This window comes from Camellia sinensis, unplaced genomic scaffold (assembly GCF_055761805.1).
Source record: "Camellia sinensis isolate YWXY unplaced genomic scaffold, ASM5576180v1 Unanchor11, whole genome shotgun sequence".
NCBI lineage: Eukaryota > Viridiplantae > Streptophyta > Magnoliopsida > Ericales > Theaceae > Camellia > Camellia sinensis.
This window is the reverse complement of record NW_028128989.1, coordinates 7439363-7509770: the sequence shown is the minus strand read 5'-3', so window position 1 is coordinate 7509770 and position 70408 is coordinate 7439363. Positions and strand designations below refer to the sequence as shown.

At 35.4% G+C, this 70408-nt stretch overlaps 6 protein-coding genes, 1 long non-coding RNA gene and 1 pseudogene across 13 annotated transcripts; 4 read left to right on the top strand and 4 right to left on the bottom strand.

Moving 5' to 3' along the window:
* The first annotated feature begins 24918 nt into the window (after positions 1-24918).
* Positions 24919-27465, top strand: LOC145814523 (NADH dehydrogenase [ubiquinone] iron-sulfur protein 6, mitochondrial-like). The gene is made up of 3 exons (XM_082911397.1): positions 24919-25321; positions 26895-26979; positions 27137-27465. The coding sequence occupies exons 1-3, from the start codon at positions 25130-25132 to the stop codon at positions 27253-27255; spliced, it is 396 nt and encodes a 131-aa protein (XP_082767523.1). The 5' UTR covers positions 24919-25129; the 3' UTR covers positions 27256-27465.
* Positions 27466-28003: 538 nt separating this feature from the next.
* LOC114300299 (uncharacterized) lies at positions 28004-32061 on the bottom strand (annotated as a pseudogene). The gene is made up of 5 exons (XR_014357845.1): positions 32025-32061; positions 30252-30342; positions 29612-29937; positions 29384-29532; positions 28004-28822 (listed from the first exon to the last, which is right to left on the bottom strand). The product of XR_014357845.1 is annotated as an uncharacterized LOC114300299 (transcript).
* A 1542-nt stretch (positions 32062-33603) lies between these two features.
* On the bottom strand, positions 33604-43787 carry LOC114270508 (ERAD-associated E3 ubiquitin-protein ligase HRD1B-like). Its single transcript, XM_082911394.1, has 6 exons — positions 43660-43787; positions 42312-42461; positions 42020-42216; positions 40940-41096; positions 38702-38978; positions 33604-34507 (listed from the first exon to the last, which is right to left on the bottom strand). The coding sequence occupies exons 1-6, from the start codon at positions 43770-43772 to the stop codon at positions 34457-34459; spliced, it is 945 nt and encodes a 314-aa protein (XP_082767520.1). The 5' UTR covers positions 43773-43787; the 3' UTR covers positions 33604-34456.
* A 3174-nt stretch (positions 43788-46961) lies between these two features.
* LOC145814522 (uncharacterized) lies at positions 46962-48845 on the top strand. Of its 2 annotated transcripts, none has more exons than XM_082911395.1 (4): positions 46962-47204; positions 47297-47363; positions 48294-48380; positions 48549-48845. In XM_082911395.1, exons 1-4 carry the CDS (start codon positions 47043-47045, stop codon positions 48611-48613), a joined length of 381 nt encoding a protein of 126 aa, XP_082767521.1. In that variant the 5' UTR covers positions 46962-47042; the 3' UTR covers positions 48614-48845. The 2 variants fall into 2 exon arrangements, with proteins under 2 accessions (XP_082767521.1, XP_082767522.1); XM_082911396.1 differs by having other exon boundaries at positions 46991-47204; positions 47303-47363.
* Positions 48846-49474: 629 nt separating this feature from the next.
* Positions 49475-58457, bottom strand: LOC114300060 (pentatricopeptide repeat-containing protein At5g27270). Of its 5 annotated transcripts, none has more exons than XR_014357868.1 (9): positions 57757-58426; positions 55314-56737; positions 54897-55208; positions 52960-53064; positions 52790-52877; positions 52500-52621; positions 51941-52005; positions 49925-50723; positions 49475-49827 (listed from the first exon to the last, which is right to left on the bottom strand). XR_014357868.1 is itself a non-coding variant. In XM_028244934.2 (8 exons), the coding sequence occupies exons 1-8, from the start codon at positions 58312-58314 to the stop codon at positions 50145-50147; spliced, it is 3237 nt and encodes a 1078-aa protein (XP_028100735.2). In that variant the 5' UTR covers positions 58315-58457; the 3' UTR covers positions 49475-50144. The 5 variants fall into 5 exon arrangements, 2 of the variants coding, with proteins under 2 accessions (XP_028100735.2, XP_028100891.2); XR_003642619.2 differs by having other exon boundaries at positions 52478-52621; positions 55314-56721; positions 57757-58424; XR_003642558.2 differs by having other exon boundaries at positions 55314-56721; positions 57757-58424.
* A 997-nt stretch (positions 58458-59454) lies between these two features.
* LOC145814524 (NADH dehydrogenase [ubiquinone] iron-sulfur protein 6, mitochondrial-like) lies at positions 59455-61942 on the top strand. The gene is made up of 3 exons (XM_082911398.1): positions 59455-59857; positions 61400-61484; positions 61643-61942. Exons 1-3 carry the CDS (start codon positions 59672-59674, stop codon positions 61759-61761), a joined length of 390 nt encoding a protein of 129 aa, XP_082767524.1. The 5' UTR covers positions 59455-59671; the 3' UTR covers positions 61762-61942.
* LOC145814525 (uncharacterized) lies at positions 59884-61345 on the top strand. Its single transcript, XR_014357869.1, has 2 exons — positions 59884-60659; positions 61002-61345. It is a non-coding gene; the product is annotated as an uncharacterized LOC145814525 (long non-coding RNA).
* Positions 61943-63493: 1551 nt separating the features above from the next.
* On the bottom strand, positions 63494-69895 carry LOC114300730 (uncharacterized). Its single transcript, XM_082911393.1, has 8 exons — positions 69288-69895; positions 68983-69078; positions 67925-68035; positions 67536-67845; positions 65694-65784; positions 65046-65379; positions 64796-64944; positions 63494-64233 (listed from the first exon to the last, which is right to left on the bottom strand). The coding sequence occupies exons 1-8, from the start codon at positions 69612-69614 to the stop codon at positions 63726-63728; spliced, it is 1926 nt and encodes a 641-aa protein (XP_082767519.1). The 5' UTR covers positions 69615-69895; the 3' UTR covers positions 63494-63725.
* Between the last annotated feature and the right edge of the window lie 513 nt (positions 69896-70408).

Here is a 70408-nt window from a genome sequence, read left to right as displayed (position 1 = left end):
ACACTGATTACCATTGAACTGAACTGATTATAACTGATAATCGAACTAATTAAAGTACTGAATTGACTGACTGAAAACTGGAACTGAATTGACTGAGTATGTGTGTTAATCTGTATTTTATCTGTTTGATTGATTATTTGATCTGTTTGTATTTTAGTGTTTAAACTGCCAATTGAAGGCCTTATCGGCGGCCGAATCCGGAATTGATTGATGTTCCACGACCCTCATAATTAATGTGATTTTATGGTGTATTCATCTCAAAACTGATTAGGTATGATTAAATTAGATTAAATATTGATCAATTGCTTAAGTTTGACTTAATTGCCATTAGACCACTTAGTGGCCACTACCTCACACATGTTGAGCCTTGTACACACTTAAATCAAAACATTTGCTCAGCCTTCCTCCTTGCCATAGCCGACCAAGAGAGAAGAGAGGGAGAGAGTGAGAGAAATTGGATTCATCTTGAAGAATTGCTTGGTAATTGAAGTGTAGATTGCTATTTGAGCTCCTAAATCTTGAATACAAGACCTAAGGTAGAGTAATTGCCCTCTTGTTTATGAATTGAGCTAGTTCTTGTATGATTCATGCTTCATTGTAGAACTAAGTCATGTTTTGGTTCATTGTTGTTGAATTGAAGCTCAATCCTTGCATGCATGGTTGTATTGTAGATGTTGAGTTGCTTTTATGGCAAAATGGTACTTGCATGTTCACAATTATGTTTAAGTCCATGATTTCATCATGTTTTGAAAACAATTGACTCCTTAGAGCATCAAATTGAAGCTTTGAATTGATTTGAATTCATGCATGTTTGCATGTTCATCCTGTTCTTGAAAAATGGTTTGAAATTGAGTTTGAATTAAACACCCTTGGGCTTTGATTTCTCAAATTGAGCTTTGAACCATGTTATTCCACGTGTTTACAAATGTTTTCTGGAAATTCAGCCCAAGAGGTCGAGTTTTGAGTTGTTAAAACTTGGTTTTTGGCTTGGAGGTGCAATCTGGGTTTTATAGATTTTGCACTTCCGCTCGAGCGTGGAAAGTGGCGCTCGAGCGTGGAATCCGAGCATCTAGTATTTTCTCTGCACTGTTTTACAGTCCGCTCGAGCGGAGAATTGAGCGCGCGAGCAGAGGCATGTGTCTCACGATCGAGCGGGCGTCGAGCGTCCGTCGAGCGGAGATTTCACCCATCCAGTACTTTTACAGTACGCTCGAGCGGGAAAGTTGACGCTCGAGCTTGTACCTTGTTGCATGTCCGCTCGAGCGAGTAAAACCGCGCTCGAGCGGGACTCTGTTTTTTTGAAACTTCTGAAACTGCTTTTTGAGTACATCTTTGCATCCTCATCCCATTCTAGGCATTCTTAGGCCTAGTTTAAGGCGTCTTGTTGAGGATATAGATGTAGAACACACCGAGGCATTTAGGGATTAAGTTACTATCTTTCCCAGCTGTGTAGCTTAGTGTGTTCACTCTGTTAACTGTGTAGGGTTGGCGACTGGGGAGGCACGCTCTAGCATACTGTAGCCCAAACTCTGTGAGTAACGATTGTGTAAAGATATGTTCACAAATGATTATCTTTTGAACAACTGAACTGTACTGTTTTCTGAACTGATTTACTGTTAACTGAATGAATGTATGTCCTATATTCTGATCTGTATTGTGGCATCCTTAGCACCTACTGTTTACTGTTACTATGACAGAATTCTCTGTCGGTTCCCTTGTTGGAACCACCACTGTTTACTGACTGATGGCCATCACTACTGTTCGGTCTTTTAAGACCTACTGTTTACTGTACTGATATGCTAATGGATGTACCACATATGATTGTACTGACTGAACGATTGAAATACTGTTTAAATGGACTGTTTTTATTACTGTAAGGACATTCATTCTTAACCTCTTTACGCATTATGTTATTCACTGGGCTTTAGCTCACTGCTCATATATATATGTAGGTGTTCAAGCACCAGACCGCGGCTAGGAGCGTTAGGGTTACTCCAGTTTTGTCAAGCTAGCCTATGTGCCTCACTGCGAGGTTCCGAGCCTATCATGTTAAGGCTTAGGGGTGTTTTACAATTCCCCCTTCTGTACTGTCTTACTGTTTTGTATAGACCGAATGCTTACTGTACTATGATGTGAAGGGTTGAGTCCCTAGTCTGAATGATTGTATATATGTTATGTATACCTTTCCACTGAATGTAAATATGTTTTGAAGGTCTTTTTGCATACAGACTGTCACAGCTCATTGGATATTGTTTATTTACTGTTTTGGCTTCCGCCAGGCCCTGTGCTCTGTTTTACTGTTCTACTGTTCTGCAGGCCTTCGGTAATCTCGGATTACTGGCCGGTTACGGTGCTAAACCCATAGGGCCGGGTTTGGGTCGTGACAGTGTATGTGAATGTCCTGTTTTTGCCTGTACGCAGGATGTGAAAGCTGCGCACACATCATCGAACCCACTTGGCCGTGACTTTTTGGAACGACCACTGTTAGTTTGGTTGGTTGTAGGGCCCCTCTTGTGACTTTTGCCCTTTGCTGGATCCATGTACTCATCGCCGAATAAGTCAACAAGAATAGCCTCAGCAGCATTACTCCCACCAACATCAGGGTTTCAAAATTTATTTAACATGTCATATTCTTCTTCTGAGTCAAGGGCTCATTGTGTGGATGCACGAGACAAGGCCTCTGTGACACAACAATTTTTAACAATTTCTGTCATTTCTTGAAAATATTCAAATCCTTTGGTCCTAAACTTCTTCACATTTTTGTTAGCCTACAACAATTACAATTAAAGAATTAAGCACTGTATGTATCATGAAATGTTTAAAATAAAATTTCAAAATAGTACAGTTTAATGAAAAACCTTATCCCAAAATTCATCGGGTGCAACGACAGTGCCTACAATGGGATCCCATCCCAGACCAGTCTGTGCCTGAAGTCGCTTAAATGACCGGTAATAAGCTTTCAATTACTGATATTTTTGGCGCACATGCTTTCCTGTATACCGAAATCCATACATGTTGTGCAACTGATTTGCATAATGATTCCAATGCCTAATTGTCCACGAAGTAGTACGGCCCGTTGTTTGATTTTTTCTAACCTCATCTCTTAATATATTTATTAATCTCGTTTCAATTCTAGGCGTCCACATTTTTGTATCTTGATTGTCATCGGAATTATTTCCATCCATCTATAAACATACAAATTATATTTAAACTAGTCTGGGATGGATATACAAGAATAACAGAGCAAAATGGTATTTAAACTAGTCTGGGGTGAATATACAAGAATAACAGAGCAAAATGGTTTGAAAGAGAACATAGATAAAAAATAAAAAACAGATGATTTTATTTCAAGGAAAAAAATACGCAACAGATTAGTTGAATTTAAATAGCAGAAATATAACCACAAGTAATAAAAAAAATCAGTTAACATTGTCTTGAAATAGTAGGAAAAAAACCAGTAGAAGAAGAAGTAAGGAAGAAATAAAGGAAGAAAAGGAAGAACAGAAGAAGCTGGGGACGAAGGCGATGACGGATAGGTCGACCGGCCGGGTGTGCCAGGTGCTGCCGGCTCAACTTCTCTTTGTGGCAAAGGGTTCAAACAGTTAAGAATTTAAAATACCAACAGATCTGAAATAAAAAATACTCGTCTACAAATTCTCAGAAATCATTTGGGAACTGATTTCCATTTCTCTGAAATCATTTGTACATAACAGATGAAGATTTATGTATCAAATTAGTGCTATTCTTCTTGGCAAAAGGTTGAAATAGTTTAGAAAAATCACAAAACATTTGAAAGTCAAAAAAATAGTCAGCTACACTTCTCATAAAACATTTGAGAAATGATTTCGACTCGTCTGAAAATGGATTGCACATAACAGATGAAGGATTTATTTATCAGATTAGTGGGAGTTGAATAGTTATCACCGGTGATGGAATGTGTATACTGACTGAATGTGCCACTCTTTGCTCATCGGATTCGATAATAGATTTGATAAATTTGACCTTGGAAAAAAAAAAGAGAATAAAATTAGGGATGAATTTTTCAAATAATTTCCATATAACAAAATATCAATAAATTTGTGAGTTATTTCATCTCATACTCGTCGTTGTTTTGTTGCCCGTAATAAGAATATTTCACAACGCACAAATTGTAAGTCAGTCAATTTGTGGAAGATGATACGAGTAGGGAGCAGGTTGGGTGGATTCATTATTTATAAAATGAGTTTTCTCTGTGAAGCCTACTCGTGACGAACCTTGACTACTGATGTTTGATACAGATAAAGAAAAATGAGGTTCACGTGAAATTTTCAGAGACGATGGAGAAGGACATGGAAGCTTTTCAGATCAAAAGAGAGAAAGAAATATGAGGTTCACGTGAAATTTTCAAAGACGATGGAGAAGGACATGGAAGCTTTTCAGATCAAAAGAGGAAGAAGGCAGAAACGTTGTAAGTGGAGAACTGTAATACAAGCTGCCAAACAGGTTTTCAAACTATAGTTTGAATTAGCACGCGGAATTGTATTTTGAACGTCATATCCAAACGTGAAGCGGGAGTTCACGCGCTGAAACTTAATTTGAAAACACAAACAAACAGAGCCAAAGTAATTATAGATTTGATGTGATATTTTACCTCGTTAATTATTTTAATTTATTTTATTATTATTATTTTTTTGGTAAATTCTAACTTTAAAAAAAAAAAAAACTAAAATCTAACTTGTCAAACCCCCCAAAATAAATACTAATAAAAAAATACAAAAAACTAGCATATATAGAGAGATAAGTCCATGAGATGAGGGTTTAGGAGAGGAAGGAGGAAGACAGAATAAAAAAACAAAAAAAACTAGCATATATAGAGAGATGAGTACATGAGACGAGGGTTTAGGAGAGGAAGGAGGAAGAGAGATGGCAAAATTCAATGTAGTACAGAAGAGAAGGAGAGCAACGATAGCAGAGAGGAAAAGAGCGACAATTGGGGACCCTTTCACAGGTAAGCTCAAGCATAAGCCCCAACCTCTCTCTATCTCCGGTAAGCACAAGCGCAAGCTATTCAAGAAATGGCGCAGAGTCAGTTCTCTCTCTCTCTCTCTCTCTTCGTAGAGCAGAGTTTGATTATATTTTTAATTGATGAGGATGAGGATGATGATGATGATGATGATGATTGTGGAACCGGAACAGAAAGATGCTATGGGGAAGGGTCTTGTCACAATGCAAAATGTCGAGATGGCTATTGCTGAAGGTACCGCTCCTCTGTCTCTCTCTCTCTCTCTCTCTCTCTCTCTCTCTCTCTCTCTCTATGTTTGTGTCTATCACGAACTTGTGTGATTGGATTTTGGTGTTCTACATGGGTGTTGCAAATAACTGACGAATGGAAAAGATGTATGGTACGGTGCATCCACATGTGTGTTGGATAGGTGCAATAATTACACCCATTGTTAAGCAGTGGAAAAATACTACTACGTACCCATCTCATTATTTTTGGTTACTTGTCCTAAATTCCATGCATATTCTTCTCGTTATTGTCGTAATAATAATGTAAAAAGCTATAATAATCCAATTCATTAACCTTGCACTTGTGGTAAGGTAAGACTACATGCCTAATTTTATATTTGCAAAAGTGGTAAACTGGACGAGTGATTGTAGAAAATAAACTATACACGAACATTGTGTTAAACTAAATGAGTGATTGCATAGTGTACAAGTTGTCATCCTTGAATTCATTAAACAATGCATTATGGTAAACTGGATGCCATTTTTGGAGCAGTTCTGGCTCACTTTCATATTTGATGTGGTATAGCTTGTTAGTTTGAATTCTCTAGTATCCTCGAATTTTTGTTGTGATTGTTTCCAAAAACTTTGAATTTTTGAAAATTTGGGATGGGTTCGGTGGATTTGACGGTGATGAAGCAAAGCACGGTGAGTAATGGGGTGGGCTCGGATTTGGAAGGGCCAGTGAATGAAGGTAAGTTTTTGATGTTGTTGATTAGGGCATTTATTGATTGTATATTCATATTTCTCTCACTACATCTAACAACACATATACAGACAAATTCTGTTTTAGAGAGAGAAAATGTGTATGTGAGAGAGAGAGAGTGTGTGTGTGTGTGTGTGAGTTTTATATAAGAGACAGATGGGTAGGCAGTTCAGTGTTACTTGAGACTTTGAAACGCTTTCAGAGAGAGAGAGAGAGAAGTGAGCCTAGTTAAAAAAAATAAAAAATAAAAAAGAAAAAAAAAAGAAAGAAGAAAGTGAGACTGTCTCAACAGAGTCTCGAGAGAGAGAAAGAGAGAGTCTTTGTGTAAGGAGAATGTATAGTTTCTTCATCTTTACCCATTATTTGTTTTTCAGAAATGAAGAATTAGTATGTTGATTTTATTGAAATGAAAATTTTGTTATGTGTCTACAATGTTTTTCAAATGAACTTTTTTTGTTTGATCAGAGAAAGGTTTCTTTCATGCATAATTCATGAGCACAGATTCTGAATTTAAAGAATGCTTGAAAGATCGTATCACACTAAAGAAACACATAGATATATATATATATATATATATATATATATGCAGAGATGCATATAATGAAAACATAGCTGATCATCCCATAGATGGTTGAAAGATCAAATTATGTTTATATAAAGCAAAGGCTCAAGTTAGTGTCTTGAAACCTTTGTTGGGCCAGTGAATAAAGGTAAGTTTTTGATGTTGTTGATTAGGGCATTTATTGATTGTAGTGGGCATCTTCGTTGAGTTGATAGCGAACAACATGCATGGGAAGGAAAAGAAATGAATTTCATTTGTCAAGGGATTTCTATGTACCTCTTCTTTGTTAAATCTCTTACTATGAATTGATTCCATATCTGACATAATTTTATTTTATTTTTTGAAACTACAATAAATTTAGGGCAAATTACATATACCCCCCTTGAGGTTTGGCTAAATTACAAATACCCCCCTGAGGTTTGAGAAATTACAAATTCCCCCCTGAATGCTATATTTGCATAACAAATTAAGGGGTAATTTGTTATGAAATTTAAACCTCAGGGGGGAAATTGTTATGAAAATACAAACCCTAGGGGGCAGGATGTAATTTCCGAAACCTCAGGGGGGTATCTGTAATTTAGCCAAACTTCAAGGGAGGTATATGTAATTTGCCCATAAATTTATAAAGGAACTTTAAATATAATGAATACAAAGGCCTTCCCCTAAGCCAAACAACCAGGATGGAAACCTTCTAAAAAAGAATGGGACAATCCATTTTTCCCTCAACCATGAACATCTCTCCAGCTTTAATTCTATTTGGAAGCTTTAATCCATTTTTGTTAATTTTGTTCATTAATTCTATTTTGTTCATTAATTCTATTGAGATCCACGTTTGCTAATTTTCCTAACCAACTACTTAATATTCCACTTCAAGAAAGAATAATTAAAAAAGCAGTTTATTAGTTATTATTTATGTTTAGTAATAAGCAGTTTATAACTAATACTTTCCAAATGGATATTATTTAGTTAGTTTATATTAGTTATTATTTATGGTTAGTTTATATTAGTTATTATCTCTCTTTCTCTCTCTCTCTCTCTCTCTCTCTCTCTCTATGTTCGTGTCTATCATGAACTTGTGTGATTGGATTTTGGTATTCTATATGGGTGCTGCAAATAACCGATGAATGTAAAAGATGTATGGTATGGTGCATCCACATGTGGGTTGGATAGGTGCAATAATTACACCTATTGTTAAGCAGTGGAAAATACTACTACACACCCATCTCATTATTTTTGGTTACTTGTCCTAAATTCCATGCATATTCTTCTCGTTATTGTCGTAATAATAATGCAAAAAGCTGTAATAATCCAATTCATTAACCCTGCACTTGTGGTAAGGTAAGACTACATGCCTGATTTTATATTTGCAAAAGTGGTAAACTAGACGAGTGATTGTAGAAAATAAACTACACACGAACATTGTGTTAAACTAAATGAGTGATTGCATAATGCACAAGTTGTCATCCTTGAATTCATTAAACAATGCATTGTGGTAAACTGGATGCCATTTTTGGAGCAATTCTGGCTCACTTCCATATTTGATGCGGTATAGCTTGTTAGTTTGAATTCTCTAGTATCCACGAATTTTTGTTGTGATTGTTTCCAAAAACTTTGAATTTTTGAAAATTTGGGATGGGTTCGGTGGATTTGACGGTGATGAAGCAAAGCACGGTAAGTAATGGGGTGGGCTCAGATTTGGAAGGGCCAGTGAATAAAGGTAAGTTTTTGATGTTGTTGATTAGGGCATTTATTGATTGTATATTCATTTTTCTCTCACTACATCTAACAACACATATACAGACAGATTCTGTTTTAGAGAGAGAAAATGTGTATGTGTGAGAGAGAGAGAGTGTGTGAATTGTGTGTGAGTTTTATATAAGAGACAGATGGGTAGTGTGTGGGTGAAAATCTGACCACACTGCCTGCTTAGTAACCAGCTGGAGAGCACAGGCAGAATAGATGGTTTCAGTAACCTGTAACAGAAAGAAAAGGCTCCGGCGGTGGTTCTTCCACCCGGGGGCACTCCGACGATCAAGTCAGTATATCTCTCAAAGATAATCAAGTGCAAAACTTAATACTCAAAACATAAATTGCATACCTTAGACCCACAGGGGTGCCTCTCTTTTATAATATACTCAATCCAAGTCCCACTAGAAGTATGACTTCTATGCACTCCAATTCTGTGCTTACTTTGGACTCCTCAAGAGATAAAGATAAACTCCCTAAGAGCTTTATCCTTATCTTGGTTAAGTCCCCTCTTCGTCTTAGGACTCTTGTCCCTTATTCGTTTATCTCGGATTCCGATATCTTCGGAGATAACCTCGGCAACACCGAGATCACCTCGGCCTAACTACCACGACACGTGGCACCTCGGCTGACACGTCGGCGTCACCATGCCACGTGTTGGTATTCAGAAAATATATCCCCACAGGTAAGCAGTTCAGTGTTACTTGAGACTTTGAAACGCTTTGAGAGAGAGAGAGAGAAGTGAGCCTGGTTTTAAAAAAAGAGAAAAAAAAAGAAAAAAAAAGAAGAAGAAAGTGAGACTGTCTCAACAGAGTCTCGAGAGAGAGAAAAAGAGAGTCTTTGTGTAAGGAGAAGGTATAGTTTCTTCATCTTTACCCATTATTTGTTTTTTAGAAATGAAGAATTAGTATGTTGATTTTATAAAAATGAAAATTTTGTTATGTGTCTACAATGTTTTTCAAATGAACTTTTTTTGTTTGATCAGAAAAAGGTTTCTTTCATGCATAATTCATGAGCACAGATTCTGAATTTAAAGAATGCTTGAAAGATCGTATCACACTAAAGAAACACACACACACACATATATATATATATATACAGAGATGCATATAATGAAAACATGGCTGATCATCCCATAGATGGTTGAAAGATCAAATTATGTGTATATAAAGCAAAGGCTCAAGTCAGTGTCTTGAAACCTTTGTTGGGCCAGTGAATAAAGGTAAGTTTTTGATGTTGTTGATTAGGGCATTTATTGATTGTAGTGGGCATCTTCGTTGAGTTGATAGCGAATAACATGCATGGGAAGGAAAAGAAATGAATTTCATTTGTCAAGGGATTTCTACGTACCTTTTCTTTGTTAAATCTCTTACTATGAATTGATTCCATATCTGCCATAATTTTATTTTATTTTTTGAAACTACAATAAATTTATAAAGGACCTTTAAATATAATCAATACAAAAGCCTTCCCCTAAGCCAAACAACCAGGATGGAAACCTTCTAAAAAAGAATGGGACAATCCATTTTTCCCTCAACCATGAACATCTCTCCAGCATTAATTCTATTTAAAAGCTTTAATCCATTTTTGTTAATTTTGTTCATTAATTCTATTTTGTTCATTAATTCTATTGAGATCCACGTTTGCTAATTTTCCTAACCAACTACTTAATATTCCATTTCAAGAAAGAAGAATTACAAAAGCAGTTTATTAGTTATTATTTATGTTTAGTACTAAGCAATTTATAACTAATACTTTCCAAATGGATATTATTTAGTTAGTTTATATTAGTTATTATTTATGGTTAGTTTATATTAGTTATTCTCTCTCTCTCTCTCTCTCTCTCTCGCTATGTTCGTGTCTATCATGAACTTGTGTGATTAGATTTTGGTATTCTACATGGGTTGTCACGACCCGCTCCCCGTACTTAAGGGTTAAGCATCGTAATGGCCAGTAACCGAGGTTATCTCCGGCCAAATCTTTAAACAAATTAATAAACGCAAGCGGAAGAAATATTTAAATAAGGGTACTAAAATAATCATTGGAGTTTCTGTTTTTATTACAAAATTTATTGACCAAAAATGCCGATATTTACATAAAAAAATACATCAATAAAAGAACTTTGTGCCTACCCCACACGCTGGTCCTGACATGGCACCTGAAAGTGGTAAAAAACTATAAACTCATGGCAGAGTGAGAAATATTATACTAAGAGTATAAGACATAAAATTCACCATGGATAATTAGTTGGGCCAAAAAGAGCTTGATACATAACATACATAATACGGAAATCATTTGACATATAACATGTAATACGGAAATCACTATACAACCATAACCACGGTACATTACTAAGTGCCAAGCACTACACTGGTCAATGAATCCACGACAAACACTGGACCACAAAGTGGTCAATCACTAAGCCAATGGTTATTTAAGTCCCCCAATGCATGGGACTCACTAGCCAATGGTTATTTAAGTCCCCCAAGACATGGGACTGCCGTGGTGGTACTCACAAAACATATTTTCATATAAGGTCATAACCAAATATTCTTTAAAAGTAAAACAAACATATCCATAGGTTTCCTTTTAAGCAAATAGGGTTCATAAAATAATCCACGTAATTGAAACCTTTATAAAACATAACTTTTATAAATATATTAATAAAACATAACTTGTATAAAATAGATTTTGGTAAGTCAAAATATAAGTAAAATATATTTTGGTAACTCAAGATATAATATAGCTCACCTTAACTTTAATACCTTAATATTTCTTTCCACTATCAAAGATTTTCTTAGCTTCCACTACTTTTCCTTTCCTTTCTCTTCCTTTCTTTTCCTCTCTTCTTTCTTTCTTTTCTTTCCTTCATTTCTTTCTTCTTTTCTTTCTTTCCTCTGACAGAGTCAACTTTCTCCCTATTAATAAAGGTTGAATTCGTGAGGCCCAAGCCAAACTGCCACGCGTCCCTTCCTACTAATCTCCATTAATACAACCTTATCCAAACTTAACTTAATTATTATTTATACTTTGACCCCTAAATTTTTAATAATTATATTATTTTACAAAATTACGTATAATAATATATAGTAAATTATATATTTTTTGAATTGAGATTAAATAATATTAGTATAAATTCTACAGAATAATTAAAATTTTGAGTTATTACAATCTTCCCTCCTTTTAAAATTTCGTCCTCGAAATATGTTATATGTACAAACTATCCGCTGCGCACTCTAATAAATATGTATTAGATGATTAATCTGATAGAAATAGTACCCCAAAAAAACTTTACCAAAAACCACTCACTGTCTAGTTGTCAAAAATTAGTTTGGGCCAAAATGAGAAATAATGGGTGATTTTAAAAACTTTTCACTCGTATTGTTCACGATAAAAATAAATAAATGGAAACAAAATGAGACCACAATGACATAATCATATGTGAGAGTTGAAAAAATTTGAGATGAACTTTTCATTGATTAGAAATAATTTTAAAATTAGTATTTTTAAAATTTGAACCCACTTTTAAAAAGTCGAAATTTTTTTTTTGAATACTAAATTAGAATTTATGTATATTTAATTATATAATATAATTAGAATTTAGCTCATAGAAATATGAAGGAGATGGATTACGAAATCAAAAGGATAATTATTTGAACAAAACTGGAATGCACATTTAATTAAAAACAAAACAAACAAAACATTTAATTAAAAACTTTTAACTAACTTACAATTACAATAGCAGCAACTGCAAGGATCTTAAGTAGGTTACAGCACGAGGTGTTGGTTTTCACTCAGAGCTCTTGGATTTTTCAGAATATAGGTTTCTAAGAATTTCGAAGTTTGCTGAATGAGTTCAACTTGATTACATTATATATAAAATAAAGAAAAGAAAAGCAGCATGTGACTGATGAAAGCGGCTGGTAGCGCATGGGGCAAAGCAGATGCTGTCGGTTGCTTTCGGTTGATTGATTGAATAGTTGAGCATCTTTAAACAAAAGTTGACTGGGTGAATAGTGACGGTGAACAGTAAAAGTGAACAGTAACTTTTACTATTCATCACTTTCGGTGGAACATGGGAATAATGGAATCAATATAAATACAAATTGGCAGCTTTTCTTAAAAGAGTATTGACTGAAGCTAATTTGTATCTATATGGAATCCAATGTTGATTATGCAAACGGATCCTGGGCATCTTGAAACTCGGGTCCTGAACATTGATTAGTTGATTCTTCAGAGGAGTGGGCATGTTCTAAACCTTCTTCTGAACTGTCTGAATCGGTGGATTGGGTTTTAGCTTGATTCAAAAGTTGGTGGACTAACTGGATCATATCTTCTTTGGATGACTTGGATTTATTCTTGGACTTGACTTTGGGCTGACCAGGAGGTGAAATGGGCTTTGCCTTTACTTTGGACTTTGATTTGGGCTTTGATTGGGCTGGCTGGGCAGCAACAGCTTTAGACTTTGATTTGAATGATTTGGGCTTGGAACCACTGGATGAGGGGCTTCCAAGGTTGACTGGAGGAAGACTGGGTTGACTTCCTTGAGTAATTGCAGCAGTTGGGTTCTGCTGGGCTTTAGCAAGAGCAGGAGTTGGAGCACACTGATCAGGCGGGAATTCCTCTTGAACAATTTCAAGAATTCTGGGCACATTGAACTTAACCCACCATTTGACTGTGTGTTGGCGAATAATGATGTTATCATCAATCCCATAGTGCCATTTGAATATCCATGGAATTTTGTATTTGGATATAAAAATTAGCAATAATGGAAATTGTTATTGGTGAGTAGTGAATGGGTAAACAGAGGCAAAATAATTAATTATTTTACTGAGATCAATGGAGAGGATATCTGAAATGGCGCCATAGTGAGTCCACCATCTCAAAAACCAGGTAGGAATTTCATATTTGAATTTTTGATCAAATGATATGAACCAAGAATGACTGAAATTTTCATTTTGGTATAAGAAAATCTTGAACCAAGCATCAACGTAATCATGGTAATTATATTGAATGGAATGACCAGGTAAATCACGAAGCTGATTAGGATTTTCCCATTCAGCCACGGAAACAATGTTGTGAATATAAATTGAATAATATAGGATCTTGTAAGCATAGGTTCGATCCTGGATTGGTTTGATCAAAATTGAATGGTGATGGAGTAGAATGTCTTTGTAATAGGAAAAGGGTTTTCTCTGGATGTGAAAGGATGAAATGGCATCCAGAGCCAAAATGGAATTTAGCAATTTCATTGATGGTTTGATTTTTTGGGTGACTGGGTTCTTTGTAGAACAGGTTAGTAACATGTGAATTGGTGTACTCAAATCGGGATGATTTAATGGGGTTGACTAGGAACGGAGTAACTGAAACTGATTGGCTGGATGCAAAGGGATCAGAAGCCAATGCAGATGAGTAATCAGGACGATAGATGTTACCAAGAGTGTGGTAACGGTTGACCATTTCAAGTGAATGAGATTGGGTGAATGACTCTAAAGGAGGAGGGACAATAAGTTGATTAGGTTTACTGGAAGATGGGACCAAAGCCTTGGAGGGAGGCCTTGGACGAGACATCTGTTGAGAAAGAAACAATGGTTAGCAACCAGAAAGAAGATCTAAATAATCTTGATGACGATGTAAACAGTTGTAGTTGTGAGCAAGTAAATTGCGACGGGCTTGAATTTGATGGTAATTTATATACTGGGCTCTTTTAGTGGGTGGTCTGGCTAATTTGAGGCGGTGAATACGATGGGTAAGTTGTTTAATTTGGGTTGTGAAATAGGTAATTCGGGATTTATGGTAAGAAGTAAATGGTGCAGTCATCCCTTACCCCCGTGTAAAAATTCCCGAGTAAGAAAATCATGCAGAGAATTTTGACAACCAAGTATATAGGTAATATCAAAATCAAAATCAAAAATGCTTAAAATGGATTGCCAACGGGCAAAAATTTGTTTACTAGCAAGATTTTGAACATTTTTTTCCAAAATATATTTAGCAGATTTGCAATCAATACGAAGTAAAAATTTTTGATTTAAAATATCATCTTGAAATTGTTGAATACATAAGACAATAGACAAAATTTCTTTTTTAATAGTACTATAATTTAATTGTGCTTTATTCCAGACACCAGAATGATAGCAAACAATTTGTTCAGATAATTGAGGAGTAACTTGTTGAAGAAGAATGCCACCATAACCAATATCGGAAGCATCAGTTTGAATAATTTTGAATGAATTTTCAGTAGGAATACCAAGACAAGGAAGGGACTTAACATATTGTTTGACTTGTTGAACAATAGAAGTATGAGCAGAAGACCAAGGAGGAGGATTATCCTTTAACCTATCAAACAGAGGTTGACAGACTTTCCTAAGGTCTTTATAAAATTTAGCAATGTAATTGAGAGAGCCTAAGAACCGTTGCAATTGGGTTTTATCAAGAATTTCATCAGGAAATTTAGATGCAAACTCGATGGAGCGACTAATAGGAAGAATAGTATTATGGTGAATATCATAACCTAAAAATCGAACTTTAGTTTGAAATAACTTAATCTTAGGAGCAGAGATGACTAAACCATGACTTTTAATTGTGTAGAAGAAAGCAGTTAAATGTTTCCAATGGTCATGAATTGATTTGGAAAAAATTAATATGTCATCAATGTAAACAATTGAAAAATGACTGAACGGGTTGAATATATCATTCATGATATTTTGAAATTCACTAGGAGCATTTTTTAATCCAAATGGCATGACATTCCATTCATATTGACCAAAGGTTGTATTAAAAGCAGTTTTATATCGATCTTTGGGGTGGATTTGAATTTGCCAAAAACCACTCTTTAAATCAAATTTACTAAAAATGACGGCTTGACTAAGTCGTTTAATTAAATCTTTTTTATTGGGAATAGGATATCGGATCCATTCTAAAACAGCATTTAATGGTTTGTAATTAATGACTAGGCGAGGGACACCTCGTTCTAATTCAGCATTTTTATTAACATAAAAAGCAGGACAAGACCATGGAGATTTACTAGGGCTAATAATCCGATTTTTTAAGAGTTCATTAATTTCTTTCTTGCACATTTCAAGCAATTCATGATTCATTTGAATAGGCCTAGATTTAGTAGGAATTTGTCGTTCATCAAAATTTTTAATATATGGTAAAGTAACTACATGCTTTTTCCGATGCCAAAATGCAGTAGGTAAGTTTGAACAAACAGTTGATTCTAATTTTAATTTAAAATCATTAATTTGAGAAATAATAATTGGATCAGTTAACTGTTGATCAATTCGTTTGTAATTAATTTCTTCTTTAAGAAAATTGATGTGTCTGGTTAAACGATTAATAGTATGAGAAATGGAACAGTCTTTTAATAATTTTAACTCTAGCATTTCGGGTGGATATAAAAATTTAAAAGTAACAGGTTGACCTAAAACATGAGTAGTAATTCCTGTGGCAGATGTAGTAAATGGATAAAGTAAATGTATAAATGGAGTTCCTAAAATAATTTTATCAGTCATGTTTTTAACTAAAACAAATGAGGTTTTGAAACAAATATTATCTTGACAAACATGGACTTTAGGTAATTTATACTTAATATACATTTGACTACCATTGGCTGAAGTTAAATTTTCATGACATTTTTCATAATATTTAGTAGGAAGTAAACCTTCTTGAATACAGTTTAAATCAGCACCAGTATCAATTAAAGCGACTAATTCTAATTCAAAATTATTGACAATAATTTTAATCGGGGAATACCATTTTTGCATATAGATTTTATTGATTAGATTCAATCGATTGTCTTCAGGATTATTAGTTTGAGATCGATTATCGAATAAGAGTTTATCAGGATTGGTATGATCAGAATCAGAATTGTGTTCAGATTCATAGGGAGAGTCATGAGGTTTGAAATTATCTAAACGTTGATTGAGTTTTAGAGAAATGATTTCATCTTCTAATTTTTTGTCTTTAGTCTGTAAATCTCGGATAGTTTGTTTAATTTGGTTGATTTCAGATTGTAAATCTTGGAGGGTGACTTCTTTAGTTTTATTTTTGAATCGTTCTAATGTTTTAGATAGACTAATAATAGGCTTATTAAATTTAGGTTTATTGTCTGAATGAATTAATAAGGATTTTAATTTTTCCATATATTTTTGTTTTAGACTAGGATCATTCAATTTACTAATTAATTCGATTAATGCTGATTCTTCTTGATTTGATTTTGTCAGAACAGTAATTTGTTTAACTGGTTTACAGCAGACATCATTGCATCCTAAGGTTATATTATTATCATCAGAATCAGTGTTGGTGGAATAATTAGTAGTGGAAGTGTCAGGGTTATCAGAAGAAGTATTAACAGTTTGATCTAATTGAAAATTTTCAAATATTTGATTTTTAAATTCATCATTTATTTGTAACTGATTAATCTTATCTTTTAATTTTTGTTTCTCTTTGCATTTATTAGAATAATGACCTTTTTTACCACAGTTATAACAAGTTATATCTTTATTAGATTTAGATTTGGAATGTGATTTTTTATAATATTTCTTTTTGGGTTTAGTATAAAATTTATCATTGGATTTAGAAGGGAAATAATTCTTTTTATGAGAATATTTGGATTTATATTTATGCTTAGAGTGGTTATGTGATTTCTTACGAGAGGGTGCTACAGGAGGTAAACCATATTGTTCACAGAAATTTCCTAATTCATATTTAGCTTTGTGTTTATCTTTGGTAGCTTTTTGACTAAGTTTGAGGTCAATACACATTTTTAACCCTTCTTTTTGAATAGTGCTTATTATATCTTCATAGGTTAAATTATCATATTCAATAACACCAGTAGGTTGACTGAGAACATCTCTAATTTTGTGAGCAAATAAACTAGGTAATCCATTAATAAATTTTTCTTTCCAAAATGATTTAGTACAGTCTTCCCTTAACATAACTCTTGAGGTAAATACATATTTATATCATCTAAAATCACTTAAGGTTGGACAGGTAAGGTTACTGAGTTGATCATGTATGCGAGAATAAATATTAGTTGGAGTACCAATAAAATGCCTAACAATTGTATATATTAATGCATTAATACCATCAGGGTGGCAACATCCAATGTTTTCATCAAAGATAGGTAAACCATTATCATCAGTTTGATTAGCATAAATTACGGATTCTCTTTGTTCTTCAGTTAAATATTTTTCCCACCAAGATTTGAGCATACCAGTGAAACCAGAGGTTATTAAGGTAACAATTTCAGGTTGAGTATAATGGGGATAATTACTAAGGTAACTATTAGCAACTATAGAGAGATGATTTAATTTTTGGAGGATGTGATCTTCACTAAGACCATCAATATTCCATTCGTATAATTTTTTGGCAGAGACAGAAAATTGATTATTAAGATTATTTTCTTCAAATTGAAGATCAACAGGAGTAGGTCTAGAATACCAATTTTTGGTAGTGTGTGGATTAACTTTGGGATAATGAATTTATTAAGAGTAGAAGATTGGAATTGTTGAGTTAATTGGTTTAGTTCATTATCAGTTGTTTTAGTATCTGATTAAGTAGAAATAGGTTCAACAGTGGGTTGTTGATTTAAAACAGTAAGACCTTTATCTTTCGAGGGTGAAGCATTATCAGAGGTAGATAATTTAGTAAATAATTTTTTGATAGCTTTGACAGTAGATTGATCATTAGTGATTAAACTAGTTCGCTTGGAACGATTACTGGGTAAATTAAGTAAAGGTGGATCTAAAGGTTGTTTAGTAGATAAGGTTTGAACGGATTCCAAATTGGTTTCTATTTTGTCTAATTGTTTCCCAATTGTGTTTAAACATTGATTAGTATAATTATTTTGTTCAATAACCTTTTTTATTTCATTATCAATACCAGGTAATTTGAAAGGAGAAGCAGGGATTTCAGAACCTTGTTGATTAAGGATTATTTTCTCTAAAGGAGGATGACTAGAACTAACAGAAGTTGTATAAGAAGTTTTCCATTTATGTTTGGTAATTGTATTAATCTTTCTGTAATATTTGTCAACATAGTCTAATAAAGGTAATTCAAAACCATATTCAACCATAAAATCATACCATTGTCGAGTAATTTTGGACATATGAGTAGAATTGTATTTAGTATAATAAGCATGTCTTCGTGGTTTATTTTTTGAGGATTTAAACTCAATAAGTAGTTTATCTATATTAGGTTTAAATTCTTTCTTGATCGTCATTAATTGAGGGTTAACAGGTGGTGTAAATTCTTCGAAGTCAGTTTGAGTGGGAGAATTATTAGAAGCAATCTCTTCTTCAGGTAAATGTGTATGTGTAGAGTAAACAGGTTTACTAATCTGAGAGGAAGTAGTATTATCTATTCCTTGTAATTTATTAGTGGAAGGTTGACCAAGATAGATTTTGCTATTTTTTCAGAATAAAGGCGTATTAAATATTTCATTTTCTGTTTCATTATCAGTTGGAACACTGGAAGTACTATGTCTAGAGGATTGACTGCGATTAAATTTTATTCGAACAGAACCATCATTGAATTGGTGAATATCTTGGATATCTTGTATTGAAGATTGGTGTTGATTGTGTTTGTAATTCTCATTAACAGTAATCCATTGATCTGGAAGATCTATATTTTTCCATTCAATCATTTGAGGGACATTAATATGTGATTCTCCAGGGTTACTATTGCTTTGGATTAATAAAGTTTTATCTTTGGGACTCTTGTGTAAAGCATGAACATTTAAATTTGTTTGCATACATTTATAATGAACACGATATATTAAAGCAATATTATGAACTTTTTCTTTCATGTTAGTAAAGGAACCATGTAATTAGATGTTTAATGTTAATGCATCTAAAATATGTGGATCACGTAAACTAAGTGTGAAATCAGGAAAACAGTTAAAATGTACTGGACCTTTATGAAGACCAGTTTCCATCATACCCATTAAACTATCATTATAATCAAGAAAACGAGCATCTCGTAAACATAACAAAACAGAGGTATTTTTACCTACCATGGTTAATGGATTAAGACCAACTTGGATTAACCCAATATGCATGAAATTATAACTATTATTTAAGTGTCTTTTGATTAATTTTGAATCAAACAATTGACAGGTTTGTCGAGGCTTTTCTAAGGCATAAACTTGTTCAATAGTTTTAACATGCAAAGTTATTTTGAAAATATTCTGTAAAAAAGTAATTTTATAAATTTCTTTGATTGGTAATTTCGGTATATTCCATCCTGCATCAAATTTATCATTTTGTATTTCAACATCTTCTTCATTTAGTACTAATCCTTGATTTGGTAGTGAAGGCAAAGTTGTTGACCTAGAACTGACTGATGAGTTACTTCTAAATAATCGACTCATTGTTCTGTTTAATTAATCAGTTTTATAGATATCTTAATACATACCCTATTCTTGTCATGTTATCGCAGACCAAAATGGTTTGAGTACAGACCCTATTCGAGAGAACCCCTATGTCCTACACGGCCTAACGCTAAGGACTTACTCTGGACTGGGAACGAAAGTGGGTGACTGAAACCAGGTGGATAAACACAGACCGATCTCTTGGGTGATCAAGACAAACCAAAAACAAGATTAATTAAATAAACAACAGAATGGATTAATTGGAAGAAACTAAGCAGTTAGAAAAAGGATACAACATAACTTGGCTCTAATTATATTATATAATTAGAATTTATATAATTATATTATATAATTATACTAAATTAGAATTTTTCAAAATTAGAATTTTTTTTTGTGGGTGTTTGACATCTTTTGTTTCTTTTTCATTCGTAAATTATATCTAATATCCTCCATAAATTATGCACACACACAAAAAATAATATATATATAGAAAATCATAGAAAATTATAATATAATTAAATCGACGAACTAAATATAATATTTAGGTACTAATTACCCGCTATCTCACTTCTTAAATGTGCATGTGTCCTATGCTCCAATAATTTTTATTTTTTTTATAAATCATTGCTCTGATACCATTTGTCACGACCCGCTCCCCGTACCTAAGGGTTAAGCATCGTGATGGCCAGTAACCGAGGTTACCTGCGGCCAAATCTTTAAACAAATTAATAAACGTAAGCGAAAGAAATATTTAAATAAGGGTACTAAAATAATCATTGGAGTTTTTGTTTTTATTACAAAATTTATTGACCAAAAAGACCGATATTTACATAAAAAAATACATCAATAAAAGTGCTTTGTGCCTACCCCACACGCTGGTCTTGACATGCCACTTGAAAGTGGTAAAAAACTATAAGCTCATGGCAGAGTGAGAAATATTATACTAAGAGTATAAGGTATAAAATTCACCATGGATAATTAGTTGGGCCAAAAAGAGCTTGATACATAACATACATAATACAGAAATCATTTGACATATAACATGTAATACGGAAATCACTATACAACCATAACCACGGTACATCACTAAGTGCCAAGCACTACACTGGTCAATGAATCCACGACAAACACTGGACCACAAAGTGGTCAATCACTAAGCCAATGGTTATTTAAGTCCCCAAGGCATGGGACACACTAGCCAATGGTTATTTAAGTCCCCCAAGGCATGGGACTCCCGTGGTAGTACTCACAAAACATATTTTCATATAAGGTCATAGCCAAATATTTTTTAAAAGTAAAACAAACATATCCATAGGTTTCCTTTTAAGCAAATAGCGTTCATAAAATAATCCACGGAATTGAAACCTTTATAAAACATAACTTTTATAAATATACTAATAAAACATAACTGGTATAAAATAGATTTTGGTAAGTCAAAATATAAGTAAAATACACCTTGGTAACTCAAAGTATAATATAACTCACCTTAACTTTAATACCTTACTATTTCTTTCCACTATCAAAGATCTTCTTAGCTTCCAGTACTTTTCCTTTCCTCTCTTCCTTTCTTTTCCTCTCTTCTTTCTTTCTTTTCTTTCCTTCCTTTCTTTTTTCTTTTCTTTCTTTCCTCTCACAGAGTCAACTTTCTCCCTATTAATAAAGGTTGAATTCGTGAGGCCCAAGCCAAACTGCCACGCGTCCCTTCCTACTAATCTCCATTAATACAACCTTATCCAAACTTAACTTAATTATTATTTATACTTTGACCCCTAAATTTTTAATAATTATATTATTTTACAAAATTACGCATAATAATATATAATAAATTATATATTTTCTGAACTGAGATTAAATAATATTAGTATAAATTTTACAGAATAATTAAAAATTTGAGTTATTACATGGGTGCTGCAAATAACTGATGAATGTAAAAGATGTATGGTATGGTGCATCCACATGTGGGTTGGATAGGTGCAATAATTACACCTATTGTTAAGTAGTGGAAAATACTACTACACACCCATCTCATTATTTTTGGTTACTTGTCCTAAATTCCGTGCATATTCTTCTCGTTATTGTCGTAATAATAATGTAAAAAGCTGTAATAATCCAATTCATTAACCCTGCACTTGTGGTAAGGTAAGACTACATGCCTGATTTTATATTTGCAAAAGTGGTAAACTGGACGAGTGATTGTAGAAAATAAACTACACACGAACATTGTGTTAAACTAAATGAGTGATTGCATAATGTACAAGTTGTCATCCTTGAATTCATTAAACAATGCATTGTGGTAAACTGGATGCCATTTTTGGAGTAGTTCTGGCTCACTTTCATATTTGATGTGGTATAGCTTGTTAGTTTGAATTCTCTAGTATCCATGAATTTTTGTTGTGATTGTTTCAAAAAACTTTGAATTTTTGAAAATTTGGGATGGGTTCGGCGGATTTGACGGTGATGAAGCAAAGCACAGTGAGTAATGGGGTGGGCTCGGATTTGGAAGGGCCAGTGAATAAAGGTAAGTTTTTGATGTTGTTGATTAGGGTATTTATTGATTGTATATTCATTTTTCTCTCACTACATCTAACAACACATATACAGACAGATTCTGTTTTAGAGAGAGAAAATGTGTATGTGAGAGAGAGAGAGAGTGTGTGTGAATTGTGTGTGAGTTTTATATAAGAGACAGATGGTAGGCAGTTCAGTGTTACTTGAGACTTTGAAACGCTTTGAGAGAGAGAGAGAGAGAGAGAGAGAGAGAGAGAGAGAAGTGAGCCTGGTTAAAATAAATAAAAAAAAGAGAGAAAGAAGAAAGTGAGACTGTCTCAACAGAGTCTCGAGAGAGAGAAAGAGAGAGTCTTTGTGTAAGGAGAATGTATAGTTTCTTCATCTTTACCCATTATTTGTTTTTCAGAAATGAAGAATTAGTATGTTGATTTTATTGAAATGAAAATTTTGTTATGTGTCTACCATGTTTTTCAAATGAACTTTTTTTGTTTGATCAGAGAAAGGTTTCTTTCATGCATAATTCATGAGCACAGATTCTGAATTTAAAGAATGCTTGAAAGATCGTATCACACTAAAGAAGCACATAGACATATATATATATATATATATGCAGAGATACATATAATGAAAACATGGCTGATCATCCCATAGATGGTTGAAAGATCAAATTATGTGTATATAAAGCAAAGGCTCAAGTTAGTGTCTTGAAACCTTTGTTGGGCCAGTGAATAAAGGTAAGTTTTTGATGTTGTTGATTAGGGCATTTATTGATTGTAATGGGCATCTTCATTGAGTTGATAGCAAATAACATGCATGGGAAGGAAAAGAAATGAATTTCATTTGTCAAGGGATTTCTACGTACCTCTACTTTGTTAAATCTCTTACTATGAATGGATTCCATATCTACCATAATTTTATTTTATTTTTTGAAACTACGATAAATTTATAAAGGAACTTTAAATATAATCAATACAAAGGCCTTCCCCTAAGCCAAACAACCAGGATGGAAACCTTCTAAAAAAGAATGGGACAATCCATTTTCCCCTCAACCATGAACATCTCTCCAGCATTAATTCTATTTAGAAGCTTTAACCCATTTTTGTTAATTTTGTTCATTAATTCTATTTTGTTCATTAATTCTATTGAGATCCACGTTTGCTAATTTTCCTAACCAACTACTTAATATTCAACTTCAAGAAAGAAGCATTAAAAAAGCAGTTTATTAGTTATTATTTATGTTTAGTAATAAGCAGTTTATAACTAATACTTTCCAAATGGATATTATTTAGTTAGTTTATATTAGTTATTATTTATGGTTAGTGTATATTAGTTATTATTTATGTTTCCAAATGTAATTATTGTGGAACAGGAGCAAAAAGATGCTATGGGGAAGGGTCTTGTCACAATGCAAGTTGTCGAGATGGTTGTTGCTGAAGGTAACGCTCCTCTCTCTCTCTCTCTCTCTCTCGCTATGTTCGTGTCTATCATGAACTTGTGTGATTGGATTTTGGTATTCTACATGGGTGCTGCAAATAACTGATGAATGTAAAAGATGTATGGTATGGTGCATCCACATGTGGGTTGGATAGGTGCAATAATTACACCTATTGTTAAGCAGTGGAAAATACTACTACACACCCATCTCATTATTTTTGGTTACTTGTCCTAAATTCCATGCATATTCTTTTCGTTATTGTCGTAATAATAATGTAAAAAGCTGTAATATTCCAATTCATTAACTCTACACTTGTGGTAAGGTAAGACTACATGCCTGATTTTATATTTGCAAAAGTGGTAAACTGGATGAGTGATTGTAGAAAATAAACTACACACGAACATTGTGTTAAACTAAATGAGTGATTGCATAATGTACAAGTTGTCATCTTTGAATTCATTAAACAATGCATTGCGGTAAAGTGGATGCCATTTTTGGAGCAATTCTGGCTCACTTTCATATTTGATGTGGTATAGCTTGTTAGTTTGAATTCTCTAGTATCCACGAATTTTTGTTGTGATTGTTTCCAAAAACTTTGAATTTTTGAAAATTTGGGATGGGTTCGGTGGATTTGACGGTGATGAAGCAAAGCACGGTGAGTAATGGGGTGGGCTCGGATTTGGAAGGGCCAGTGAATAAAGGTAAGTTTTTGATGTTGTTGATTAAGGCATTTATTGATTGTATATTCATTTTTCTCTCACTACATCTAACAACACATATACAGACAGATTCTGTTTTAGAGAGAGAAAACGTATATGTGAGAGAGAGAGAGAGTGTGTGTGTGAATTGTGTGTGAGTTTTATATAAGAGACAGATGGGTAGGCAGTTCAGTGTGACTTGAGACTTTGAAACGCTTTGAGAGAGAGAGAGAGAGAAAAGTGAGCCTGGTTAAAAAAAAAAAAAAAAGAAAGAAAGAAAGAAAAAAGTGAGACTGTCTCAACAGAGTCTTGAGAGAGAGAAAGAGAGAGTCTTTGTGTAAGGAGAAGGTATAGTTTCTTCATCTCTTCCCATTATTTGTTTTTCAAAAATGAAGAATTATTATGTTGATTTTATTGAAATGAAAATTACATCTCATATATAATTATGAAAATTACATCTCATATATAATTATGAAAATTTTTATTTTATAACAAATGATTCTTTTTATTAATAAATTAATAAATTAATTAATAATTTTTAATTATGTTCAAAATTTATTTTAATTAATAATTAAAAAAATTAATTAAGGTGAGATAAATTATTGTGAACACCCATTACCGTCCAACCAAAAGAAAATTGGATGTGTATCAATTCTGGTCTAAAAATTTGAGAAGCAACCAAGGTCTGATTGGTCACAGGTTTGGATCCATATGACCCGACCCATAATATCCCCCCTTCAAGTTGAAGTCTTTAATTCGAATCAGCCACCATCATTTTTTATATATCTCCCTGCGCATCACTTTCTTTGTGTCTCTCCCTGGGGCCTAGGGCGATATGGCAACATACGGAAGAAAAATGGGGTTCAAAATGGCGTCGAATCTGATGAGAACCCTCCTAACTCCATCAACCTCCAATTTCGCTTCAAACTCGAGAACTCTCACCACCGCCGCCGCCGCCGCCGCCACCGCCACCAGCAGCTTCGTTAGCAGTGAAGTTATCACCTCCCACACTGCCAAATGGATGCAGGTATTCCTTCCTATTTCATTCTCCAATCATTTATCTCCTCGAATTGTAGATTTTCTTCATCCCTAATCTTTTATTATCAGATCTATTTTCACTTTTTTAGCTATTCACTGTTGTGTGGATTTCTGGGTGTTAGGTTTTAGATTCAAATTGGCCTTGTTCTCTTTCGTTTTTCGTTGTTTTCATTAATCTTCTCTTTTCTTCCTTGTATCCCTAATTCACTAGAGGTAAAAAATTAAAATAATAATAATAAATTGAGAACAACTATGCCATCTGAAGAATTTAAGAGGAATTGGAAGAGAATTAACAAGTCTATTCCAGTGAAACAAGACCTGCACTGGTCGACACCCTTTGTTTTATTTTGCATTGATTAAAACTTTTGTTTTTGACAATTTGATATTTACAGATGGAATGAATTCAAATTTCACAAGGTGGATATTCATAACTAACCTCTTCTAGGAGGAATTCATTACTTCTTTTTTCTTTTGTTTTTTGGTAACAATTACTTTTATTATGAAACTTTTGTACATATATTTTTCTCCTTTGGAAACAAGTAGTTGGCAATTACATAGGCTTGTATTTTTTTTTCAATTGGAAAAAAAAGACGCTCCGTGGAGACATTATAGCATCTGTAGGCCCTGGCCTCAGAGTAGCCGATTGACGATCAAATTTAACCCAACCCGAAGGAAGGGACCCACCACCAGCTAACAATGAACCTCACCCACACCCTCATAGCAGGAGGCAGAGTCTAGCGACAGGAGTACAGTGCAGCTCTGAACAGCACACCCCCCAAGTGGTGAACCCTGCTCTTCCGTGTGGAAATCAGGTACATTATCCAAGTTACCAGCACCCCTGATGGTCATTACATAGGCTTGCATGACCTAAGCCATTTTTGTTTGAAACTTTTGAGTCATCTTCTATCATCCAAACCAAATTAGAGCTTAAATAATGTTCTAATGGATTCTCTTTTCTCTCTTTCTAACCAGAGCTTCTTGGCATGCTGGAAATTGTAATCTTAACCATTTTGTATCCCACATGTTTAACATTTTGTAATACACATAGATGAAATTCTTCTTGTTGGATGTGCATTGCATATGATTTTGAACGTTAATTTCTTGTCTTTCCGTCTCTCTCTCGCTCTCTCTCTCTAAGCAAGCAAAATTTTATTGCCAAAAAGAAAAAGGATATACAATGATGCTCAAAACAAACCCCACGGGGACAAAAAAGCACAGCCAAATACAAAGCCAAGGGGAAACAACCCAAAACAAGGCTAACAACAACAATCAAAAATTTTGGTTCTCCATAGAAAGCTTGAGTTTGTGAATCTTCTATTGAAGTTTCTTTTGATTCTGATTCCATGATGAAGGTCAGCAATCGTTACTGCCATTAACTTTGCCTTTAGATGGAGTTGAATCAATATACATTTCAATAGAATCAATACCTACTCTCTCTCTCTCTCTCTCTCTCTCTCTTTAATTTTTATTTTCTTTTTCTCTCACTTTGGATATTTTCGTTTTTGAGACAATCATAGGTTATTGCCAGAATATATACATGTTTTCTTTATAATTGTTGACAGGATACAAGCAAGAAATCTCCGATGGAGTTGATCAATGAAGTTCCACCCATCAAGGTTGAGGCCAGAATTGTTGCTTGCGAAGGAGGTTAGTTTATTTTCTGAGTGTGAACTCTCTTTTGTAATAGTTCTGGTAAAAAAGTAACCGGGTGGATTATATGAATAACCGAGTCATTTTTGTCTGGGGTTTTTATTTTTGTGTTTATGAAAATGTCTCCTCAGTTCATGCTAATTACTGGTTGCAGACAGCAATCCTGCGCTTGGGCATCCAATTGAGTTTATTTGCCTTGATAAGGATGAGCCAGCTATCTGCAAGTATTGTGGTTTACGCTATGTTCAAGACCATGGCCACCATCACCACTAATGAGTCTGAAAATAAATTCTGCAAGGATAATCAACCATCACGGGATAATGTTGAAATTTCTTCACATTGTGTTTTACACTGTAGTTTCAATAAATCTTTGTACCTATAATGCTTGCATGCATTTGTTATCAGCAGAATAAGAATTTGGTATGTCTATTCTTATTGTTTTCCGGATCTAAATTTACATCAAACTACCTTTGTTATGCTTTATCTACAAGGAATTGTGTGATTGATTACCTTTGCTTGCTGTGACGTTTGCATTTTGAGCAATGTCATGAGGTCAGAAATTCTTCCATAACAGTTTATTTATTTATTGTAATTTGTTTTCTAATGACCCCACACAAGTGTCATGGGAATGGAATTAACATTACCAGAAGACAACCTGAATCAACACACACTTTGTCACACAAGATTCTGCTTTTATCATTAGCCAAGTTACCATGAAAATTATCACCAAAAAAAAAGAAAAAAAGAAAAAAGTCAAATTACCATGAACTTTTGGAATAGAGAAACCTGAAACCTTACAAACAGCCAAATCAGTCAACACCTTTGGTTACGAGGTTCCAAATTGTAATGAACTCGAACTATGATAAATTATATCACCAGACAATCCAACATGTGTGCACAAACACTCATCGTACATGTATAGAATCCCAAATCTGTGTGTGGTGAAAACTCCATTCATAAAAAAAATTAGCTCAATGGGAGAACCCCAACAAGTGAAGAACAACAGGGAATCCCAAATCCGTGTGGTGAAGTCTCCATTCATAAAAAAAGTTAGCTCAATGGGAGAACCCCAACGAGTGAAGAACAATAGGGGCAAGTGGCACCGCAAATGTATAATATATAACTTATGAATAGTCAACAGAAAGATTGAATGTAAACTATGGTTGACATACCAAAACTCCCCAGTAGATGGGGCAAATAATGATGACAAGAAGTTAACCAAAAAATAAAAATGACCCAAGACTGACAAAATAAGCAGATACCAACTCATTCTTACCCAATTAGCAAAAGACAATTTTGTATGCTAGCGTTTAAAAACACTCCCATCAGGAACTACTTCCCGTCAGCAGCAGCCAGTTTCTTTCTTTGTTGATGCTCTGCAACTTTGTAATCTACTACTTCACGGAACAAGTTTGGATCGAGCACACAGTTCTCGCTCCCATAAACAGCAGCTTAAACACTTGCCATCAGCTTTGCTATTTCTCTTCCTGAGAATCCTTCAGTCTTAGCTGCAGCTTCCTTCAGAATATCATCGGTCAAGCCCTTTATCTCTATCTTCTGCTGTTGTTTCCGGAACAGATTGGAAAATAAGCCTGGTTTTCTTGCCCCCGCCTGACCTATGTACTTGTTCAAATAGAGTTTCAGCAGCTTGAATCGTTCGCCCTCACCAGGCAAAGGGAACTCAAGGACTTCATCAATACGATCTGCCACTGCTGAACCAAGATCGCCAGGGCGGTTTGTAGCTAGAGCAAGGACTATATCCTTGGACTGGTCACCAGTACGGAAAAGGAGGGCATTGAGTGCACTCCTTTGAGCTTCACTCATGTAGGTTTTATTTCGCCTGAAAATTTTGGTTAAGAAACCGTATGGTCATAGTTAGGTTTTGTCATAAAAATCAAATTGGAAAATGCTGATGTCCAGAATATCACATAAAAGTATGATCAAGTCCAAAACCAAATTAGGCATCATTTTACAAAGTGGATAGATATCAAATAAATTTCCAAGGAAAACTATATTATGCCAAGGATAATCAAATAGCTTTTGCTTTTGACGGTATTATGCCCAGTAAAACTCCGTTAGGTTGAAAATTTGTAGAAAAAAAATTTCAAAATCACTTTTATCTCTACTATACATCAATCCATCACTTTTTCTCTCTCTTCTCTCATTCTCAATCATTTTTTCTCACACCCGTCTATTCAACTACAAAAAAATATCAAATAATCCCAAACTCTAAAACTCAAAAACTGTTTTCAAAATCTACAGCCAAACAAATTTTTAAATTTTCTAAACTCTCTCAAGAAAATTATTTTTGAAATAATATCTCAAAACACAAACCAAACAAGGCCTATATTTCTATCACACCTCTACATGGAACATTATTCGAAATGCAAACATCACTTACTCGCACAAAAATGCATCCGCTTCATCAATGAAAAGCAATAAACATTTATTTGACTTCTTGGCCCAATCAAACAATTGGTGTATCTTGGTAACAGCCTGTGGACCCAGTGGCGCAACGTCTCCACCAGTCATTAATGCATAATCTAGCCCCTGAAAGCATATATCATGCAATTAACAGAGAACATTTACACCAATTAAAGTTTGCGAGAGAGAGAGAGAGAGCAGATACAGATTTGTGTGCCATCTCTCTAGCAGCCATTGTTTTCCCTGTTCCAGGAGGACCATAGAAGAGCATGTTCCGAAATGGTGCTTGATGGGATTTTGTATTCGCAGTTGCACGAGCTAGCTGCTGAATTCGTTTTTGAAGAGAAGGGTTTAAGATAACATCACCAAAGCCATTCCCAGTTTTGAGGGAAGAGACTTTTATGTGATAGAGTGCTCATACCACGAGAAAACAATCCTGACCAAGGGTATTTCCCTCTGGAGGACTCTCTGATCAATGATGGTTGTCCTCATATTCTGTCCACATAGCTCCAAAGCACTCTTGCACCTTCTCTGCATTGTAAAGGACAAATTTGAATGAGTATATCATTGAATATGGACACGGGGAAATAAAAATCATCTTAGTACCACCACCATCATTATCATTGATTTCATTTTAATAATAACACAAAGATTGTTACGTTCAGTACAAAGACAAGTATACTTTTAGTAGCAGGACATTGCATTTGAGTTCATGAAAAATAATACATTTAAATAATATTAACTGGAATTAATACCGAATGTACACGAGATACTTCACTTCCTCAAGTGGATTCAGCCAGGAAAAAAAAATGTAAAACATTCTTTTTGCTTATAGACTCCAATACCTTGTTGTGTAGATCCCTGCTGCAAGAGCTGTCACTCCACCAACAGCCACAACCAGCTTATTTTGATCAGTTAATATGGCATGCGAACCACCTGCAAAACACAAATAAATCCCCATCAAGCAAAGCTCTTTTAAACACAAATTTACATCAATAACCAAATGAAGCAGTCACAACAGAGTAGAATTTTTGGGCATTTCAATAGAGAATTTATTTCTTTTGATCAAATTTTCAACCAAAAGAATCTTCCCAAGTCTGTTTCATGTAACTAAACCGAATATGTCAGCAACTATATCAATTTCACACCCTAGATTTGCTTGAATCTGGACATCTTGGCTTTACTAAGAACAACAACAGTTGGCATGGTAACAACGTGATAAAGAATAAAAAAATAGATATCTAAGCACAGAATGCAAACATACTGCTAAAGAAGTAAAATAATTTACAACCCATTCATAATTATGATGAAAATTAATTTTAAAAACGGCTTTAATTTATTTCCCATCTGTATGTAAAAAGTTATTCAAGGAAGAAGAAAAGCAAAAGTATCATTTAAATGACAGTATAATGTCAAGTTTCTTGTCATTAGTTGATATTCTCATGTATTTGAAGAATCAATTGTAAAACATAACAGTGCCCAATAAACTTATGCATTTATTTATACAAATATGCACATGCAAACACACAAAAAGAAACAAAGCAAGAGGATATGAACCTCAGGGCAGTCACTAAGATTAGATATGCTAAAGTATAACCACAACAAAAAAAGAAAATGTGAGTGCTGAAAATTGAAGCTGACAAAGGACCACCTATAGGCAGGGGGAGGGCCATCCCCTGTTGCAGGTCATCAACAATGGACTGAAAAAAGGGAACAAAAGAAAAGGGGGAAAAAGAAGAAGAAAAAAGATACCAATATTTGATATATTTCTCATTTAATCAACACTGAAACAATTCTCATGCCAAAAGGTTTGTCTATGCGAACCTACTTTAAGAAGTTTTGTCTACAAATTTGAAAACACAAACTAAATTAAAAATTATATATAATAAAATAATAAATTTAACATATTAATTGTAGTACTTATTTTTTAGAGGATGTTAACTTATTACTGAGAGGAGGATTTGTGCCAAATAATGGCCAAGCAAAATCAACACAGTAATTTTGTTGGGCCAGGTAGGACTAACACGAAATATGGTGTTGGGCCAACACAGAACGTGGTGTTGGACTGGGCCAACAGGGAGCGTAATGTTTGGTCGAGCTATCTAAGGTGGCACGGCTATATACGTCATGGTTGGGTTCACCGATCAACTGAGCTGGCGATGGATGGATCGAACGAAGAGAGCGAACGGACCACATTAAGGCCGTGGTATACGGCCAAGTTGATAAGGGTCGCACTTGTTGACAACGTAAAGGTGTTGACTAAGCGCGGCGTCGATCTAGGGTATATCTTAGCTTGGCATCAGTATGTCCAGAATCAATATCTTTAGTGCAACCTAAGTATAGCCCAATTAGGTATTCCACGTGGACCAATGGAAAGGAAATCGCTCTGGGTGTACGTCAATACTGTTTGGTAGTATTCATATATACACTTGTGAGGAATGAAAAGGGCTGTATAGCCACACATCCAATAAAGGACAACAGAGGTAGTGTGCACACAATCTAAGGCTGCATGACCAGCCTAGAAAATGAGGCACAATCAGACTCAAAGGGGTAAGCAACTTTTAGCCACTCTCTCTCTACAATGCTCTGTATTTTATCTTCTTCTCCAAGAAAGCTACCTTGACCGTTGGAGGGATTTTCCGGTAACCCACTCATCGGGTAGCTCATCCTTGTTTGTTCACAGTAAGACAGAGTTCCATCGAATTTAGAAGAGCTTGGTAACAAGGAATACGGAAGGCGAAGAATATTTTCCCCCTATACAATTACATAAGTTTTTAATAAAAATGGTATAACTTCTCTTAAATTGATCATATCAACTTAAGAGAGCATTTGATTATAGTAGGCCCATTCTGAAACCAAATTTGGTAATTTGAACCATTCGCTTTGTAGGACTCGTTGAGTAAAATATTTATGCAAAAAAATAATATGATCAGATATCAATAGTTATATGTTTGAATTAAATTTATATTACAAAAATAGATGGTTATTATCGAAATTATATTTATCGGCTATTTTTTAAAAACAAATATGACTTAAACACATAGTTACCGATATCTAATAATTTTGATTTTTTTGCATAAATATTATACTCAATGAGCCGTAAAAAATGAACTATTTAAATCACCAAAATCGATCTCAAAACGAGCTTGCAAAGTCCAAATACTATTTCAAATTGACATAAGACAACTTAAAAGAAGTCGTACCCTTAAAAAGATTTATACATCATAACATTTGAAGGCTTGATTAAAAATACGAATAATGCTATATGCACCAATTAGTATACTAAATTGTATACCAATTGATGATGTGGCATAATTTAAGTAGTTTTTGGTATTTGTAATGTAATTAATAAGTGGAGTCAATAATAATGTCATAGCTGGTGTTGGTGCGCTAGTTAATATATTAATTAGTGCATGTAGCACCACTGTTAAAAATACTCTTAATCACCTTGTGTCATTAAAGAGGACCAAGTTCCTCCGTAATTCAGAGATTTTCTAACTATATAGACTTCTAAGGTGACTTCTACAAAATATTAAAGCCAATAAAACTTATTTATTATCTCCAGAAGTATATTAATACACCACTTGTAATGTCTCGTTGAACATGCACATTATTCTCATCATATACTAACGACTCTTTGAAACATGCACACCGCTCTCATCATATAGTTCACTTTGAGTGATTTTTATATATGAATGGAATATGTCTATATAATACCTTCCATTATTATGATTGGTAAAAAATAATGAAATATAGGCTATATTGTTGAATGTTTAGGGAACACTAGAGCCATATATATTTGTGAGTGATAGAAGGATAGTGATACTTGTACCGTATTGGTATACAAAACTTTTTCACTTCATAGAGATATTGGTTTAATATTTCCCCCCCAAAAAAAAAAGAACATATGTACACAACACACAAGCATATCCCATTACTCCAAGCACTTGTAATTCAATGACACCTTCTAAACACTCTAATACAACAAGCAGAGAATTTAGGATGATGACATAGCTTCATTGATCTCTGTTTGTTCTCTTTCTCCATACGTTTAGGCCCTATATAAATTGTAATTTGAATACTCAAAAAGCATATACAATGGCGAAACTAAAGTTTAAAATAGAGATTTTGGATATAAATTAAACCCAGAAGATCAAAGGACAAAAAAAGAAAAAAGACAGACTCCAAAAAGACTAATATTCCAAATATACCCCATATTCTTGACACAAAAAATAGCTTGAAGGAAAATGGCATATTACAGAGTCATGGCCAACTATAAAAAGGAAAACAGGGAAGAAAATAAAAGATGAAAGCACAGAAGGGGTGTGTGAGTCTATACTAAACATGCACACTTACATAGAATGTCCTTTACAAGGGGCATTGTTTGCTATAGACCTTGAAAATTTTAAATGAGCAGGTTACTCAAGTACAACATTTCCAGAGCTCTTAAAACTACCTCAAAATGACTTGCAGACACGGTAATGCTGTTCCGCCACCCCTTTGTCTTTTCCTATATTCACAGCCTCTAGCCCCTTGTCATTTGTAGTTCTAATTCCAAAGAAAAGATGTGCGGAAGACATCAATGATTTTCAGCCTATTAGTTTGCTTGGTGTTGCTGTCGTTGCATGCATATAAGTCGTGGGCAAAGGTGTCGATTTCTAGATTGAAAACAGGTGTTGAATGTGGTGGTTTCAGATTCTCAGAATACTTTTGTTGAGGTAGACAAATCTTGAATACAGTTACTGTGGTCAATAAATGTGTTGACTCTAAATTGAGAAGTGGCGAAACAGGGCACTGTAAGTTGGATATTGAAAAGACATGATCGTGTGAATTGGGAATTCTTGTTGTGCTTGATGCAAAGGATGGCCTTTGGCTACAGGTGGAGATAGTGGATTTGGATTTATATTTTGACGGTACGCTATAGGTGAATTGACAGCTGAGACAAGAATCCATCATGTCCTTTCTTGTTACCATTATATCCTTTCTTGTTACAGTGGGCTTTCAGGAGAGTGTGGTGCAGGGCAGGGCTCATCGATGATGGAGTCCATCTTTAAGCAGATAACACAGTAATGTTTTGCAAGGCAGATCTGGTGCAGTTGGGCTACCATTTTCCCAAGAAGTAATTCATCAGATAATAAATTAAATAAAATTCAGTAGGTAAAACAATCATGTAAAGGGAAAAATTAGAGGAAAAACAAAAAAGACCATGCATCAACTCATATTCTTGAGAAAACATATCCACTTCCTCGTTCAACTGTTATGGCAGCAAAATAATTCATTCATATCTTAAACCAAGTTGAATTTATTTGTAGATTTTATATTCAACAAGTCTCGTCAGTTGCCACAAAATATTTTCACTCCAAGTTGTCAGTTTTCACATTGTCACTAACAAAGAAAAAGTTGGTAGGTACATTTCAATTATTTAAATTAAAAATAAAAATAAAAAGAAAGGAAAGTGATAGGTACATGTCACATATAAAAAATAGAAAACCTCCCTCCCTCCCTCTCTCCATATATATGTATAATGCATGGAAACTGTAAAAATGTATGTATTATTGATTGATGTATTACAAATCAGAGTAGCTCATTATATAGGAGAGGGTTTGGGTAGTAGGTGAGGAGTAGGTGAGGGTAAATTGGTGGTAGGTGTAGTAGGTGTGGTAGTAGGTGGTGGTAGGTGTAGGTAAATTCTAACAGCCCCCCGCAAACTCAAGGAGGATAGAAACTAACCAACTTGAGTTTGAAGAGAAGAACAAAACAAGAAAATACATAAAAATAAAAAAAGGATAGGAGACACTGTATGGTCGTGTCAGACCATTGGTGAAGACACTGAATGGTGGTGTCATAACGTTGTAGAGGACACTGTATGGTGGTCTCATAACGTTGTAGAGGACACTGTATGGGGGTGTCATAACGGTGTAGAGGACATTGGATGGCGGTGTCAGACCGATGTAGAAGACAGTTTATGGGGTCATGGCGGACCGTTGTAGAAGACAGTTTATGGGGTCATGTCGGACCGTTGTAGAAGACAGTTTATGGGGTCATGTCGGACCGTTGTAGAAGACAATGTTGTGACAGTTGTTGTGACAGTTTACGGAGTCTTGCTGGACCCTTGTAGAAACTAACCGGAATCAACGTCGGGACAGTTTACAGAGTCTTGTCGGACCCATAAAGGAGCTAACCGGAATCAATGTCGGGACAGTTTACAGAGTCTTGTCGGACCCTTGTAGAAACTAACCGGAATCAATGTCGGGACAGTTTACAGAGTCTTGTCGGACCCTTGAAAAAGCTAACCGGTATCAAATGTCGGGACAGTTTATAGAGTCTTGTCGGACCCATAAAGGAGCTAACCGGAATCAATGTCGGGACAGTTTATTGAGTCTTGTCGGACCCTTAAAAAGTCGCACCCTCAAAAGGTGTGCCCAATTCATAAAAAGGCGTGCCATCAAAAAGCGTGCCATCAAAAGACGTGCCATCAAAAGGCGTGTCCACTTTATCAAAAGATGTGCCATGAAAAGGCGTGCCAGTTTGTCGGGCGTCAAGAGGCGCGCGATGCGCGTGGCAGCCTCGGCTATTTAACAAAGACGAAGGCAGAGGCTGAGGCAGAGAAAAACTGAGAGAAACCTCTGAAAAATCCTTCGTGTTGCTGAGAAAGATAGTTCCGTTTGCGGAGAGAGATAGTCTGTAATACTCTGTTGCCCAGAAAATAGTCTGTAACACTTTGTTGCCCAGAAAATGGCCTCGTCTTCCCGGAGTCTGCTCACCCTCTTTCCCGACCTCAACGAGTCAACAAGAGAGAGAACTGGAGCGGTAGCACTGGAACCTCAACCGAGTGCCCCGGAGTTTACTCCGCTGAACTTTCCGATGCGGTCTGTGGAGCAAAGAATGGCAGTGCAGTCGGATGTGGAAGCAAATCAGTATACTCTGAAGGCATGTGTGGAAAGCATGACGGCGGTCACAAATTTGTCGAACCGGCTGCAGAGTAGGACAAATGAGGTGCAGCATTTAAACTCCCAGCTGGCTCTGCTCCAACGCATGTATAAGGATGCGCGAGCAGAGATAAGTGTGCTAAAGGCGGAAAATAAGGAACTGAAGCGGAAGGCCACCGTGATGTTCCGTTTTGGAGGTCCGCCATATGCTGCAGTGGAAGAGTATGGGGGAGTGATCGTGCCCAGTGGAGTGGGAAATACGGAGGCAACACCGGCAAGGGCCGCCCAGGACGGAGGCAAGAAGAAAAGACCGGCGGAATAGGCGAAGAAGTGAGGTCGGTTGGTGGCCGGCTGCAGAAAAGAAAACAAATTGTTTTGTTTGTTGTGGTTTTTTTTTTTTTTTTTTTTTTTTTTTTTTTTTTTTTGTGTTTTGGATGTAAAATGGTGATCGGGGTGAGCCCCGAGATGAATAAAATGAGGTGTGTTTGGCAAACTCGAATGGTAGGTGTGGTAATGCAGAAAAATCAACTGGAATGATTTTTTTTTTTTTTTTTTTTTTTTTTTTGAAAATAACAATAATAATAATAATAATAATAATAATAATAATATGAATATGGGTATCATGGAGTGGGCGGTGGTACAAAAATATTGTGTAGAAAAAGAAGGAGATGGTGGAAAAGAGAGACCACTCATGTTATTAAAATAAATTAAGAAATTAAAAAAAAAAGTGATATTGATTGGTGAAATAAATATATATATGAAAAAGGAAAATGATGGGAGCATAGGTGGAGGGACATGCCCATGTGTTTTCAAACTATCAAAAGGAAGAGAGAGAAAAGGGTAATGCAGTCTGCCTTTCTTGTTGCTTGAGCCGACATGATTATTCCGACTATTACTCCAAACAACCCGAGGGCACTACCAAAGAATCTTCATAAAAAGTGATGAGTTCTGGGCATCAGATAATGCACAGCTGCTGTGGATCTATCAAGTGGACGAATAGAGCACAGATTTATAACCTCGGCACTAATTCCCTCCTTTGCAAGACTTTCAGCAGCCTTGAGAACATAACCAACCATCCTTGAGAAAGCGGTAATAGTAACATCTTTTCCTTCACGTTCTATCTTAGCTTTCCCAATTGGAAGACAGAAGCTGGAATCGAGAACTTCTGCTGAAACAGGGAAAGACTCGCCATATAGCAACTCATTTTCAAGGAAAACAACAGGATCTGGGTCCCTTATAGCAGCTTGATCTGGGAAAGAGAGAGAAGCTCTCAGCGCAGAGGTGGCTCCCATGGGCGTTGCGGCTGTGATGTGGTGCTTCCCGTGGCTGCTGTGGTGATGGCAGCGGTGGTGTCTGTGGCATGGTCGGCGTTGGCCAGAGGAGAAGGCGACGGTGAAGTTTCGGTTCTGTCCGTGTTCTTCCTCGCTGGAGTTATGGCTTGATTCCATGTGGTGGATATTAGTCTTGAACAGGGTTTTTCGGACCAGGTTCAGAGTTCGTCACTGGGGAACTGAAGCTGGTTGATCTGATGCTTGGGTTGGCTCTGGGTGTAAACTCCAGGTGTGAGCTTCAGTGACTATTTCTGGCGGCTGGTGCTGCTGCTGGTTTTCTGGTTTTCTTGTTTTGAAGGTAAGAAGGCGGCGGAAAGTCCAAAAGAAGCTGCCGGAGAAAGGCCGGAATGATGGGTCATGGTTGGAGCATGAGTGCTCCTCACCAAAGATGCAGAGGGTCGGAAGGGATGATGCCAACAAAGATATAAAGAAGGTATGTGTAGAGGTCCGGCGGAATAGATTGAGGTCCGGCGGACGGCTAAGGTGAGGTTGCCGCCCGCCGGTGAAGCGAAAAATACTAAGTTCTAAACTTGCTCTGATACCATGTAAAAATGTATGTATTATTGATTGATGTATTACAAATCAGAGTAGCTCATTATATAGGAGAGGGTTTGGGTAGTAGGTGAGGAGTAGGTGAGGGTAAATTGGTGGTAGGTGTAGTAGGTGTGGTAGTAGGTGGTGGTAGGTGTAGGTAAATTCTAACAGAAACATAGATGCTTTCATACATACATTCACAAACCAGAAAACCCCAGAATTTATTATCCAACACAGCACAAAAATAGGAAATGTCACACCAGTAAATTATACAGGGAACAAGTAACCAATTCATTTTTTCACGAGTAACAGGTAATCGATTAGTGATATAGAGGGAGGTTATAAAATCTTGAGCTAAGCAAACAGTGATTACGGAAACTCTAGGAATAAATCATGATGTCAAAGCAGTCGAATAAAGGATAAAAACATAAAAGAGATATAGGATGAATCATTTCGTAATAGAGGGCAAATGATACAAGATCAGCACATAATGTACCATACCTTAATCTGGTTCTGAAGAATTTTTTCCTGGGCCTCTAATTGAGAGTCTGGTGTATTTAGATTGCTGCCAAATCTCTCTCCATAGTTCACATCTGTACCAGGAGCAAGAAAATCGACAAAACCAGAGTGAGGAAAGGGCAAGTTGGCAGGCCCACCAGGGATTGCAATCGGATGCTGTTGCGATTGACTAGTCGAAGATTGTTCTCCACTAGAGTCCGTGTTAATAGTGTCTGCCAGTGGCCTCTGTGCTTGGGGAAGTAAAGCATATCCAGGGGACCTGCACTAAAAGAATAATTTTGTTAACCTCATGCTTTTGTGTTATACATAATGACTGTTTTGTAGTGTAAAACAGTTATGAATACCAGACACATGTCTCACCACAGGCCACAGCTATGAAATGTAGCATTTCTGGATTTTTCAAAATCTTTATTGAAGTGTTCACAACTTGCACCAATAAGTGGTTCATCCATATATACAACAGTGAAGAAAAGGAACCAAAACATAAAAACCAAAGATCTTGGCAAATCATGTCAAATTATTGCATTGTTAGTCACATTACTCCTTTAAGTGACAGATTTTGTACCCCACCAGAATCATGAGTTTTCATCTCTTTTAACCCCATGCTGACATGGAGCAAGAGTAAGCAGCACTCTGTGGACCAACTGGCCAAAATTTATGTAACAGAAGTAGTTCCTTGCAACCCACCTAGATCCAAAAATCCAGAAAAGAAAAGAAGTGCTACTCCATCCACGTATCAAGAATGCAAGTGTATTAGGCAAACCAATCCTAGACAAAATTCTCACTCCCAAAATGAGTAACCCATTGAAAACTGGTCTGACCCCTTAGTCACTGAACCATCAACGATGGGGGAAAGCTAATGCACAGGAAAGAAGCTTAGATAGTGTTAGTATATGTCTTATATGTTAGTGCATATATATATTAGCTGTAAAACACCAACTAGCTTTAATAATGTTGTTTCCTTAGTGTATACTTTCCCCTTTCGGTGGCCCTTTCCCCTTTCGGTGACCACTTTCCTTTTAGGCCATGATGTTGTTTTGTATAGTGTGTATACCACTTAGGCCATTTTCTCCTATATAAAGGAGACCGTGTATAACATTCAATATATCAATAACATCTCATTTATTCACTTGCTCTCTCTCTTTCTGTATACATAAACTCTTACAGATAGAATGTTCTCTTGCTCTCTCTCTCTCTCAAACCTATAGAAAACAAGCTATGAGAATAGAATATTAAAGAATCTGTGAAATTTGAAAGAAAAACAAGAGAGAGAGAGAGAGAGAGAGAGAGAGAGAGAGAGAGAGAGAGAGAGAGAGAGAGAGAACAAGCATGATTAAGTCACCTATTCTCTATATTTGTAATTGCAAAGTACATTTTTTAATAAAGACTGTCACTGACACTGGTATTTTTTCTTTCTTTTCTTTTTCTATCCCTACTACAACTAGAAATTCACAATTTTCTTACAATGGCAAACCCCCATTCCTAATTAAGTTTTTAAACATTTTGTTCATCAAATATTCATATACCTCAACATGTTCAATTATTTAATAGTTGAGAATTTATTAACATTTATATGGGTTTTAGTTTTTTATTCCTAACATTTTCATACATTTCCAAAATTCTTGTCATTCCCCTTGTGTTTCCAAGATGATTTTGTTTCCAAGCTAACCAAAACAAAATTTCGATCCATGATTGGGAGTTTTTTTAATGTGATATAGATACCTTATTGATGAATAATTGTTGAAGCATAAATGCTAAGGAAGGTAATGGGAAAGAAAAGCGATTGATTCTACTCAGGTTCAGGATAGAGGACAACAGAGTCCCCGGCCTCTTAAACTTGGGGCGCTTGATTGCCCTAGGGCTTGCATTGAGTTGTAGGGCATGCCAAGACTCCTCTCCTCTCCATTAGAACTCTAGCTTGCTGGCCAAGATAACTTATATTAAAAAATCTCAGATGAGTATAGTTAATTAAGAAAAAAAAAATGTCAAAAAAGAAGGAATAATCAAGTATTTTGACAGATGAGTTGAAGCATCATATCAAATAAAGGATGCCTACCAACTTTTTGAACTTTAGTAGGCAAAAGCCCCATGTAATGCACTTTTTTCTTTTTTTTTTTCATTTGCAGGACAAGACCAACAATAATGGCAATGGGAGTAGCAACAATGTAAATGCATCAGGAAGTAAAAGACATCAGTATAACAGCGAAAAGAATTGTATACCACACTAATGTATTTGCTGAAGGATAAACAAAAGATCTCTCATATATTGAGGCCGCGGCAGCAGCAGCTTGGAGTCTGGTCTGATGCTGGCTGATAGTGTTATTTGCTACATCATCTCCAGTTGGATTCTGAGAAGGTGTACTTGCTGTGCCTGTTCCTGAACCCAACTAAAAGAGTTAGCCACCATTTTCAACATACATGAAGCTAGATTCATCAATTTATCTCAAAACCATTATATGAGCCTCTTCTTAAGTTGCACGTACAGAAAGTGTGATCAAACTATGGCACAGACCTAGCTCAAAAAAAAAAAAAAAACAAACAAACAAACAAACTATGGCACATACCATAATCAAGTTTAAGAATTAAACTATGCCCAAAAAATAAAGATATAGCTGGATTATTTTAGAATGACCAATAACACCTCAGTATGCAATATCATTTAGATGGAAGAAAATTTTACATTTCCACAAAAACTAAGGGATCTAAGATCACAAAATACCATCTAATCACATTGATGTTTCTGCTAGCAAGAAATAAGCAAAGCCATGCTACTATCTGCTGCCTGTGTCTGTTGTTGTGGATGATACTAAGCTTAAAAATGTAAGAGCAAAACATTTAAATAAATAAACGAAAAAAGTGTATATTAACATAAATCTTACTGCATCCATACAATTTGCACATTACTGATTGCTATATAGCTTATTTTCTTTTTCTGTTTTCTTTAAGGAAGCTGCCATACATAATGCCGAATACTTTGGTCAGTTGGAAAGGAAAATCCTCAAGACTTTCCAGTGAATAATCCCATAGAATATTTGGACACGTTTTACATGACTCTGATAAGCGATGCAGAAACTTTTATTTAATGAGAACTTGACAAAAGTAATTTGGAGGGACCATATTGCGCAGTTTTTTATTTAGTTTTATTTATTTATTTTATTTATTGCAAACCCCTCAAATTGAAGTTCTCATCTAAGGTCAAATATCAAGTTTCACAATTTTCAATCAACAAAATTGAGTTCATTACTACGGACAAGTATCAAGGGCTGTTCAACATAAACAAAAAACAAAAGATATGATTACCTTGTTGGTGAGCATCTGCCCGTGATCCAGAAGTACTAGTCCCATTTTCAGGTGGTGAAACAAGGGCTCTGCAAGTAGGACATGTGTGTTGTCGCTCTAACCATGACCGGAGGCAGTGCACATGAAACAGATGGCCACAACTTAGTCTCTTGGCTGTAGTCATCTCCTCACGACAAATGATGCAGGTTGCATCACTTCTGCATAAGCATCAGTAACAAATCATGTTACTATACATCAGAGTATTTAATAAGAAGACATACGTTCAATGTACTGAATCAAGGGGACAACTCACGCATTGAGCTCTTCAGGTGTTGCATCTGGAAAACGATCATTCATATTTGAAGTGATCTTCCGATAACGAATGTAATCGTTAACCCGAACCTTAAAGTTACGAAATGTCTCATAGAGCTCCTGAATCAAGTGCAGAGGCACACCATAGTTCCTGGGGAAATACAACACAAGTAAACATCATACCATGGGTGGAATAGAAAAACTAATAAAAAACCTCCTAAATGGGACATGACCCAATAGAAGGGAGGAAAAAAAAAGAAGTGGAAAAGAAACATTGTTAAAAAATAGTCATTTCATGGTAAAAGAGTGCAGACAGAAATTTCTCAGGACTGTCAGCGGTGAGAAAGGAAAGCAAACATTGTGATAAATTGTTATTTTTAATCAGGAAACAGAGAAGGGGGGAAGGGGGGGAAGGGGCTACATAACCATGTCAGTAATGTATTTAAACATGTTCAAGAGTTTTTCAAAAAGTCCCTTTTAAAATATATATACATATATGGAGCTTTACTAGATATCTAGAAATCCTTATGACAATAGTATTCTTGTTGGTGTGCTCACTAGAAGCAAAGGCACTCACTTCTAGGATAAACAAGATGCCAATTTGCTAGCAGATGCAAAATTAAAGATCTGCTTCACAACCGATCCACCTCCAAAGGTGTGGCAAACATAACGAGGTTAGCACTGAAGCTTGTTCATCAGATTTTTTAATAATGCAACATACTTTTTCAAAAGAAAAAGAAAAGAAGAGAGAAGAAAAGAAGAAGAAGAAGAATGAAAACAAGAAAGAGAAACCAAGATACGAGTTAATAAGTCACCATATTCAGTTAAGGAAGTGATAATAATGCAACATACTTTTAATAAAGATATGAATTAATGAAGCTTGTTCATCAGATTTTTTAATAATGCAACATACTTTTTTTTAAAGAAAAGAAGAAGAAGAAGAAGAAGAAGAAGAAGAAGAAGAAGCAAGAAAGAGAAACCAAGATACGAGTTAACAACTCACCATATTCCGTTAAGGACGTGATAATTATAACCTTGATATTAGTTATATAAGCAAAGGCCTTAACAGCCCAAGGTTACAAAGCAAGATTTTTAGGTTCAAAATCACAAGGTAACTATGTTACATATTGAAAATAAGAAGTCCTATAGCATCACTGTGGATATCACATCATACATAGACATGGCATGTAGATACGCATGCACACATATCTAGCAAGGCAAATAGATACAAACATTCAAACAACCACTCAACACCCACGTTAAGGGTACGTGTTGTAGGTATCCATTGAGCATCATATGCATATACAAACACATCCACGCAGACAACCAAAGTCAGATAAATTACTTACACGAAAATCACAAGAAAGAAGCACAGATACATAGACAAGTGCAGCAAGTCCCTGACAAGTTCCAAGTAAAAGGTGTAGACTGCCTTTTTTTCCCATTGTCCTTCCATAAGCATGTCGCTGACGTAGAAAACATATTTTACAAATGTTGACACTGTTGTTGTTGCCAGTATCCTATACCTGATATACATTAACAAAAAATAATAATAGATAGGTATCAGAACCACCTATAAAAAACATGAATCCAAAGAATTTACCCAGGTGTACATTTGGAACAAATACTGAAACGTAAAAATTAAACAAGTAGGTTCTGTAAATGAACCTACCAAAAATAAAAATGAAAAACTTCAATAAAATATGAACTTCAAAATCCTTATAAGCATGTATACCTGTACTACATAAATATAAATATATTGCTTCCTTTTACCAGTGCTACCCATGTGCACCATGCACAAATTACAATGCCATGCCATAAAAAAACGAAGAGGAAAAAGAAAAAAAATAAAACTGGGATATAGCATTATGTATATGCATGCATCATTGAGTGTGAAATTATCAACAATGTGCCTTTTTTGTTTTCAGCATTATAAGCATTTTTATTAAATAATAATCCATATTAGGTCCAGGTCAACTATTACCAAGAGCCATGAGGTGGTTAAAACCATGGTCAACTGAATGTCTACATACAAAATGTTTGATGGACTGAAAAGAGTAAGTTGTGTTGCATATATATCATAATAGATATGTTCAATGAATGTTACACAGCAAATATCATAGGGATAATCTGCTTTACATTTGTAGTTTTCATTATTTCTGAAATGGGAAAACTGTGATCCCATCAATTACTTCGGATCATGAAAACTAAAATAATTATTTTGTTTCAACACAAATAAACTAGTGCACAAGTTAGCTCATAGCTAGTATTGTATCATTATGGTTTCATTACATGCCTAGCTGTAGTTAACACACTTTTTTTTTTTTATGTAAATATTATAAAGATTCTCAATGAATGTTATAAAGCCAATATAATGTGCTTCACATCTATAGTTTTTGTTATTTCTGAAATGACATAAACTGTGATCCCATCAACTACTTCAGATCATGAAAACCAAAATAATTATTTTGTTTCAACACCAATAAACTTGTCCACAAGTTAGCTCATAGCTGGTATTGCATCATTATGGTTCCATTACATGCCCAGCGGTAGTTAAAACACTTTTTGTTGTAGATATTATTTAGCATTATACAATACAAGTGAGATTAAAAACAGATACATACACACATATATATATATATATATATACACACATGCATGCGCACACAAACTCACATAAAGTCTTTTATGTTCAGAGCATTGTGTGATGTGCCAATATAAACATTAATAGTAATATAGTCTATATAGCCATTCCAACCATAATATGGATTGTTTTTTCTTGTTTTGACGAGTAAAGGAAATTGTATTAAAAAGCAACAAAAGGGGTGAAATCCTGATATGTGATATTTCATTCACTCAATCCCACCTAGTTTACTTGTATTGTATATATTAGTGTTAACTTTAGCTTCACATTGTATATGCAAAATATAACCATATTTGACAATACGTCCTCTCTAATCAGGAAAAACCCAATTCTGGTGATCAAATTGACAAGTAAACAAAAAAGTAAAGTGACGACAAAGACTTACTCGAATGAAAAGAAGAGAGAAACCGAAGCCTGCCGCGTTTGTATCAAATAGCTTATAGAGTTGTACATTTTTTGAGTACATTTTGCTGAAAAAATAGTAAAAATACAAAAATATTTTTTCAGTACATTTTTTGTATTTTTATGTATTTATTAATTTTTTAAAATATTTTTTCAAAATTTTTTACTTTTTAGATACATCTAACTAAGGTGTATCTAAAAAAGTAAAAAAAAATGTTTAAAATTTTAAAAATATTCACTAAAAACAAAAAAAAATACGAAAATCGAAAAATTCAGCTTTCAAATAACTAAGGGGTTGTTTGAGATGACTTAAATAAGTGTACTTTTTATCTTTTTACGAAAAAATGTGCAGAAAAGTATAGAGGTGATGTGATGGAAAAAAGATAAAAAGATAAAAAGATGGATTATTTTGGATATGCCAAACTTGGCCTAAATATAAAAAACTCAAACCAAATACACTGAATACTTTTTAAACAATTATGTTGACATTTTGAAAAAAAATTTAGTTAACCAAACAAATGTTTTACTTTTTTTGATAAAAAAAATTATATAATAAATATATAAAGTATAGAGTGAAAAAAAAAAAAAAAAAGAGTTGGTGTAGATTGAACCCGCACCTTTGCCAAGGCATAACAATTGCCCTATCATTTGATCTACAAAGAACTCAAGTCTAGTTTTGATCATATTTTAATATATATTAAAAGTTTTCTTAAGGAAATAATTCTACACAATGAAAGTGTGGTTTAGAACCACGTTTTCTTCAGAAAACAAAATTTAATTATAAGCACAGTAAAAGCATGGTTTGGAGTCACGTTTTCTGTAGAAAATTGTTTTTGCTTAAAAGCGTGCTTTCTAACCACATTTTTTGAAAAAAAAAATTATGTTAAAAGCGTGGCTTGTAACCACGCTTTCTTAATTAAAAGCGTAGTTTGTAATAGCGCTTTCATTATTCATCACATTTTCGGCTCCAAACAGTAAAAATGTGATTTGTAATAGTACTTTAGCCTAATTTGGAAATTCCGTCCAAACTAGGCCTAGTTTGGAAATTAAAATAGTAAATTGACTTAATATGGGAAAAGCCCCAATAAATTATGTTGGGAGTATTATTGACAAATGTTGTTGGAGCATAAAAACATTTAAAAAATAAAATAAAGATACAACACATTTTAATGTTTATTAATTTTTTTTATTATTATTTTTAAAATTTTCACCATTTTTAAAGAATTTTTTTAATACAGATCTCAATAATAAACAATATCCATTCTAAAGAAAATTGATAAAAATTGCCATAAAAACCGTCTGGTCCTACATAGAAATCGGTGAATCAGAAACACACGTGCCAATAGCAACCGACTTTGATATTTGGAAAGTTATTTTATTATTTTAGTAGGTTAATATTTTTATATTTGACAAAATAATTGATTTTTTTTTTTTGTAATTAGATATAATATTTATAAAAAAAAAAAAATAATTATAAATTTTATGTGATATTTTATTTGATTAATTATTTTAATTTATTTTATTATTATTATTTTTTGGGTAAATTTTAACTAAAAAAAAAAAAAAAAAACTAAAATCTAACTTGTCAAACCCCTCAAAATAAATACTAATAAAAAAAAAAACTATCATATATATGGAGAGATAAGTCCATGAGATTAGGGTTTAGGAGAGGAAAGAGCAAGAGAGATGGCGAAATTCAACGTAGTACAGAAGAGAAGGCGAGCAGCGATAGCAGAGAGGAAAAGAGCGACAAGTGGGGAACCTTTCACCGGTAAGCTCAAGCGTAAGCCCCAACCTCTCTCCATCTCCGGTAAGCGCAAGCGCAAGCTATTCAAGAAATGGCGCAGAGTCAGTTCTCTCTCTCTCTCTCTCTCTCTTCGTAGAGCAGAGTTTGATTATATTTTTAATTGATGAGGATGATGATGATGATTGTGGAACAGGAACAGAAAGATGCTATGGGGAAGGGCCTTGTCACAATGCAAGATGTCGAGATGGCTGTTGCTGAAGGTACCGCTCCTCTCTCTCTCTGTCTCTCTCTCTCTGTGTTTGTGTCTATCATGAACTTGTGTGATTGGATTTTGGTGTTCTACATGGGTGCTGCAAATAACTGATGAATGGAAAAGATGTATGGTATGGTGCATCCACATGTGGGTTGGATAGGTGCAATAATTACACCTATTGTTAAGCAGTGGAAAATACTACTACACACCCATCTCATTATTTTTGGTTACTTGTCCTAAATTCCATGCATATTCTTCTCGTTATTGTCGTAATAATAATGTAAAAAGCTGTAATAATCCAATTCATTAACCCTGCACTTGTGGTAAGGGAAGACTACATGCCTGATTTTATATTTGCAAAAGTGGTAAACTGGACGAGTGATTGTAGAAAATAAACTGCACACGAACATTGTGTTAAACTAAATGAGTGATTGCATAATGTACAAGTTGTCATCCTTGAATTCATTAAACAATGCATGATAAATGCACTTGTGGTAAACTGGATGCCATTTTTGGAGTAGTTCTGGCGCACTTTCATATTTGATGTGGTATAGTTTGTTAGTTTGAATTCTCTAGTATCCTTGAATTTTTGGTACTGATAAGTCCATTTTTGATGATGTTAAGCACTGGAAAATACTATCACACCATTCTCGTTCACCTGCTATGGTCTTCACTTTGTATTCCACTTGATACAGTGAGGAGCACCTAACCACCTTGGAGAGGGGACTTGCTTAGGTGCAGGGCTGGATGCTTGTTCAGTTTAATGGCGAGGGATATAGCATAAGTTTTTTGTGTCATGCTTAAGGCGCATGTTAAGAAACTGCTTATGATATGATTTGTGTTCAATCTCTTGAATCAGAGAGGAACTCTAACCACACTGAGCTTGTGGCTGCCATATGTGTTACGTGATGCTAATTTTTTTTCTTCTGTGAATTAGGCACATCCCTGGATTCCGATAAACATCACCCCCAATTTCACTTAAAGAAGAGTCTCAAGCTTAAAGTCAAACAATCAAAGAAAAAAGGCAAGTTCATTTGTGTACACAGTTTTGCTTCCTTCTTCCCTATGCAAAAAAAGAAGGAAAAAAAAAAAGAAAAAAGGAAGAGGTTATTCATTGTAGACTACATTTTTTCTGTTGTCTTGATTTTATTATGGAACATTGCAATTTGAGGTTATACATCTTAACGTGCAGGTAAGAACGAACGAAAATCAAATAAGGCAGCTTCAGAGACTCCAGCCGATGCCATGATGGAATAAATGGTGAGGAAACTGCAGGCATCCAACAAAACTGTGAAGGATTACCTAAGATTGACAAAGGTGTCTTGTAGTCTGACCCATATTGGTCTAAATCATTGTAGAACTCTATATTGGTTGTAATTTTTTTGGTGCTAGATGTTTGTTAATCACATGAGATATGCTTTATTGTTGGGAGCATCTCTCTCTAAAAGTGGATTATCTGACAATTATTAAATGCCGAATAGTTTGTCCAGCGATGTGTTCTTCGTGGAGATATTAGAATTTAACAATAAGGGGTAAAATAACATTTTTAGCTTTCATCATTTTAATTTTAGTTTCTTAGCATCTTTTTGCAAGGTCAAAAAAACAAAAAAGAAAATATAAAAATGGTAGGATATTTCTAATTCATAAACTTTCCCATCTTTTATCAAAGGAAAAAAATTGATGAGGATTTGAGAAATGTGGTTCCATTATTTCTTGGGACTCAAAATCAAACCAAATTATGTGAGATATGGGTTTGATGCTGAAGAACAAATTCAAGATGTTTGCAAAGACATGGTAAACCACATATTTGATTAATCGCAGGTTAGCTTATTCCCTACACCCAAAAAGAAAATGAGGGAAAAATAAAAGAAAATGAAAGAGACGTGCATATGAAAACAACACCAGACCCAACTTTTCCAGAGAGAACAACGAACACGAATTTTACAGCGGGAATAATGAAGTCCGAACTCATGGAACAAGAGGAGAGGCTTTTCAACTACCTCATGATCATTTGTTATGTTAACACATTGTGGAAATTAGCACATAAACACATCTTGGATGGCCCAAGGTAGCAAGTAACAAATAACAAAAGGCAAACCAATGGCGCGCACAAATACCTTAATAGAAAAGTAATTTCTAATTTTAGATGTGGCTAATCACATGCAGATGTAATTAAAGAAGAATAATTGTTAACTGTACATGTCCATTTGATACAAAAATGTCTCAGAAAAAAATTAGATGTATACCTCAAAAATCACCATGACAACTGCCAGGTCGAACACATAAATCAACCACCAATTAAGCTGGCTGCTCATGCTTGTAAATGCATGCGCAGCACACTATATGCAGGAAGTATCGACAATGCCATCATCTTTGTCAAAGCCCCCTCCCATCACCACATCACATAAGGTGAACATTCAAAACAAATGGGAATCAGAGTGAATGCAAAAACTTCCAAATCCATTAGCTAGCTAACATGACAGCAAAACAAATGGGCATCAGAGTGAATGCAAAACTTCCAAATCCATTGGCTAACATGACAGCAAAAGTGGGAGCCTGTTGTCATACCATCACTATCTCAGCTTGATTCTGAAGTCCTGAGATCATCGAACTTGAATATCTTTATGATGAATAAATTTCCAATCTCTAAACATTTCAGTAGTCGTTGGTCTTCACAACAGGTCAGGGATGATTGGCAACACAGCGGTCTCAAATACAATCATATCACCACTGGTACACATATACAGTGCTTGTTCATCTTTAGACAACTTTTCCATATGGAGCATTGCTAAATTAGTTCTGACACTTGGGCAGCTTTCGTCTTTGATCCAATCTTGAGGTTTTTCAGGAATGGGATCGCCAAACTGTCCATCGAATTCAAAATTTGATCAGCTCTGAGTTCCATGCCAACCGACTTGTACAAGTGCACAGCTGCACTCATAATAAACCTGTCTGGTTCCACACATTCTCTTATGCTTTCAAATAGGGAAATGCCTTCTTTCACATGTCCATAGTCCATGTAACCTCTCAGCATGGTCCGACAACACGCCAGGTCAGGACTTAAACCGGCCGTACTAATGAGCTCACCATAAACCCTTTCAGCTTCCTGAATCAAACCAGCTTTTACGAAAGCTGAGAGTAAGAGGTTGAAATGAGCACAGGAAGCAGGAAATCCTACTTTCTGCATTGAAATAATGGCATCCTCTGCCTCTGAGTATTTCAGTCCCAACGTATACGCTTGAACAAGGGCTAGGTAGGTCAAGGAGTCAGGTAAGCAGCCATCTTTCTGCATGGCTAGGAAAAGTTCCTTTGTTTCACAGTGAAGTCCTGCAGTAGCATACACATTCATCATAATATTGTAGCTGACCTGCATTTTCCCAAGATAATCATGTGAGCATCATAACGATAGTATGACAGTCAACAAATTGTACTGGGCAGTGACAACCAATTGTTTTTGTTTTGCTTGTTTGTTTATGTTTTTTTTTTTTTTGGGATTGGCAACAGAAGTGATTATATTAATAAGCAAAAATAAAAAGAAATACAAAAAAAGTGGGAGACAAAAAGTCCACCAAAGAAAACAAAAGAGACAAAAAGGAAAATCTAATCAAGGTAACAAACTATAAGTCACGCACTGCCCTCCTATCCTCAAAAATCAAAAATAAAGAAATCCCTTAAATGGAGAGGAAACCGAAACCGAAACCGAAACTGAAAAGAGGATTAAAAACACTCTATCCCAAAGAGAATTAGTGTCCTCGACTTTGTCCTCAAAGATCCTAGCATTACGCCCTAACCAATTAACATAACCCATAGAATTGAACAAAAGATCGCATTCCACAAAGACTTGGCTTTCTTGTTGGTACCAAAAGCTCTAGAGTCAAAGTAATTGGGAGCAAGAAGCTAGAGCCACCCAACACATCCATCAATTGGAATAACCAATGTCACAAAGACAAGGCTGAAGGCCAATGCGAAAATAAATGATCCATTGATTACTCTTTCCTGCTACACATAATACACCATTGAGGGAGGGCATTGCAATTGGGTCTTCTTTATTGAAAAATGTTGTTGGTCATGAGGCGTGACGACCAATTGTTTAATACCACATTATGTTTTTTTGATTGGCATCAGAGTGTCCAGATTAAAGCCTAAATAATCCTCAGGATTGTGCAGGCCCTCGGCAAGGAATTTTCTAAGTGCACCACGATTAATTTAAGGGTTTTTTTCCTAGTCTGATGGCCCTAAGGAACTGTTAGCATCCATGAGATTTCGATCCCTAAACCTTGGAGAGAACACACCCCCACGACCCAAGGCCTTGCCATCGGACCAACCCCTTGGGGTTTAATACCACATTATGTTTCCTCAAGTACTTAATGGGTGATCCACAATGAATTGAATTAGAAGGTTCAACTTGATTAGAAGGCTTCCTAAACACTTAATTAGGGGTCCAATGAGTTCATGGGAATTATGGGTCCGCATTATCATCAAACATTTTCACACAGTGCCTAGCCTGTAAAATTATTACCAACACCACGGCTGCATCTTCTTTTATCATAAATATTTCAAATTTTGCAGAATAGATGTCCATACCTTTCCAGGTTTTATTCCTTCTTCCTGCATTTTGCCAAACAGAAAGGATGCTTCATGAACTTTACCTACAAAGTCGGCGGAAAAAATATAATGACATTAAGCAATAATCTCAAGCACTGAAGAAATATGATGGTTATCATAAGAGCCAACAACTGTGGCTAAATGAAGTAGATCTAGCATATAACTTCTTCATTTTTTTGGATAATTATAGATCTAGCATATAACTTGATGACGGCAAGTCAGATAACTCCAGAAGCTTTCACAACCATAGTACCAGCTACACGATCCAACATAGCATAGCCCAATAGAAACCAAGCATGCTAGATGAAGAGAACAATAATCTACTATTTTATAAGATCAGCAAGTCCTTTTTAAGTAACTATGCTTTAAGTTGTAAAACTGTCTATCCCGTTTCAATCTAACATAAAATCTCACAAGTCTCCAGAATCTCTTGCAAGCCCTTACAAAATCAGGAATTAAAAGTAAGTTCTCATATTTTCATGAGACTAATGCAAAAAATAATTCTTCTATTTTTACCAAGGCAGAAAGAAATCAATACCAGCCTTCCCATAGTAGCATATCAAATTGGTGTATGCCTTCTCATCCAAGGACACACCCATGCTTTGAGCTGTGTTAAACATCTCTACAGCCTTATTCAGATTTCGGCCTCGTCCATATACACTGCAACCATTATTAACTGCTTCACCAAAATGAATAGATAAACAAGTTCTTTTTTCTTCTATTTCATCATTGTTATTATTATTAATATTATTTCTTTTTTCAGGCGGTGCATCGTTTCTTTTCTTTTTTTAAAGATTTTTTTAGAAGGACAGAGAGTCAAGCAGTTACCTGATCATGATGCTATATGTCTGAATTGATGGAACAACTCCCGAGGAAAGCATGTGCTCATACAAGCTGGCTGCGGAATGCAATTTACCTGTGAATGCTAATGTGTGTCATCCTAATCTTTCTTTTGGCTATAAGTTTTGCACTAAATGGAGAAAAATGACCATGCTAACCTGCTTTCAGCATTGCCTTGATAAAGGTGTTGTATGCTACAGTATCAAGCTCCAAGTTGTCGCGAAAGCTACCATGAATGACGTTCTCTGCTTCTCGATATTTTCCTGCAAATTGATTATCACTCATCAATGTTGAAGCTAAAAAAATTTACATACTAAACGAATAGGCATGGTTATCAAAATCGCGATCCAAATTGTAAGATTGTACGATCCTACCATCCTAAAATGTCAGAATGATCCAAATCACTGTACAATCAGTGTTATAGCAGGCTTGCAAGTAGGATCCTCTAGGATTATATGAGATCGTATTTACGATCACTGGGTTTTTGTGATTTCACTTTATTTTTATATGAATCATCCTTGTATTTTTACCTCATTTTTAACAAAAAGAAGAATCTTATGATCCTTGATATGATTTTATGATCTGATCCACGAGACCTCTCAATGATCCTATGTAGGATCCTGATTTTAAGAACCATTACGCTAGGGACTTCCTATGCCTCTGATACCAGTGAACATGTGAGTGAGCAAAGCTAAAAGGAATGATGATTAGAACTGAACGCAGTATTGGAATGGCAGTGTATCTCCAAAAAAACAATATAAACATAAAGGCATTTGGAGAACATACATTCAGAATCATCTTGAAGTGAACTATGCCTCAGATCGTAATTGTATTGTCTCAGCAGTGAAAGATATCCACAAAGTCAGTCAACTATCAGTGAACTAGAGAAACCTTGAACACCGTGATCCTTTAGTGTCTAATCGGGGACAACTCTAAAGACTTTATTTTAAACGAATTAGTATCCACAGGAACATTTTACAGTATCCTCAACAGTCACCTAGAAAGCAGATAGTACTAAAATTGTATACAGAATAAGATATATAGGAGGTCATAAATTAGAAATAACTGGAGGATCTTCACAATGATATCAAACCAAACCAAACCAAGTCTTAAGTCTCATCAAATGGGGTCAGCTACATAAATCTTTCTCTTCCACTTGACTCTATTCAAGACCATTTCTTTAGTCAAATTAAAGAGAGTCATCTCTCTATTTACTACACTAGTTCACGTCAATCTAGATCTACCCCTTTTCCTAACACTACCATCAACCGTCACTGTATTGCATCTCTTCACTACTACCTCTGTAAACGACTAAACCATCTCAATCTATTCTCTCTCAACTTATCTTCTATCGGTACTATTTCTACCCATTCTCGAATATACTCATTCCTAACTTTGCCTTTTCTAGTCTTGCCACACATCTACCTTAATATCTTCATCTCAGCAACACTTATCTTCTCTACATGTTGTTTCTTAGTTTCCCAACATTCCATCCCATATAACATCGCTGGTCTAATAGTCGTTTTATAGAACTTCTCTTTTAGTCTAACGAATATTCGTTTATCGCACAATACTCTAGATGCACTCCTCCACTTAAACCATCCCACCTTAATTTTGTGGACCACATCTGCTCCAATCTCTCCAGTCATTGTGATAATTGATCATAAATAACGAAAATGTTCACTCTTAGGTAGTTATTCGTTCTCAATCTTCACTTCTCCTCTACTTCCATTGTGACTTTTACTAAAATTACACTCCATATACTCTGTCTTAGTTCTATTTATCCTAAATCCTTTAGATTCAAGTGTTTTTCTCTAAATCTCCAACTCAGTGTTAACTCATTCTCTAGTCTCATCTACTAACACGATATCATCTGCAAAACGTATACACCATAGCACAAAATCTTCAGAATGATAAAGATAAAAAATCTACATTCTTATACCAATAAATCACGTCACAAAATCTTCTGTACTCGAAGTGGCTTATTATTCAATTCTAAGAATTATTTCCAAGCAATGGTATCTTGAATAATCTAAGCCCCAATTGTATCATCCACTGAGCAATATTATATACTCTTTGAATTCACCACTCTTACCGCCATTGATTAAAGCATTGACAAGCATGCTGATAGCAACAGCACCCAAATCCTGCCCTTCCTCAGATGCCTCCCTGTAAAACAAGTATGCAGCTTCTGGTTTACCACTTTTAGCATATGCATCAATCATTGAATTATACAAAGGTTTTGCATTTGTAGGGGAGCCGGCAGCCATTTGAAAAACTTCTAGGGCTTGTTTAAGCTTTTGTTGTTTTCCATAAAAACTAATCATAGAAGCACTTGTGACATGCTCTGGGATGCGGCCTAGCTCAATCAATAGCTTGTAAAGACATTCTGCTTTTGATATTTCGCCTACAATAAAATTAATGTTGAATTAGAAATTCAAAATATTGAGAGCACAGATGGGTACTTAAGCCATCATCAACCAAAAAAACAAAGCATGTGAGTTAATCTTACCTTCTTTGATCAATTTATTAACAAGCTGACTGGCTATAGACAAGCCATTAGCAGTCTTGATAAGCAATTTAAGTATTTCTTCTGTCTTACTGGAATTCCCAGCAGCTGAATACAGAGTAAGAATCAGCTTGAAAGCTATAGCAACAGGTTGGTCCAAGCGCTCTAAGCTGTCTTCAGCTTTGTTCGGTCTCCTTGATTGTCCATGCATTAGCATAGAAAATGTTTGAATGAACTTACTGTCCTCAAAGTGTCCACCTGTACTCATCTCTTCTATCAATTGCTCTGCATCTCCTACCATCCCTTCCTTGCAATATACCTTCAAAACAGTCTTGAGAAGCTCCTCATCAAATTCTACTTTATCTTTCCTCATCTGCATAACAAAATCCTTGGCCTTTTCAGTTAAGCGCAGTCTCAAATATAAATTGAGCATGCTATTGCAAGAACCAGTGTCAGGAAGTCCAGTCTTTGATAGAGCCTCATATGTAACTTCAGCAGATGCCAAATCTTCCTTCATTACATAACATTGCAACAAGACAATAAAACCAAATCTTGAAAACCAAATGTTTCTAGAGCTCATTTGTTCCATGGTACTCAAAGCTTTCTCTAGATCCCCCGAGTAGAGATGTACTTGAGCCATTGTTATATATGTTTTCTCATCACTAAGTAGGCCCAACTTCTCAATCTCTTCAAAAGTTCTCTGGGCATCTTCGTAAAGACCAAGTTTGCCATATATCCTAATAAGTAAGCCATATATGACTTCATCAGCGGCAATTTTATTTCTTTCCATTTCCGAAAACAAGGAAAGAGCTTTAGAATAATCCCCACTTTTGTAATGTAGGGTTAGAAGAGAAGCACATGTATAATTACTCGCAACTATTCCTCGTGATCTCATGTCTTCATAAAGTCTGAGTGCGTCATCCTGGTTACCATTTTTACAACTTGAACTGATAAGCAGGCTATATGTTACCTCCTCAGGTACAAAACCCAAGTTCTTCATCTCATTGAACGTCTTGAAAGCTTCTTCAGCGAGACCTTCTTTCACAAACGAGCTGATGACAACAGTATAAGTAAAATGGTTAGGAACAACCCCTTTATCAACCATTTGCTTCCACAACTCTGTAACATTTCGATGGAGTGATTTCTTTTGTAAAGATGAGAGCATAAAATTGAAAACTGCAATAGATAGCATGACCCCCCTCTCTTTTACAGCAGAATAAAATGATAACATAGCCTTGTGGCGTCCCCATCGGGCATATGCACACAGCATGGTACCACAAGCAACCTCGTCTGGTTCACACCCAGCTTCAAGCATCTCCAAGAAGGTCTGTTCAGCAAGCTTGATTTTGCCAACTTGGCCGTATATACGCAGAAGAATTGTATACACAATAACACTGGGCCGGTAGCTTAACTGTTCAAGCATAAAACTAAAATTACACCAAATTAATATGTGCAGGTTCTTTTCCATAAACTACATTACAAAGTGGAACGTATAAGATTTTGTTTCAAGGAAGTGAAAAACCAAATGCCATTATTACAGTCGTCATTAAATCTCTTCAAAATCATAGCACCCAATCAAAATCGAGGAAATTAAGAAAGATTTGGCCTCTTTTCCCGCTAATCCCATCTACTGTGAGAGCAGTTTACATACAGCACATAAAGGGTGGCTGTGACTAGAAAGAACTATGGTGGAATCTAGGTCGAGCTTTCAACACTTAACTATATAAATAGATATGTGGTAGAAATTCAACAACTTCTACGTCCTTCTTGGAGCAAACATGCGTTGGAAAGGGCCCAAAGTACTGTTCCTCCTTTGGTATGCAGAGAGGAGATTACTTCCCTAATCTAATTTCACTCAAATTTTCAGCAGCACAGCATTGATACCAAAGAATAACAAAGAATACCAGAATAACAATATAAATTTAGCAGACCAATGATTTCCTGAAAAACTCATATATAAAGGCACAAACAAGCTACTCCACAAAGCTAAATTAAACCATTATAAATATCAACTTTGTTCTAACAGACCATTTGGATTGAGTGATTTGAAAGAAAGAAAAACAAAAAAATCAATTTTCTTGGTTCTAATCACTTGTTTGGAATGGGGGAAATGAAATTTTTTTTTTTGGAGAGAAACTGGTTTCTCTTAAAATCCATTTTCACGAAGAGATTGGGAGAGGAAAAAATGGGTGATAACTAACATTTTGGGTAGTCTCTATCCGAACAAGATATGAAAGAAATCACTATATTTTGCCTCAAGCTTTACGCTTAACCAAACAAGAGGAAGACGAAATTCTCGCAAACCCAGATGAAATTTATCAAAATCAACCACCTTCATTGTCCATCAAAGTGACAGTTAAGTAAGATTTATCAAAATCACTACCACAATTATGGGTTGTTTTTGAAACGCAAAAAAATAAAGAATTTTTTGGGAAAACCCACCCACCTGCAATTTCATCCAAAGAAAGAAGTCCCTAGCTTGCCTCCAACCCTTTTGCTCCTTCAACACAATACACATCTCTTTAAAAGATAACTTGGCAACAAAAGACCCCATCACTACCCTCATATTGTAGGAGCCTTCGGGCCTCCCGGAGAGACTACGAACCTGCTGAATCGCAGCGACGACATGTTTGCCGTACAAGTGACCATTCCTGTCGTCTTCCAAGTACTGAACCATCTGCTCAGGAGTCCTCTTGATCCATTTGGGTGTCTGGGCGTGCGAGCCTTGGTTACGCCTCAAAGCGCTCAGGTACTGAGCTTTGGCTTTGATTATGCGACGAGCGTTGTCGTCGGAGAGTGGGTTTTTGGGGTTCTTGGATTTGGGTTTTGGTTTGATGATGTTTTTGTTTTTGTTGTTGCCGTCGCTGAGAGTCCATGGGTCTGGTGTGACTGAGCTGAAGAAGATTGTGGTGGTTCTGGTTTTTGAGGAGGATTTTGATTTTGAATATGGGGGGGTTTGGAAAGGGGTTGTCGTGGAGATAAAGGAGGACTTGAGGGCTTCCATTGGGTTGATTTTTTTGGGTTACGAAAGAAAGAAAGAAAGAAAGAAAGAAAGGGTTTAATGGCAATGGAGGAGTCTCAGACTCAGGGCCGCGCTTGATATTTGTGGGGGCAACTATGAAAATGGGACTCTCTAACATATTTTTTTTTAATAAAAAATTTATTATTAAAATGATAAGTATTTATAAATTTTTTATTTAAGTATATTTGTATATCTAATCATTAAAATTATAGATTAAAATTTATTTTTATATATTAAGCGAACAATGTTATATATTATATGTATGATTTGGGTTAGGCCCAAACACTTTGTTTATTTATTTTATATATTTTTATTTTAATAAATATGGGCTAAACCACATAAATATGGATTAAATCAAACATGGCCCAATAAAACATTTTGGGATCCTTTAAATTGGTCCAAAAAAAAAAAGAGTTAAGCCTATAACAATTTATTAAATTTGGAGACCTTTTTTTTGAGCCAAAACTGTGGGGCTAAGGCACAAGCCTTATTGGCCTTAGGCCAGGGCCGGCCCTGCTCAGACTTATCAGTAAGCAGCCATTCGATTGGATTAGAGAGGGAGGGACGAAGACAACTGTCGAGAAATAATAATTTAAGATATTTTTTTTGGGTCACTCGTAAAAGTGCGGGTCTCTCTTAGTTACCCAGATTCTGAACCACACCCGACCTAACCTCTGCATGAAAATGTTAATCGGGTTTAATTTATTTCTAATATTTGCATGTAATTAGGGATGTTCGCCGATCGAATTGAGTTAGTCATCTGAGTTTAAATAGGTTAAAAAATATATATTTAAATTTGTTTGTTTAGTAGACTACTAAAATAGTTCATTTCATGATAAATTAATAAATAGATACGTATTTAACGTATGGAAAGAAAGGAAGAAAGACAATAATTTTTTAAGATAAATTATAAATATAATTGTTAAAATTTACTTAAAATACAATTTATCTCATATATAATTATGAAAATTACATCTCATTTTATGAAATTTTTAATTTTATAATAAATGATTCTTTTTATTAATAAATTATTAAATTAATTAATAAATTTTAATTACGTTCAAAATTTATTTTAATTAATAAAAAAATTAATTAAGGTGAGATAAATTATTCTGATCACCCATTACCGTCCAACCAAAAGAACATTAGATGTGTATCAATTCTGGTCTAAAGATTTGGGAAGCAACCAAGGTCTGATTGGTCACAGGTTTGGATCCATATGACCCGACCCATAACATCCCCCCTTCAAGTTGAAGTCTTTAATCCGAATCATCCACCATCATTTTTTTATATCTCGCATCACTTTCTTTGTGTGTCTCTCCCTGGGGCCTAGGGCAATATGGCAACATACGGAAGAAAAATGGGGTACAAAATGGCGTCGAATCTGATGAGAACCCTCCTAACTCCATCAACATCCAATTTCGCTTCAAACTCGAGAACTCTCACCACCACAGCCGCCGCCGCCGCCACCAGCAGCTTCGTTAGCAGTGAAGTCATCACCACCCACACTGCCAAATGGATGCAGGTATTCCTTCCTATTTCATTCTCCAATGATTTTCTTCATCCCTAATCTTTTATTATCAGATCTATTTTCACTTTTTTAGCGATTCACTGTTGTGGGAATTTCTGGGTATTAGGTTTTAGATTCAAAGTGGCCTTGTTCTCTTTCGTTTTTCGTTGTTTTGATTAATCTTCTCTTTTCTTCCTCGTATCCCTAATTCACTAGAGGTAAAAAATTAAAATAATAATAATAAATTGAGAACAACTATGCCATCTGAAGAATTTAAGAGGAATTGGAAGAGAATTAACAAGTCCATTCCAGTGAAACAAGACCTGCACTGGTCGACACCCTTTGTTTTATTTTGCATTGATTAAAACTTTTGTTTTTGACAATTTGATATTTACGGATGGAATGAATTCAAATTTCACAAGGTGGATATTCATAACTAACCTCTTCTAGGAGGAATTCATTACTTCTTTTTTCTTTTGTTTTTTGGTAACAATTACTTTTATTATGAAAATTTACTACATATATTTTTCTCTTTTTGGAAACAAGTAGTTGGCAATTACATAGGCTTGTATTTTTTTTTTAATTGGAAAAAAAAGACGCTCCGTGGAGACATTATAGCATCTGTAGGCCCTGACCCCAGAGTAGCCGATTGACGACCAAATTTAACCCAACCCGAAGGAAGGGACCCACCACCAGCTAACAATGAACCTCACCCACACCCTCATAGCAGGAGGCAGAGTCTAGCGACAGGAGTACAGTGCAGCTCTGAGGAGCACACCCCCAAGTGGTGAATCCTGCTCTTCCGTGTGGAAATCAGGTACATTATCCAAGTTACCAGCATCCCCGATGGTCATTACATAGGCTTGTATGACCTAAGCCATTTTTGTTTTAAACTTTTGAGTCATCTTCTATCATCCAAACCAAATTAGAGCTTAAATAATGTTCTAATGGATTCTCTTTTCTCTCTTTCTAACCAGAGCTTCTTGGCATGCTGGAAATTGTAATCTTAACCATTTTGTATCCCACATGTTTAACATTGTGTTCTACCCATAGATGAAATTCTTCTTGTCGGATGTGCATTGCATATGATTTTGAACGTTAATTTCTTGTCTTTCCTTCTCTCTCTCTCTCTAAGCAAGCAAATTTTATTGCCAAAAAGAAAAAGGATATACAATGATGCTCAAAACAAACCCCACGGGGACAAAAAAGCACAGCCAAATACAAAGCCAAGGGGAAACAACCCAAAACAAGGCTAACAACAACAATAAAAAATTTTGGTTCTCCATAGAAAGCTTGAGTTTGTGAATCTTCTATTGAAGTTTCTTTGATTCTGATTCCATGAAGAAGGTCAGCGATCATTACTGCCATTAACTTTGCCTTTAGATGGAGTTGAATCAATATACATTTCAATAGAATCAATACTCTCTCTCTCTCTCTCTCTCTCTCTCTCTCTTTAATTTTTATTTTCTTTTTCTCTCACTTTGGATATTTTTGTTTTTGAGACAATCATACGTTATTGCCAGAATATATACATGTTTTCTTTATAATTGTTGACAGGATACAAGCAAGAAATCTCCCATGGAGTTGATCAATGAAGTTCCACCCATCAAGGTTGAGGCCAGAATTGTTGCTTGCGAAGGAGGTTAAGTTTATTTTCTGAGTGTGAACTCTCTTTTGTAATAGTTCTGGTAAAAAAGTAACCGGGTGGATTATATGAATAACCGACTCATTTTTGTCTGGGGTTTTTATTTTTGTATTTATGAAAATGTCTCCTCAGTTCATGCTAATTTCTGGTTGCAGACAGCAATCCTGCACTTGGGCATCCAATTGAGTTTATTTGCCTTGATAAGGATGAGCTAGCTATCTGCAAGTATTGTGGTTTACGCTATGTTCAAGACCATGGCCACCATCACCACTAATGAGTCTGAAAATAAATTCTGCAAGGATAATCAACCATGACGGGTTTGTGGGGGGGGATAATCACCAGGATAATGTTGAAATTTCTTCACATTGTGTTTTAAACTGTAGTTTCAAGAAATCTTTGTACCAATAATGCTTGCATGCTTTTGTTATCAGCAGAATAAGAATTTGGTAGGACTATTCACTGTGTTTGGTTTGAGTTTTTTGGATTAAATTTTTTGAAAATTGACTTTTTTTGTTTTTGTGTTTTTTTTTTTGTTTTTAGTGAATATTTTTTAAATTTTAAATATTTTTTTTACTTTTTTAGATCCACCTTACTTAGATGTATCTAAAAAGTAAAAAATTTGTAAAAAAATATTTTAAAAAAGTAATAAATACATAAAAATACAAAAAATGTATTGAATTCTTGTATTTTTTTTGTATTTTTGGTATTTAGTAAATTTTTAAAAGATTTTTTTTACAATTTTTTTACTTTTTAGATGTATTTATGTTAGGTGTGTCTAAAAAGTAAAAAAATTGCTTAAAATATTAAAAAAATTCAGTAAAAACAAAAAAACACGAAAAATAAAAAAGTAAAATTTTCTGAAAGGTGTTTTGAAAAACTGGAAACAAAGCAAGGTGATTCTTATTGTTTTCCGGATCTAAATTTACATCAAACTACCTTTGTTAGAGCATCTCCAACGCTTAACTTCTTTTTTCATCAAATCTGATGAAAAAAATGATGATTTTTTCAATTTGATACGAGACGCTCCAACGGTGAGCATCAAAGCAGAATTGGGGAAGTGGTCGACCGATTTGGGCAATTTTTTTTTTTTTTTTACCTGTTTGAACTTTTTTTGACCGGTTTAAACCTAGTTATTTCAAAGGGAACCGGTTGACCGGTTGGTCAACCGGCCGGGCAACCGGTTGGTTGACCGGTGTACCACTTTCAACGGTCAGTAACAGTGATGTGGTAAAATCTATGTCTTGGTCTCAGTTTGATGTTTTGTTTGCTGAATTCTCATTTTGATATGACTTTGGTGCAATGGTTGGAGCTTGAAAAAGTAAATTTTTCATCAAAATTTGAATTTGATGCTGGATTTGATTCACCGTTGGAGATGGTCTTATGCTTTATCTACAAGGAATTGTGTGATTGATTACCTTTGCTTGCTGTGACGTTTGCATTTTGAGCAATGTCATGAGGTCAGAAATTCTTCCATAACAGTTTATTTATTTATTGTAATTTGTTTTCTAATGACCCCACACAAGTGTCATGGGAATGGAATTAACATTACCAGAAGACAACCTGAATCAACACACACTTTGTCACACAAGATTCTGCTTTTATCATTAGTCAAATTACCATGAAAATTATCACCAAAAAAAAGAAAAAAAAAAAGAAGTCAAATTACCATGAACTTTTGGAATAGAGAAACCTGAAACCTTACAAAGCCAAATCAGCCAACATCTTTGGTTACAAGGTTCCAAATTCTAATGAACTTGAACTATCATAAATTATATAACCAGACAAGCCAACATGTGTGCACAAACACTCATCGTACATGTATAGAATCCCAAATCTGTGTGTGGTGAAAACTCCATTCATAAAAAAAAAGTTAGCTCAATGGGAGAACCCCAACGAGTGAAGAACAATAGGGAATCCCAAATCTCTGTGTGGTGAAGTCTCCATTCATAAAAAAAAGTTAGCTCAAAGGGAGAACCCCAATGAGTGAAGAACAATAGGGGCAAGTAGCACCGCAAATGTATAATATATAACTTATGAATAGTCAACAGAAAGATTGAATGTAAACTATGGTAAACATACCAAAACTCCCCAGTAGATGGGGCAAATAATGATGACAAGAAGTTAACCAAAAAATAAAAATGGCCCAAGACTGACAAAATAAGCAGATACCAACTCATTCTTACCCAATTAGCAGAGACAATTTTGTATGCTAGCGTTTAAAAACACTCCCATCAGGAACTACTTCCCATCAGCAGCAGCCAGTTTCTTTCTCTGTTGATGCTCTGCAACTTTGTAATCTACTACTTCACGGAACAAGTTTGGATCAAGCACACAGTTCTCACTCCCATAAACAGCAGCTTGAACACTTGCCATCAGCTTTGCTATTTCTCTTCCTGAGAATCCTTCAGTCTTAGCTGCAGCTTCCTTCAGAGTATCATCGGTCAAGCCCTTTATCTCTATCTTTTGCTGTTGTTTCCGGAACAGATTGGAAAATAAGCCTGGTTTTCTTACCCCCGCCTGACCTATGTACTTGTTCAAATAGAGTTTCAGCAGCTTGAATCGTTCGCCCTCACCAGGCAAAGGGAACTCAAGGACTTCATCAATACGATCTGCCACTGCTGAATCAAGATCGCCAGGGCGGTTTGTAGCTAGAGCAAGGACTATATCCTTGGACTGGTCACCAGTACGGAAAAGGAGGGCATTGAGTGCACTCCTTTGAGCTTCACTCATGTAGGTTTTATTTCGCCTGAAAATTTTGGTTAAGAAACCGTATGCTCATAGTTAGGTTTTGTCATAAAAATCAAATTGGAAAATGCTGATGTCCAGAATATCACATAAAAGTATGATCAAGTCCAAAACCAAATTAGGCATCATTTTACAAAGTGGATAGATAACAAATAAATTTCCAAGGAAAACTATATTATGCCAAGGATAATCAAACAGCTTTTGCTTTTGAGCATATTATGCCCAGTAAAACTCCGTTAGGTTGAAAATTTTTAGAAAAAAAAAATCCAAAATCACTTTTCTGTCTACTATACATCAATCAATCACTTTTTCTCTCTCCTCTCTCTTTCTCAATCACTTTTTATCTCACACCCATCTATTCAACTACAAAAAACTATCAAATAATCCCAAACTCCAAAACTCAAAAACTGTTTTCAAAATCTACAGCCAAACAAATTTTTAAATTTTCTAAACACTCAAGAAAATTATTTTTGAAATAATATCTCAAAACACAAACCACATAAGGCCTATATTTCTATCACACCTCTACATGGAACATTATTCGAAATGCAAACATCACTTACTCGCACAAAAATGCATCCGCTTCATCAATGAAAAGCAATAAACCTTTATTTGACTTCTTGGCCCAATCAAACAATTGGTGTATCTTGGTAACAGCCTGTGGACCCAGTGGCGCAACGTCTCCACCAGTCATTAATGCATAATCTAGCCCCTGAAAGCATATATCATGCAATTAACAGAGAACATTTACACCAATTAAAGTTTGCAAGAGAGAGAGAGAGAGAGAGAGAGAGAGAGAGAAAGAGCACATACAGATTTGCGTGCCATCTCTCTAGCAGCCATTGTTTTCCCTGTTCCAGGAGGACCATGGAAGAGCATGTTCCGAAATGGTGCTTGATGGGATTTTGTATTTGCAGTTGCACGAGCTAGCTGCTGAATTCGTTTTTGAAGAGAAGGGTTTAAGATAACATCACCAAAGCCATTCCCATTTTTGAGGGAAGAGACTTTATCAGTTTTATGTGATAGAGTGCTCATACCACGAGAAAACAATCCTGACCAAGGGTATTTCCCTCTGGAGGACTGTCTGATCAATGACGGTTGTCCTAATATTCTGTCCACGTAGCTCCAAAGCACTCTTGCACCTTCTCTGCATTGTAAAGGACAAATTTGAATGAGTATATCATTGACTATGGACACGGGGAAATAAAAATCATCTTAGTACCACCACCATCATTATCATTGATATCATTTTAATAATAACACAAAGATTGTTATGTTCAGGACAAAGACAAGTATACTTCTAGTAGCAGGACATTGCATTTGAGTTCATGAAAAATAATACATTTAAATAATATTAACTGGAATTAATACCGAATGTACATGAGATACTTCACTTCCTCAAGTGGATTCAGCCAGGAAAAAAAAATGTAAAACATTCTTTTTGCTTATAGACTCCAATACCTTGTTGTGTAGATCCCTGCTGCAAGAGCTGTCACTCCACCGACAGCCACAACCAGCTTATTTTGATCAGTTAATATGGCATGCAAACCACCTGCAAAACACAAATAAATCCCCATCAAGCAAAGCTCTTTTAAACACAAATTTACAGCAATAACCAAATGAAGCAGTCACAACAGAGCAGAATTTTTGGGCATTTCAATAGAGAATTTATTTCTTTTGATCAAATTATCAACCAAAAGAATCTTCCCAAGTCTGCTTCATGTAACTAAACCGAATATGTCAACAACTACATCAGTTTCACACCCTAGATTTGCTTGAATCTAGACATCTTGGCTTTACTAAGAACAACAACAGTTGGCATGGTAACAACGTGATAAAAAATAAAATAATAGATATCCAAGCACAGAATGCAAACATACTACTAAAGAAGTAAAAATCATAATTTACATCCCATTCATAATTGTAAAAATCATAATTTACATCCCATTCATAATTATGATGAAAATTAATTTTAAAAACGGCTTTAACTTATTTCCCATCTGTATGTAAAAAGTTATTCAAGGAAGAAGAAAAGCAAAAGTATCATTTAAATCACCGTATAATGTCAAGTTTCTTGTCACCGGTTGATATTCTCATGTATTTGAAGAATCAATTGTAGAACATAACAGTGTCCAATAAACTTATGCATTTATTTATACAAATATGCACATGCAAACACACAAAAGGAAACAAAGCAAGAGGATATGAACCTCAGGGAAGTCACTAAGATTAGATATGCTAAAGTATAACCACAACAAGAAAAGAAAATGCGAGCGCTGAAAATTGAAGCTGACAAGGACCACCTATAGGCAGGGGGAGGGCCATCCCCCTGTTGCGGGTCATCAACAATGGACTGAAAAAAGGGAACAAAAGAAAAGGGGGAAAAAGAAGAAGAAAAAAGATACCAATATTTGATATATTTCTCATTTAATCAAAACTGAAACAATTCTCATGCCAAAAGGTTTAGCTACATCAAGCTTCCACAACTCTACAAGCAATGTTGTTATAGTGGCAATGTAAAGATTGAAAACCAAGAGATATCAAAGAGTGAGCAATTTCATTATCTAGGTTTGATTAGTGTGGAGAGGTTGGAGAATGTGGTTTTATTACCCATAAAATTATATTAGGTTAGCTCATGTGGAGGGGTACTTCAAGCATATTATGCGATTGTTGGATAACAACAAAAATAATAGGATGATTTGATAGAACCGTTGTAAGAAAAAATGCTTTATGAGACAAAATATTACACAACTAAGAAACAAAATAAAATAAATGCTAAAATGAATGTGTGGCAAGAGTAGAAAAACAAAATTAGAAATGAATACATTTGTGAAATGTTAGGAGTAGCACCGATTGAACACAAATTAAGATTTGGTAAGAAAATCAGTAGATGCAATCGTACAGAAGAGAAGTATGGCCACTATTAATGGAAATGCTGGGGGGAGGAGAATACCTACATTGACAAGGGGTGCTCTAGAACAATAAATAAATTTATTTAATTTAACTGCACATATAACCCTTGACAGAGTGGAATGCCTATGCCAATTAAAATGGTACACAAGCCTTTGTTTAGTGACCCCAATCCACAACCAACTGATATATGCTATGGCACAAGTTTCACGGTTTGATCATGACTCAGCAATCGTAAATGTGCTTAGCTCATAAATCAAGAAGATTACCTAGGAGCATGCACAGGTTAATATCCAAAACGGGCATTAGAGTTTTGTTTGTGTTGATGACCCCGGAGATGCATATCATGTTGGTTCTAGGCAGTAGGCAGCCATGTATGTTAAAATGAAATACCTCCAATATGATCAAAAGCTGTATTTATGGCAGCAACCCATTTCTCCCTCTCTGCATTTGCGCGCTCTACTAGCATGCGTCTGTTGACCTCTTCACCAAGCTTTGCTTCGTGGGCTCTTCCTTCTGCTTCTGCCATAGCCTTTACCCTTATTGTTTCACGTTCAATCTCAGCTTTCTCCCTCTCTGTTTGCCGACGCTGCGCCTGAATCTGTTCTTCAGTTGCTCGTCTGGCCTGCTCTTGCCTAATGGCTGATTCTTCTTGCATTTTTACAAGCTCTTGATTTCTTGCTCTGTGATGCTCATTTTCTGCCTGATAAATACAAGGAACAGTTACATCCTTCATTGTAATAACCCCTGGCATAAACTGAATCAAATGTAAGTATACAAACCTGCATTCTCTTCCTTGCCAATTCATCCTCATAGCGAGCCATTTGGGATTTTATTTGTGCCTGTTGCTGAACCAACTTTTTCTGTTCTTCATAAATTACCTTTTGTCTCTCCTGTCAAACAGACAGTTCACAATGAAACAGTAAACATTCATATGCATGTGTACACAAGAGGCATCTGCTGCACAAATAGTAGGTAAAGTAAACACTTGCAATAGAGATTTGCTTTTTGTCTGTTAGAACTACCAAGATGTATCTCTAAGTAATGCTATTGAATCTACCATGGTTGTAGGTCCTAGTTTACCAGGGCAAGTCCAATTGCATCCTAGAGAGGCCAATAAGGAAACATGCCATTGAGTGCAAAAGTTAATGAAGCTTTGACTACAAGAGAAGAATTCAACAAGGTATAGGACCAGGCTTAAATCTCATTGTCCCTATGGTCAACTAATAGTACAAGATACAATCACTTGCTAAGACCTCATTATTGTGCATGCATTTAGTCCATTAAACAAAGGCACTAAACTAGCAATCATCTATCAAACATTTTGAAAAAAAATTCTTCCTTCCTGAATAAAAAACAAAGAATATTTTCTCAAACCTAGTAAGGGATCAAATTGAGAACAATAATGTCAGTCTTTGCCTTGTGGACACTGGAGCTCCTGAGAGTGATAGCTAAGTTTGTTTCCTCTGAGCCAGTTTTTAGTCAATTGGGTAATGTTTGGGCTGTTGGAAAGCCTAATTTGATGAGCTACAGAGGTCCAACCAACCATTCTTGCCACCACTCTCTGTGTAATGTCTATGCTTTTGAGGATTGCCAAATGGGATTGATTCATCAATCTCCTCTCCTTTGAATATCCCTTAGTAACCCAAGCTGGTATGGTGAGTGGATAATTTAGAACCAATAGAACTAATGTAAAGGAGTCAGCTTATCAGTTTCACAATTACATGAAAGTAAGGCGGATCAAGTTACATCCCTTTTCATTTTATTTCTCACCGGGTACTATGCATTAGCGAACTGCAGAGAATTCAATAAAAAATTGATAGAGAAATGGCAATCATACAGTTTCAGCTTCGGCTTGCATAGCTTTAAATTCTGCTCCTTTTGTGGTCAATTCTGTCAGCCTCGTCTCCTCTTGCTTTTTCATTACCTCGAACACCTAAACCAGCATCAACACAACAATGTAATGAAAATCATTCATCCAATCCAACCTCAATCAATTCGTTCTACATTGACACTAGGAGAAGAGAAGGGGAAAAAAAAAGACCATTAACAAAACAGAAGCTGAACTTCCAAAACCCACCATGGATTTTCTTCACAAAACACACTAATAACGAAAAACAAGAGGAATAACCGAAAATTGCAAACCTTTTTGGCATGGGTAGAGCTGGTAATCTGACGCAGCGCTTTTGCACCCCTTTCTAGCGCCTCAGGATCAAAGCCAGCAGACGTAGTTCGTGGGTTATCGTTGCGAACCCGTGGAGGTTCGGCATTCCCAGCCGGTGCTTGAGACTTGGGAGGAGATTCCGAAGCTGCTGCTGCTGCTGCTGCTTGAGGCTGAGGAGGTGAAGAAGAAGAAGAAGAAGGAGAAGAGAAGGGAGAGAAGCTGAAAGGTCCTTCGGCATAAGCATGGTCAGAACCTAATGCTGCAGAGGCTAGGGCTGAGATAAGCCCAGCGCCACAAAGTCTTGCCATTTTCTGTCTAAAACCCTAACAGAGGAGCTCAGTTCTAGCTCTAGAGAACAACAATGAATGAATGGGATGATGGATCTCGACTGTACCAACTGTAAGAATTTCACCGACTAAATGCAATATTGAGATTGATGGTATAAAATACAGAAAGGTTTGTTATGGTATGGTATGTCTTGAAGGAGAAGAAAGGGGTCGTGTCGTAGGTAGCCTAGGTGAGTCCATACAGAGAGAGAGGGAGAGAGGGTTTTTGTAGGGTTTCTCTTTGTAAATGGCGGTTTGTGGCTGCGTTTATATACCGGCCGCTGAAATTTTATAACCGGTACATTAAAAGATTAAAATAAAATGTATTTAATTGGGTTAATCATATTTTATTTTTCAATTATAATTTGTTTGGGGTGTCTTAAATAAGTGTATGTTAAGGAAAGAAATATAGTTGTTTGGGTTAATTTTTTGATTTTTTATGAAAAAATATGTATTAAAAAATTATATAAATTAGTGTGTAGGAGAAGATTAGAAGTGTGATTTGTACGGCTGTCCTATCTGCTAGATGCTAAGAAGTAATTGTTTACTTTTCGGGCATTGCATTAGACGGTGCTTTTTGGCTCGTGGGGGCCATCACAAGTTTCTTTTTTGATAATCTGTACCGTTCATTGTGTAGAACTCGTCAAGTACTATATGTTTGTAAAAAATCATATTGATTGGATATTGATAGCTATATTATCAGATTTGTTTTTTTTCAACCGTTAACTATAACACCATTCATTTTTTCATACAAAACTGATTTGATCATGTACTTA

What these genes read in the sequence shown, in the direction of transcription:
- LOC145814524 (XM_082911398.1), top strand. Translation starts at nt 59,672, where the DNA reads ATGGCAACATACGGAAGAAAAATGGGGTACAAAATGGCGTCGAATCTG. An exon ending in ACACTGCCAAATGGATGCAG is followed by an intron (nt 59,858 to 61,399) that starts GTATTCCTTCCT and finishes AATTGTTGACAG; the next exon opens with GATACAAGCAAGAAATCTCC. An exon ending in AATTGTTGCTTGCGAAGGAG is followed by an intron (nt 61,485 to 61,642) that starts GTTAAGTTTATT and finishes TTCTGGTTGCAG; the next exon opens with ACAGCAATCCTGCACTTGGG.
- LOC145814523 (XM_082911397.1), top strand. Translation starts at nt 25,130, where the DNA reads ATGGCAACATACGGAAGAAAAATGGGGTTCAAAATGGCGTCGAATCTG. An exon ending in ACACTGCCAAATGGATGCAG is followed by an intron (nt 25,322 to 26,894) that starts GTATTCCTTCCT and finishes AATTGTTGACAG; the next exon opens with GATACAAGCAAGAAATCTCC. An exon ending in AATTGTTGCTTGCGAAGGAG is followed by an intron (nt 26,980 to 27,136) that starts GTTAGTTTATTT and finishes TACTGGTTGCAG; the next exon opens with ACAGCAATCCTGCGCTTGGG.
- LOC114300730 (XM_082911393.1), bottom strand. Translation starts at nt 69,614, where the DNA reads ATGGCAAGACTTTGTGGCGCTGGGCTTATCTCAGCCCTAGCCTCTGCA. An exon ending in GCAGGGATCTACACAACAAG is followed by an intron (nt 65,380 to 65,693) that starts GTATTGGAGTCT and finishes TTTACAATGCAG; the next exon opens with AGAAGGTGCAAGAGTGCTTT. An exon ending in GAGAGATGGCACGCAAATCT is followed by an intron (nt 64,945 to 65,045) that starts GTATGTGCTCTT and finishes ATATGCTTTCAG; the next exon opens with GGGCTAGATTATGCATTAAT.
- LOC145814522 (XM_082911395.1), top strand. Translation starts at nt 47,043, where the DNA reads ATGGCGAAATTCAACGTAGTACAGAAGAGAAGGCGAGCAGCGATAGCA. An exon ending in TATTCAAGAAATGGCGCAGA is followed by an intron (nt 47,205 to 47,296) that starts GTCAGTTCTCTC and finishes ATTGTGGAACAG; the next exon opens with GAACAGAAAGATGCTATGGG. An exon ending in CAAACAATCAAAGAAAAAAG is followed by an intron (nt 48,381 to 48,548) that starts GCAAGTTCATTT and finishes CTTAACGTGCAG; the next exon opens with GTAAGAACGAACGAAAATCA.
- LOC114270508 (XM_082911394.1), bottom strand. Translation starts at nt 43,772, where the DNA reads ATGCTTATGGAAGGACAATGGGAAAAAAAGGCAGTCTACACCTTTTAC. An exon ending in ACACCTGAAGAGCTCAATGC is followed by an intron (nt 42,217 to 42,311) that starts GTGAGTTGTCCC and finishes ATGCTTATGCAG; the next exon opens with AAGTGATGCAACCTGCATCA. An exon ending in TCAGCAAATACATTAGTGTG is followed by an intron (nt 38,979 to 40,939) that starts GTATACAATTCT and finishes CTTTTAGTGCAG; the next exon opens with GTCCCCTGGATATGCTTTAC.
- LOC114300060 (XM_028244934.2), bottom strand. Translation starts at nt 58,314, where the DNA reads ATGGAAGCCCTCAAGTCCTCCTTTATCTCCACGACAACCCCTTTCCAA. An exon ending in CAATGCTTTAATCAATGGCG is followed by an intron (nt 53,065 to 54,896) that starts GTAAGAGTGGTG and finishes ATCAATTTGCAG; the next exon opens with GAAAATATCGAGAAGCAGAG. An exon ending in AAGGAATAAAACCTGGAAAG is followed by an intron (nt 50,724 to 51,940) that starts GTATGGACATCT and finishes GGGAAAATGCAG; the next exon opens with GTCAGCTACAATATTATGAT.